Here is a 72,089-nt window from a genome sequence, read left to right as displayed (position 1 = left end):
TTTTAAATTCAACTTAGTAGCCTAAACTATTCAACTGTGCCATACTGAACAAGTTATATTTCAAACCATCAACCCAATATGAATTGTCACATTTGATATTATCATTCAATATTATTGATCATTTACCTTTCATATAACATGGTGCATAATTTCCAAACTTAATACTATTCCCATTATAATGTTCTAGCTTTTCAAACCTACTTGTATCACTAGTCATATAATATGAACAACCACTATCAGTTATCCATTTGTCATTCTTATTCACATGTGAAATCAAAGCAATTTTATCATCTTCATCACATTCATCTTTCATTCTGACATAAACAACTTCTTCATCATTTTCATTAGAATCACTATTAGAACCATCTTCTTCAGTAATGTAACATGATTTCTTACCTTTTCCTTTGTAGTCTTTGTTACCTCAATTGTCTCTATTGTCTCTCCTTCCTATGTACTTCTTGTCTTTCCTTTCTTCCTTCTTATCTCTATCAAGGCATTTTGTAACAATATGACCAACTCTACTACATGTGAAATAGATAAAAGGAGGTTTTCCTTTGTATTTTCCCTTTCCTCTTGGTAGCCTTCTTGCCAATAATGCTTCAAGATCATCAAGATCATCACTTGATTCACTGTCATTGTCCACATGCTTACAATTTTTTCATTATTTTAGGCCACCAAAGGTTAGTTGAGACTTGAAAGCATATTGAACAATAGAAGGTGTATAGTTATCAAAATTTGACAATTCAAATGTAGTGAGTCTACCAACTAGACTATCTAGGATCATATCATTACCAGGTGTACATCTCAATTCTTGAATTATAGATACTCTAATTGCATAGATAGGAAGTGAAGTCCTCAATACCTTTCTTATCATAGTCTCATTAGATATGTCTAATCCAACTCCTCTAATTGCATTCTCAACCTCCTTGATTTATTCACAATACTGTGAAATAGTCTTTCCTTCTTTCATTCTCATATCATAAAACTTGCCTCTCAAGCTTTATTTTTTATCCCTTAACACAATTTTGTCCCCTCCATGAATTTGTGCCAACTTATCCCACATTTTCTTTGTAGTAGTGTAATCCTTCACATCATTACATTTAACATAACTCAGGGAAGATGCCAGATCTATCATCATTTGATTGTGCCCTTTCTTCTCCTTTATTTGTTTGATAGGCATGGGTCTAGGCACTTCAATATATTTATTTTCTAGGTAGTACAATACAAAATCTCCAACTCTAGATAGGTGCAATCACATTAATCATTGTCATGTTGGGAAGTTCTATTTGTTTAGCTTAGGTACCTCTCTCTTGTACATCTTGATTTTTACCTTTGAGTCCATTCAAATTTTCCTTCCAAGCACCAAAGCTCTGATACCAATTGTTAGAATATTCAGAATAACTAAGAGTGGGGGGGGGGGGGGGGGGGGTGTAAATCAGTTATCCTCAAGTCCAAGTGTACCAATTCAAATTTTAACAACACCACACAAATTATTCAAATTCATAAAATCACTTTACCAATATAGCAACTCATCAGCAACTTAGCTTATTCATTCATCACTAGCTCTATGTTCAATATATGCAGACTAACATAGATAAACTATAGTAAATAACATGCATCATAAAATAACATTCACACATATATGACACCATAATTTAATGTGGAAACTCAATTTGGGAAAAACCACCATATAACATGATGCCACTTTTCACTCTTCTAAAGTGAGCTTGGGGTTGATCCTTTTAAAGGTTGCAAAACACATTGTTAGGCATGACCTAGTTAGAGAGTTTAATCACCTCATTAGGAGTGGTATGATTAGAGAAATCTAGATTGTTCCATTAGAATGTCACCTTGATTAAAGGATTTACAAATCACTCTTAGGTCAACCTTGATTAAAGGATTTTATTGCCACAATGGTTAGAAAGTAATAACTAGGTTTGATCTGTTAAGATAAACTCACTTTGAAAATTCATGTTTCCATTTGACTCCTTTGTTAGTTATTTGAGTTGAATTCATTATACTATCCATCTCTAACCTACATGGAAACCCTTCAAGCAATCACACTGCACCAATCTTCTCACTTGTCCTCTGCTACTCTATTCTTCACAATTTTTCCATAAAATCACCAATCAACAATGAAACAACCATAATAAACATCTCTTATGCCTCCTTAAATAGGTAGTTTTGATCTTTTACTCCTTAAACATCACTATAGATCTTAGGGCTTGATCAAATTCATTGATTCTATCCATCATTTTATCCTTCTTCTCCTTTCTTGATAGCTCTAAAAACTTCACTTTGAATCCGTGCCTTTGATTTCTTAACAAACTCAATTCTCTTATTAAATATGCTAGCTCTTCAATCCTTATCATCCATGTGCTTTGACCAATCCAAAAATTCAAATATGTTGGCCTCAAAACTCGAGTCTTCACAAATTGTTAAAATGTTGACACTCGGTCATCACAATGTTCTTTTTCCATGTCATCACTGAGTAGCTCGGTCTCTACTATTGTGTCTTGCTCGACTTACACTGGGTCACTCGATCTTCACTACACTCATTTGCTACTATATTTTTCTTCTTCATCTTACTTGACCATAACTGACACTCAACTAATAATATTTGCTTGATGATCTCTTAAGTTCTGTAATCTTTCACTTTATTGACCTAGTAAAACTGTCACTCGGTCAAGCTTAGTGTTAAATTACTCAACTTCTTGTCTTCTCTTCTATACATAAACTCAATTGTCTTCTTCACTTCATATAATAATTAAACAACACATTATCTTGTCAAAGACTAATTGATCAAGTGTCCATTGTAATTCCAACATACTTACTCCTCTTTACTCAACAACTTCACTATTTCATCTAGTTATATCTCTTTTCAAATCCTTTTCATCAATCAACTGGTATGGCACTCTACACTATAGAAAATGTCTCACCAGTAATATCTGACATTAATGAAAGCATAAAAATTATTATAGTTATAGTTTCCAACAAAAAATGTAATTTTTCAAAGTTGTCAAAGATTGCAAGCCTAACTATCTAAGGCTTGAGTATGGGTGCTGGGTCTTTTGGGAATGATTGTGCATCCTCCTCTTGGTTTCTTTTCCTCTCATGACCGGGTGTTGGATGAAAGTTTTAAAGGGATCAACCAGGTCCTTGGTTATTATTTTTGGTTTAAATTTACAACTATTATGGGGGCTTGTCCCATAATGATCTTTGATAATGTTGACTATGGTTGGTGTTTGAGTCATATAAGCACCTTTATTTTTGACAAAGGTAGACCTAAGAAGTTGTTCACTTGTGTTGATAGTCACTAGGTGTAGTTAATGTGTTGTTAATTGTATCTAGTGTTTGCAAACACCCTCTTGTTGCTTATTTTATCAAAAACATGAATTTTCTAAGTATAATTATAATAAAAATAAAATCAATCAATCAACTTGTTACCCAATAGATTCTTTTAATAAGTATATTTATAAATTCTTAAACTCAAATGCCCCAATAATAGTTTATACTTACCTATAAAATTGTAGAAAACTATAAATAAAATTGTTAAAAAAATAAAAAAACATTAATGTTTTTGTTAAGAACTATCTAGTAAAAACCAACCATTTGCTTCTTTTATTTTGAAACTAGCAATTATGAAGAAATATCTAAAAACTTGTACAATATCCTAACCCTCCTTATTCTACTAGAAACCAAATTAAACAAGGGAGAAACAAGATGCAAATATAACACAAAAATTATAGTAAATTAAATTATATATATATATTAATAAAACACTAATAACATTTCAAAAATGTTACACTTAGAAAAATTATCATAAATAAGAAATTTGTGATAGAGAGACCTAAAAGAGGCTTGATAAGCTTGTGAACATAAGCTAGGCTTAATATGTAGATCTAAATCATCGCATAATCAAATGTGGTGTCATTGTGTGCTCTAAGTCAAAATAATAATGAAACTAGAGTGAGTGATTAGTTATAATATGGGCAATAGAAAAAAGAGGAAATCGATGAATTATATTGCATTACTTGATAATGTAAAAGCTCACCACATTTTTGCAAACCTAATAGAGCACAAGTTAGTAGAGGGGAAGAAATTGGGGTGAATATTTTAAACAATAAATATAGATTTTTTTTTGATGAATATATCTTTACCATTAATTTATAATTTAAAGATACATATTCACAAAAAAATGGGCCAGGGGATACAAGATCACCCCTTGAGTTCAAACAACATAAGGCTGGACTAACAAATATTCTTCAAAAAAAAATATTTAAAGAAAAGCATAAAGCCTTAGGTGGTGAGAGAAATGCCAACCAAAGGAGGGTCTTTATCATTAGAACCCCAGAAGTCTTTGGGGTTAGTGGTTGACTCAGTGGGAGCCCAACTATTAGTAGAAGCAACATCAACATAATCATATGTATCTCCCTCAATTTTGAATAGGGATATAGCTAAGTCTAGCTGAGGGAAAGTCCACTTGGGAACATGATGCATAGACAATCAACTCAGAATAGGGGTAGCAGGGGGAGCCATAGGGGACCAACTCAAGCCCAACCTTTGCGTAGGAAAGGCTGAGTGGTGATGACCATCAAAACCACCACTAGAAGAGAGGAAATGTGGCTATGACTAGGGAGTGTGCAAGTAAAATGCAGATCTTCTCTAGCCTTTTCAATGATCATGAGGAGGCACATGAGCAACCAACATGGCACATTTCCCCAATGAGCAAGTAGCTCCTATAGGTGAACCACCTCTAGCATGAATTTTTTAGTCTATACTTGAATCTACATCATGACATTATTATAGATATGTGCTTTAGAGTACATAGCAACATGAATATCAAGAAAGCTATGAGAGAATAAAATTGCATTTCGATACTTTCAAATAGTAAACAAAATTTACATTTTGAAAGCATGCCAAATTTCAGCATATCTAAAAGGAAGTCTGGGTGGATCTTCAAGCACCACCATATGCCAAGTGAACTCCTTTTGATGGAAAGGTTTGAAAAAGTCATGAATCTAGAGCTAGTATCTTTGGGATCACCTATAGAACCAAAAAATGTGCAAGAAGCTTTTGAGCTGGCTACAAAAGGGGCATATAGGATTCAAAAATCCCAAATGCGAGAGCCAAGGGCCCAAAGGAAAGCCTTGGAAGAGGAGACACCAAGAAAAGTGAGCAATCTTTGGCTTCATAATCGCATTCCAGATAGTAGTAAATCTAAGACTCCAAGTCTTATGAGAAGAATGCAAATGCCAACACCGATTGAGGGTATCAACCATCGAAGATGGGGTACTAGCCACCAATACCCTAGTTTGGGCTTGTAATTAGCCACAGGAGTGATAGGATACCACTTCCAATCCTCCCACCAAGGGCAAGATGAGTTAATACCAATCTTGTGTAATAGATTGGGAGGCACCACAAAAATTAGAAGATCAATTGTCTACCAATCTGTATAGATGAGCTTGAACTGAACTTGCAGATCCTCCAAGAGAAAAGTCTCATAGTAAGTCTTGAAAATAAGTCCTTGGGAGTTTTAATACCCCTATGGAATAAATATAGAGCATAGAATCCTTGAATTTTAGCTAAAGGAACACCTTGAGTGGCAAACAAAGGAGACCACCAAAGGTTTTTCTGGTTCATTGAGAGCCCATCTCTGAACCCATTACTAGCCCAACAAAGCCATGTTTTGAGGGCTTCCCAGGCTTTCCAAATACTCTTTACAAAAAAAGTACCCTAAATTTGAATAGGTCTAGGAGTCACAAGAAGGGTTTGAAAATTAATCCCCTTCCAGGTAGGTCAGTTAACTGGGAATCCTAAAGAAATTCAATGCCTTAATAGAATTTTCTAGGCCTCATCTCTAGTGAGATCTCGAATGACCCACTTGGCATAGAGGGCAATACCTTATTTTCAAGTGGAGAGCAACCCAAGCCCCCTTGAGGATTTGGGTAAGTAGTAATAATCCTAGGCAACTCTGTGAAAGCCATGATGCATAGCATCAACGACCCAGAGGAATTTCTAGAGGAGATGCTCCAACTTGAGATATGAAGCTTTGGAAGGAGCTCAATAGGAAGAATAATACACATGAGTGGCAACAAGCACTTTAGAGAAAATTTGAAACTTTCTTGCAAGGGAAAGTGGTTTAGTGATCCAATATTCTAGCTTCTTCTCAATCCTAGCAAGGAAAACATTCCACAAATCCATAGGGGAGGCTTGAAAAGTGAAAGGAATGCCTAAGAATTTAAAGATTTCACCATGCTAGACCCATTTCCACCCATATTGCTGAAGCCACTAAGGGCCTAGAAAGAAGGACTATTGGTAACAAAAGGTTTTGTGCCATTGAATATCAAACCCAAAAGTAAGGCAAATGGTATCCAAGCATTGCAAGCTATTGGCTGTATTGTCTTCCTCTTCAACAAAGTAAGGAAGGAGTCATCAACAAAATGGCCATTCAAAAGCTGTGTAGAGGACTTTGGAAGAGAAATACCATGAACCATACCCCAAGAAATTTTGGTTGCAAGAAGATAGCCAAAGGCTTCAACCGCTAGCACATAGAGCGAAGGCACAAGAGGCAAAACCTTGATGGATAGATCTATAAAGCCCAAAAGCTTCAGATTGCCTCCCATTAATGGTGATGCAAGCAGAGGCATCCCCAAAAAGCATTTGCATAGACTACAAAAAAATTGGCCCAAACCCCAAAGCTTGCAATATAGCCAAAGTAAAGGGCCACTCTATCCTGTCATAGGCTTTGACAAAGTCAATTTTGAGAAATAAGGCCTACTGCTTAGATTGCCTAGTCCATTCCATGCCTTCCCAAAAAATAATGATGTTGTCCAAAATATAGCAGGATTTGATGAAACCAGTTTGTTTAGGCTGAATAATTTGAGGAAGCAAATGCCAAATTTTGAGAGAGAGGGCTTTGGCAATGATCTTGTAGGAGACATTCAATGAGTGATGGGTCTCCAACTACAAATTTCCTCAAGATCACCAACTTTATGTATGAATTTAATATTGCCCTTATTGATAATGATAACTAGAGAATTAGAATTGTAAGCTTCACGATAAACATAAAGAAAATAAGGACCAATATCATTCCATAGGATTTTTTAGAATTCATAAGGAAAGCCATCACAACTAGGGCCTTGTTAGTAGCCATGGAAATGACAACTTCCTTCAAGTCTGTAAGAGTTAATTTTTGCTCACAAAAGGCATATTGCTCAAGAGCAAGCCAATTGGGAATAAGTGCAAGGCATTCTTGAAGAGATTGGTGATGCACAATAGAAGGCCCTTAAGCCATGAAAACCTACTGATAATGGCACACAAAAGCTTGAAGAATATTTGATAGATCAATAAAGACCTGATGGTCTTTGTGGATGTGCTTGATGCCAATTGTAGAATGGCAAGCACACACAACATTAAAAAATTCCTTAGAGAAGCCTGATCACCAACCTCCAAGCAATGGAGATAGGCCTTGATCTAAGCTCCTCTAGTAGCATAGCTATTTGTAACTTGCTTCTGGTATCAAAATATTGACAAGCCTAATCTAGAGATCTATATCAAATGGATTCATGGCAAGAGCTTCTAAAGCTGTACACAAATCTTTTGTAGTGGCTTCATAAGATCTTCTATGGTACTTGGTCAACTATCTACCATAAATACAAAGAAACCTTATAGTAAAGAGAATGACATCATTCCACCATTGAATCCACCCAACATGGGTGTCAGGTCAAGGCTCAAGATTCCATACTTGCAGAATGTGGGCAATAGTGGGAGGATGGGACAACAATGTGGTGTTAAGGTAAAACTAGGTTTTACAAGGACAAGGATGAGCTATTTTCCAACTGATAGAAAAATAATGGGGGAGTGATTAGATAGTGTCACATTTGGCAAAGGAGTGATAGGTAGGGCATACTTGTGGGAAAAAGAGAAAAAATGACTGCACATAAATCATAGCCCTGTCAAGTCTCTTTAAAACTTTGTCGGACCCAACTCAAAAATTGGACAATGTATGCTAAACCCCATCTGGGTGGCAATAGCTAGCATTGGGATAAAAAAGACCTAGCTTATTTCACATGTAAAAATAGGTCTCACATTCGCCAACTACCCATGTAAAAGGCAAAAGTCCCTCCTTGTCAATGGTTAGCTCTACCATGTTGAAATCCCCATAAAAGACCCAAGTTGTACGTGGAAAATTATCTGCCAAGCAATGCCATAGGTGTGATTTCTCCACAACATCATTAGGAGCATAAACATTAACAATACCAAAAGAATGATCCTAAAAAGATAGAAAAATCCAAGCCACCCTATGTAGTGGGTTAGAACCATGTGAAATAACATAAGAGAGTAAATAAGGAGAGAGAAGAGTAACAACTCCACCTCGACCAGCTTCATGTTGGGAAGCAAATATGACACTATCTAGCCATATAATAGTACAAGATGAGGTGAGTAAAAACTCATTAACTTTAACTTCTTGAAGACAAAGAACATCAATATTACTACCAAGCCTACGCTTGGTGTCATGAACAAAATATTTTCTAGGGAGGTTTTTTAGCCCCCATACATTCCATGAGAGACAATTCATTGTAAGCCAACTTGCATGCTATCCTTGTCTCCAAGAGAGGATAAGCTATTATGCAAATATGTTGGAGCATCAAATGAAGAGTTATTAATAGAAATGACTCTTCTAATCTTCTCCCCATTATCAAAATATTCATCATGGCCATCTGGGCTGTGAAACCTACGAAGAGTTTTCTATGAGATCATCAAAGTTTCTTGCAGTGCTGAAATCCATGAGGGCTGAGGCTCAAGAGTGTGACCTCCTGCTATCCCCTGCACCATAGGGTTTGAAATAGGAGGCAGAGAAAGCAAAAGAACTGAAGGCTCTAGTTGAACTAGGCTTGGGCTAGGTTGACCCGTATCCATAGGAAAAAGGCTCCCCTTAGCTATAGCTGAGCCCTTTCCTTTTTTTTCCACCATTGTCCATTCATCTTTTTTGGCAGTCACAACTAGCTTGGCTTTCAAGACTAGTGGGAGGTTGCAGTTCAACAAAGGGCACTCCCTAATATTATGCTTAATAGATTGGTACCAATAACAAGTATTCAAAAGGTTAACGTAAAACACCTTCTAATTCAAGGTGGTACCACCAATCTAGATATCCATGTAATCCTTGAGGTCCCAAGAGAGGTCAACTTCAACACAAACCCTTGAAAACTTGTTAGGTTCAAGGCATACAACCTTGCCGATGGTTTGCACAATGACTGACAAGAAGGACCAACATGGGATAGGAAATCTAGGGAAATCCACCCAAACATGCACCTTAAGCTTGCCATCATTAGAAATGACAAAATCACGTAACTAGCATTGAAAAACCAAGAGGGAGGACCTATTAGTCTAGGGACCTTGAAAAAACACATGTTCAGCTTGACTTGAAGTGCCAAAGAGAAAAGGAAAAAGCCTTTGGTAAGGTTTTGCATGCCTTCAAGGTAGACACCCTAAGGTTGCCAGACCTTAGAAACCCAATCCCACAACATGCTTTCAGAAGGAGTGCAGCCCACCAAATACCCAATAAGGGTTTTTTGCTCTAACCAGTTGCATGTACTATTAAAATCCTTGACATTCAAAACAATATCAGGAGAGGAATTACCTTGTGGAACACCTTGGGAATGAACTTGTGCAGATATTTGTTTGATGACGCAATTCTCTCCCACAACATCAACTCCAGCTCTAGCATCAACTTTTGAGCGAGAGAAGGCCGATGCCATTATAAATGAAAACTTATTCCTATAGTAAATGCAGTATGTCAGGTGGAAAACCAGCAAGGGCTCATACAAAAGCCATACAAACCCTAGCAGAACACATTTCTGATAAAGAAAATTTTAAACAATAGATATTGAAAATCAAAATGGGAAGAAAAATTTAGGAAAAAGACTTTAATTTTTTATTGCTAGGTTCGTGTTCAAATTTTGGTTTGCTAGATTTACTTACTCGAGACAATTTTAGGAAAAACCTATACATTTTTGGTTACTATATTTTCCTTTACATTTCTATTTGCTAGTTTTGCTTACTCAAAACAATTTTAGGGGAAAAAGCCTTACAACATTTTGTTTGTAGAGTTTTCTTACCAGGAAAGTCAAAGAAATCTTAATTAATTATTATTAGTGAATTGTCTTTCGTTTGGATTTTTTTAATTTTTAAAATAAAAATTATTTAAATTAAAGTTATTAAAATAAAAATAATAATTTTTATCTTTAATAACTGAAAATTCTATTTATTCCGTGATTAATAAAATTAAGATTATGATGTAAATTAGAATTACTATTAGTGAGAATGTGGAGATTTTCTTAAAAGATGCATGTAATCAAATATTATAAATATTTTGATGAAAATGTGGACATTTCCTTAAAAACCACCCTTATCGATCCAAAATTTTGAGCAAATTAAATTCTAATTAATTAATTATTTTAGTATATTTTGTTAAGAAACAAACATTTATACTTTAATTAAAATAAATATTCTTGAAATATAAAAGATATTGGACTTCTTATTGGTCATAATAGAAATGTTTAATTACTGGTTAAGTTTCTCTCATTCCCTATAGATCTAGCCTATGGAGGGAACTAACAAGACCAATTAGAACCTCCATCCTATGAAATAAGACACTTGCAAAGGTTGAAAGTATATTTAGTAAGGTGGACCAAGGGTAAGGATTAGGTAAAAAGCATTCACATGACACTAATATCATAAACTAACACTTTCCCCAAAAGGAGGTGCAATGATTATGTTGATAGTTAAATATATATTAAATTATATTTTAGGAAATAGAAAACAAACTTAGTAAAATTTAAAATAAAAAAAGTAATTTTCATTTATACTCAAGTAAAATTAATAAATATAATAAGAATTGTGTAAAATTATTATCTTCTGAGCTAAAATTTCAAAAATTTCATACATTTAAATCGAAAAGTAATTTTAAATGATATATATATATATATATATATATATATATATTCAAATATTTGTTATAAAATATACAAAAGTCAACAAAATTTATAAAAGCATGTCTTCAAAACCTATGAAACTAAAGTAGCAAGGTTATTAGGGACTGATATTAGGTGTATTTTTAAAAATAATTATGTGTTGGGGTGGAGATGTGGGCAAGATTTTTTTACTTTGATTTGTTGGGCGTTGTTTTTGTACGATGACAATGACATAAATTCGTGACAATCTCTCTCTTGAAAAGTTGAAAAAATACTAACTCCAAGGTTCTGGGAGGCTATTTTTCAACCGATCGGGTAGCTCAGTTGAAGATAAATGTTTATGTTTAACAAAGAGGCCTTTCTTAGTTTGTAGAAATCCAATTTGTAGCTTTTTGACATTGGGAAAATGATTAGCAAAAAACAATATTTTTGTTATTTTATGAATTTAAAGATGATGCATGCAATCCTAAATTAATGTGTTTTTCTAACTTAGCCATTATTCTATGAAATAAAATTATGAAGATAAGGTTAACAAGAAAGATAAAGAAATGACTAAACATGAGAAACCTATATGGACATAAGCCACAACAACAATGCATCTACAAATTAAGTCTTTGAAGGGGATGGTAGAAAACTAACAAAATTTAAAGTGGCGCCTCATAATCTCCCTAATGTAATCGTTAATGAAACTTCAAAATATTAAATGATTTTCACAATTCATCAAATCATGCAACCATGAAAAGTGTGTGCACATGAAACAAATTTCTATGAAATACATGTGAGAAAATCCCCTTCTCCAATTAGTCACAACAGAGATATTATGTGACTATATGTGACAAACTCCTAGAAATACCAAGATCACATGATCATTCATACAATAAGACTATTAGCTCCTTCATTATTTGTAAACTATTAATTCACAAAGAGAAAGCACATTCCAGCAAGAAACTTTACACACAGAATGAGAGCATCAATAACATACTTCATTGCAAAAACTTCAGTCTTGAATAAACATTACAATATGTATTTATAGTGTTCTCTCTCCTTCATATGATGCTAGGAGTGAGGGTTCTTCTCATGCAAAGAGTATGCTAAAGAATAATAAAATAAAGCTAATTATGCAAACTAAATCTTAAAATGGTGCTAAGTAGGCCTCCACCCTTCTTTATCTCTATTAATGGGTGCATGAGCATTTACATGACATAAAATAATAAAAGAAGAAGAAGAGAGGAGATAGATGTCTTTGAGTGTGAATTAGAGCTTTCAAACCTCCAAAAATAGCTTTTTAACTTTCCTCTAAGATTAATTACCAGTTAACCATCATAAATGAACAAAAATTATGTTTCTGGTGCATGAAAGCACTTAAAAATAACAATTGACAGTTAATTTTTAGTGTAACCACAAGTGTTATAAAATCAGTGCACCTTGGGACTTGTGCACCTTCACACATTTAGAGACAAAATTAATTCTACCAAAACTTCAAAACTGTACTTGCACAACTTTAGAGGTGACATGACCAAAATTAACAAGATTTCTCTAAGTCCAAAATCTTAAGTTTTCAGCATCTGGGTCTTGTCAACCTTCTACCAAAATGATGTCTGGATGTGCTTCCTTCAAATTTTGGATGATGATGGTTGTCTTCTAAGTATCCAAAAAATATAAGGCCTCATGTTTGGTTCTTACTTATCTCTAGAACTCACTAACTTCTTGCTTGACATCTGCAAAATCGTCTAGATTAGATTCCAACTCTCTTGTTGTCTCCTCAATTTTGGAAATGTCTTTGATGTTATCTTCGGAGGACACTACTTCAAATGATGCCCAAAAATATTGCTCAATTGTTTTGACTAAGTATAATTGTGATTTAGAGTCATCTCTAAAAATCTCTGAGATGACAGCGCTGTAATATCTATCTGCTTTCGAAAATTGGTCAAGAGTCATTTTCTTCATATATTGTGTATCCTCCTAGACACTTGTCATGGCCCTTTATTGACCACTATCTTCTCTATCCAATAATCTATCTTATCTAATTGGTCTATAACATATACACCTAACAACATCCTATATCTCTAACCTTTAATGGTCCTTAGTCTAAGTGGACACTTTGATCATTAACCCAAAATCTATTGAGAATAGATTGAAAATGGTACAAAGAGGGAGATTTTTGAGAACAAAAGTATGATAAATATGTTTCAATAATTTTTTTGTCATTGATGTCAAACTTGCTATTTACTGGTAAGACAACTACTTATATGATTTAAGTACTATCACTTATTTGATTGATGAAGAGGATTTGATCAAAAGATGTAACAATAGTACCTAGAGGAAAGATTGAGTTATGATTATGTAAAGAAGTACAAGAATCATTTAAGATAGTGATAACATGATTTATTGATAATTTTCTTAAGGTTACAAAGGCTGGTTACACTAAGAAAGTTTAGAAGAATAAGTTACACATAGTTTGTCTGCCAAACTTGACTAAGTGGATAGTAGGTGCCAAGAAAAGTTAGTGCAAGCCAAGCAAAAAATTAGTTGGAGCCGAGTAAAAGTATGTTCTAGTGTATGCCAAGTAGAAAAGTGGATGTCAAGTAAACTTTAGTTGATGTCAAGCACCAGTAAACTTTAGTTCATGCTGAGTGATTTCACAAAGGATGTCGAGCACCACAGTATGTGCCGAGCATCTGAAGAAAGATAATGCCGAGTGGTTGCATTATTTAAAAGATCATAAATTAAATGGATTTGAGCTAAAATTTTTATTTTCTTGGATTATGTGAACCAAGTGGAAGATAAGATTGATGAGTTGGAGGCACAAAATTCAAGGTAAACTATTTTTAGGTGAATTCAAAAAGGATTGAAGGAGAAGTATCTAGAAGAGATATGTAATATGGGGTAGATTCATTGTATCCTACTTAATCCATCCTAATCCTAAATTGGACAATGGAGAATGAGCAGAAAAAGATCTTAATTTCCTATTTATAGGAATGGCTGGTCAGAAGCAAAGTTTGTCATGTGTGAGAACCTAAGGAAGACAAGGAGTCAAGGGTTTTGCTTCATCAAGTGACCTAAGAGAGGAGTCTATAATGACATGTTAAGAAAGAACACTTAAGGATATGAATGCTTGAAGGGTGAACAAGCTATCAGAGCTACAATGAGTAAAGGCCAAACAGAATGGAGGACTGAAACAGAGATCTGTAATTTGCAAATGGAGTTGTAAGTTGTTACCACATCAAGCCTTACTATTACTCTCTAATAATTGTATCAATCTAGGTAAATCCTTTGGATTAAGGTTTACCTAACAATCATTTATAAATCCTTTAACCAGGTGATATTCCAAGTGAATGGTCTAAAGTCCTCTAACAAGGCTCACTCCTAACAAGGTGATTGAAATCCTTTAATAGGGTCACATTCAATAGTTTGTATTGTAACTTTTAACAAGGTTGGCTTTTCCTAGGGCATCACTTTAGAAGAGTGAAAAAGAGTAGCATGTTTATTGGTTGTTTTTCCCAAATTGGGTTTCCACGTAAATCATTGTGTCAAGTGTGTTGATGAATCTGTTATGTTTCATGTTTACATTTCTACAAGTCGATTTAACAGTAACCTACAATATTTAAGTGATTGCATAATCTTATGGATGCATGCATGAAGATAAATATTTTATGGGTTCACTAAGCTATGAAAAGTTTTATTTAGACATCTGGACCTTGGATATCTAATTCACCCCCCCAGTTATTCTAAAGCATTCCAACAAAATCTTGGTCAATCACTGTAACTAACTTGTCCACATTCTTCTATATACTATGCAGTAGGTTCATATTTTCCTTTATCATCTATACACACTTTTCCTAAAAATAGTTGTGCCATCTCTTACATGCTTCCAAAAAAGCATTGCTCTATATAGCAGTTGGAGCTCATTTCTCAAGGGTAGCTATTAAGGTGATCTAAGGACAGTTGAGGTCAAACAAACCTACAATCTCCTTTACATAATCTTGTAATAAATCATTCCATTTCCTCAATCTCAAAATCTCTCCCTTATCCTAGTCTAAGTACTAAAATACTTTCTTGAGGCCCATGGTGGTTAAAAATTTGGTTGTATCTTTGGTGGCCTACTATTTCCTACATTTGGTAGTATTTGGGGGTGATTTCTTCTACATTGGTAAGAGGACAAGGGATGGAAATGTATTCAATCAAATCTTTATTCTTCATCTTCATCATGAAATCCATCTTCATAGGATCTTCTTTATGGGGTTTCACTGATCTTACTGCTTCCATGAATGAAGCCAATCCTCCCTCTTTTTTGTATTCTACATACTTTCTTTGACAAGTTAGTACTTTTCATTTAAACTATGTTGGAGTAGTTAACATGGGAGATATGTATTAGCTAGATGATGAGGCCATCTCTAACGTTGGTCCTTTTGCCTTATTGCTCCTCTCCAAAGTCTTTTCTACTCGTATTTGTTCATCCATTTGGGTGCCTATTATAATTCTTAGAGGAGAGGGTCCTGAATCTACAATGGGTTTGTGTATGTTCTCTCAAGCTTTGCAATTGGAGGCAACAATGGTGTTGTATCTTCCTCTTATGGAGGTAGAGGCAAAAACTGTGGCTTTCTTGTAGGTGGAGGAGGTATTCCTAATGGCCCTTGTGGAAGTAGAGTTAATTGATTCCAATCATTTCCTAAAGGCTCCTAGCATGGTGTATTCATTATTTCTCCACCCTCCATATGCATTCTTGCTAGCATGAAGTCAAAATACAAAAGATCAAACACATTTGACCCATCCCCTTCTATGGGCTCAATCCATCCTTCTTGCTCTTGATCTATAGATTATTCAATCTGGATTGACTATTCTAAGGTAGTTGAGGGTGTTTTTATTGAACTCCTCCTATTTTCTTCAACAACCTTAGCTAATTGGGTCCTTTTGTTCAAAGGGAAATGATTAATTTCCTCCTCCTCTTCTTCCTCCTCCTTAGCCTCAGGTATGGTCTCCAAAATCTAAGGATAAGGTGTCCTTTTCCTCTTCAATTTCCTCTTCTTCACCCTGAATACCACCATCTTTGTTCTACTTCTCTTTGGTACTAATGGGAAGGTCTCTATTTGTACCAAGGGATCTTTAGGCTAAGCCTCTTATACCTTAGACATCTTTCATTCCTTCTTCCCCTTAACCTTGTCATCCCTATGAAATAATGTCACCTCTCATTCATGCCTATAAACGGTCTCAAGTCTAACTGGGGAATCCTCTTGATAGGTGGGGATAATGACATTGGTCCCTTTTCCCTTTTCTGGTCTCACATGTGCCTGTAGGGTTGGAACATTGGGTATTGATTCTAGGCAAAAAGGCCTCTTCACCCAATCCTTGGTTAGCTCAATAACATGCCTGGTCTGATGCTAGATTTCATCATTTTTTCTTTTCCTACCTCTACATTACTTATAAGACACTTAAATATTCTATCCCTATTGTAGAGGGGGTTTAGTACAATGGGGTTGTCTTCATTCGAAACCTTTAGGGGTATAGTCAAATCGAGTGCCCTTTTAGCAAGTCATAGACTCATCCTGCAATAGTTCCAAATTTGAACCTCATAGTCATCTATGCAATTCATCCAATGATCTTCAAAAGATGCATCAGATATGAACTCCTTTTCTAGGAGATGCTGAACCATTCCAATGTTGTCAAAGAAGTAGTGGGGCACCAGATAATAATCCAAAGAATAATGGTCTGACTCTATCTCATACATGTCAAAATCCTTCTTTTTCTTTACCTCGAAGGGTCCTAAGGTGATGAGCCACACCTATGTCTTCTTATGCATCATCCATACTCTGTCATAGGTCAAAGCCAATTGTCTAGCAATATCTCACAGTATAAGTCTATCCAATGGATCACATGTAATATTTTTAGGGAATAGGAAAGTTCCAACCACTTGGATGTATGTGAATGTGTTGAACTAGATGAAATATACACCCACTTGTATTACTCTAGCTATAGCTTCAATAGATATCCTCACCGCATAATCCCCTTCAAGGAACTAGATTATGTAAAAAGTGAAGGTTGTTCACAAATCTATATTTTGGGTTGTTATTTGGGAGCTTCTTTCATACGAATTGGGGGTACACTATGTAAGGCCATGCATTATAATCTTGCACACTCCCTCTCCTCAGCAAACTTGGATAATTTGTTAGCCTCGTTGTCAATAAGTAGACTATATATGAAGTCATGTAGAAGTGTAATGACCCCCTTTTACACCTTTGACCTAAAGTCCAAAATTTGAGCATAGGTTAGGGAATCATCCAATAATTAGCAACCTATAACCATCATTAATATTAAAGTTCTTGAGAAGATGAGTATTTAATTTAATTTATTGAGTTCATTTGGATAATTCCTTATTATAGTACACAGATGAATTCCCCTCTCTTGGTTATGATCATCTCAATGGTAGAATGACAGTGCAGAGGGCATGTGAAACAAGCTCAAAGTGGTTCCCTGGAGGATATCCGTCAAGGGCTCAAAATTACTCTGCCTTTCCCTCCACCAACTCCCTATCTAAAATTACATAATTTTGGATGAGAGATAGAGTCTCTGTACTATAACTGGAATGCATTTCTTACTTTTATCCAATCTTAAGAATATATCTTAATACAATATACCTGTATTCCTTTATTACAATATTTGTTTATATGTCATATATTTGTATCTCTTTCTGTTGTATATATCATCATATATTATATACATATTCAATAGCTTATAGCATATGTCGATATATATATATATATATATATATATATACATATATATATGTATAATACATGTATCCAGTTAATTTAATATTCATCTAATCTTCATGTTTCTTTATATTTTATAATATCCTTTAGGTATCTTCAATATTCAATAGATCAAAATGTCCATCTCTTACTTGTTCATATATATATTCTACTATATTTCATAATAACCTTGGGATATATTAATGTCCATGTCTTTATATCTTTTCATATATATTCCTTTATATTTCATGTCTAATTTAGAATGTCCTTTTATATCCTTCTATCATTCTTGTATATTATATATAATCTGTAGTCCTTATAATTATTTGCTATTTCTTGAATTTATCTTCTTGGCATGCAGATAATTTTATTTGCTCCATATATTATATATGTTTGGTGCTTGCTTCCTAAATTAATGATAAAAGATAATAGACACAAACTTATCTAAGGGATTCCATTATTTTATCGATGACCAAAATCACTCATTTCATGAGGTATTTTCTTCCTCTTGACTACCATTGTGTATACCGATTACAATTACTCGGTGATAGTTATTCAGATTGCTATTCTTCCTGCTCTTTTGTGACTTTTATCTTCGATTTATTTCCTAGGATCATATATTTTCCCTTTTATTCCTTTAATGTTTGGATATGTACTCATTGAATGTGCTAAGGTTGATTTCCAATAAACCGTTTGTTTATGCAAGCATGCCAATTTGATCCCAATATTGTTTGATCGAGTTGTGTGTAACAAAATTCTAAGATGTATATGTTTTGTTTTTATTTCCTACACTATTCTCCCTCCATCTAGATTATGCATATTATGTAAGTGATATTAATTTCTTTCAAAGCCACTGTAAAACCATCATTAATGTTTGAACTACCTCTGATTGAAATACTTGACATTTCTTCTTGTAAAGGTAATGTTACTCTTTGTCTATGCTCGCTGGTTGTTCCATTAAAGATACTTGATATCTTTGCTAACTAGATGACTCATCGAACACTGCATACCAATTCCTTATTACTCTCTTGTCTCTACTATGTTCTCCTTTCTTACCTAAGGTAAATTTTCCCATGTACTCGACCATATACTAGAAAGATTCATTAATTAAAGCCTGTCTTGTCACTTCTACCTGGTCTGCATTAATCCCCCTTCCATGTATGTATTCGATGATCTGTTCTACTTAATATGTTATTCTCTCACTCCAAAATCTATGTCACCAATGGTAAAGATGAATTCAATGTGATCATGAGGAACTATTTATTGCTAAGTTTTAGACTATTGAAAGAAAATTGTTCTGCTTCTCCATTCCTGTGATTGCCACATTTGTCCACCCAAAACCTATTCTTATACATGAGTCTTATTCGAAGATTAAAAGGCACATACCTTGTTAAAAGGTATTGACATAATAAAGGGGTTTAAGATAAAGTAATTACCATAAAGCAACCCGATATGCAATTAAACTAGCCAGATATGCAAAAGTCAAAAGGAGTAAGGATGCCGCCAAGATAAAGAGAATATTCTCTCTAAACATCCGATAACATAGAAAAGGTCTATATAAGCCCGATGACATATAATAACAAAGGTCTATGAAAGTAAGGGATATGAAGATAAGCTTTAGTTATATATAAAACTTAAAAATTAAAATAAATTATTATACATTGAATATATATATTGTATATTATTATTTGGATTTTGCTAACATTATTATTAATATTGATAATTAGCAAACATTACTATTATATATAACAATTAATAATGAGAACATATATATTTATTATTAAAATAATAGTCAAATTGAATATATTTATTCACATAATTAAGGCTCATGACAAGAAGTAAGGGTATTTTTTCACTGAGATGAATTGCTCATCTAGGGATTTTCTAATAATAGTGCCCTAGTCAATCTGTAGGCCTCTTCTTTTAACAGTCTCTATGAAATGGGTAATCCAAGTCTCCAAATGACTTACTGTAGGAAGCCCCGTGACTTTTCTCAAAAGGACTATGTAGTAGTCTATGTCATCTACCATGTATCCATGGGCCAATCTACTTTTCTAGACCTTCTATTAGGAGGAGTCTTGGTGAGAAGGCACTTATCTTGCACCAATTCTTTAGCTTCTCACTCATACTCCCTATATCATCTGTCTGCTATGTCATAGGTGATATTTGGTATTGATTTGTGATAGGAAGGTGAAAGACCTTTTAAATGTTATCTGGTCATATATTAAGTATAACTTCCCCAATAATACTCTTTACCACCTTCTCCCCAAGGATTTAATGTTCGACTAGTTCCATAATCAACTCAGAGGAGTGTACTAACACTAGGTGCGATGCTGCCCTCACTAGCCCAATTTGAATGAGTAATGAGATCATCTATAATCTATTGTGCAACTTGTTGCACCAGACCAAGAATTTGTTCCAATAAATGTGTCATGTTTCTATGTCATGGATCTCTGAATGTTTGTCTACGAATTGAGACTTCTTTGGTACACCTTTTAATTTAAAGTTTATTGGCTTCGAGCTAATCTTTGTTGCTATATATTATGATGATTCTATTTTGACTTGCATAAAAGACAAACATTAGTTTACTATTTCTTAGAGATCATAATGATACTCAATGACTAAGTTGGCTGGCAAAAAATTGATGAAAACAAGCAAAACTAACCAAAACTAATGGTTCAAAGGTTGCATATTGGTGCACGAGTGCACCTTGTTCAAATGTGCAATTTGTTCCCAGTGCATAAAATGGCTAGCATTGGGGTCTTGACACTATAAAGATAGCACAATTGTGCACCCTCATAGGTGTGTAAGGTGCACAACTGTGCTACATATTTGTGTGTTTTCTTGATAGTCTTAGTAGTTGGTGTTGGGGCGCATATGGCACATGTAGTGAACCTGCGAGGGTGCACTAGTGCATTGAGATTTTACCTTAGCATTTGATTATAGAGTTAGTGTAGATATGAAGGTGTGAATGTGCACCAAACTAGAGTCTATGGGTGCTAATTAGCACATAGAATGATGAAATCTCCTATTTATAGGCATGCATGTAGGAAAGGGTGCACCTTGTGAGGGTGCACCTCATGCATAGTTGCACTAAAGGGGAAATGGTTAAGGCAACACACCTATCACACTTTATGAGGATGCATAGGTGTGTAAGGTGTGTTAGTGTTCACTTGTTTGCTTATCAAAAAGATTGATTCTCTAGCCACCTGATTTCAAATGATGTCGATCGACTAAACTTCATAAAATTGAACCATAAATTTTTTGCTCCCCGAGGTACCTTGGAATATACCCTATTATGAGGCAAAAGTTTGTATGATTTTGAAAACACAAAAAAAGGGGGTCCCTTGTTGATCTCATATTAGTTTTGAAAAATTGAGTGTCAACACACTTAAGTCATTTATGAAGTTCATGCTGAAGTAGTAATGTATGCTGAGTATGATATGTAAATACAGACTATGCTGAGTTGCAATGAGTACTGAGTCATTCATGTGCCAAGTCACTCAAGTGTTGAGCAGACAATACATGCCAAGTGATTCAAGTGCTAAACAAATAGTAGATGCCAAGTAGTTCAAGTGCCGAGTTAGAGACAAAATTACATATATGCTGAGCATCAACAACCTCAAGTGTCGAGCAACATAGATTTGACATATTTGTTTGTGATTGCACAAAAAATTATGTAAACTATTTTTCAGCCAACCTAAGGATAGAATATGATCTTTTGAAGATAAGGATGAATCTATATATAGATTCCCCATGCAATTATATGTAGCCAATCAAAAAAAAGGGAAGGATTAAGTGGCAAAAAGGATGAATCTCAACCATAGATTCATACCTAACCCTAAGTCTTCTAGTCTTCTTAAGGATGACAAAACCCTAAACTTCAAAACAAGCGTGTAAGGAATTGAAGGAAAAGTATAAGTAAAGTTTTCATGTGAAAAGTAGAGCATTCATGGAGGCTTAAAAGTTGTAGAGAGTGAATTGAAAAATTAGTTCGAGAAGAATAAAGGATAGAGGATACAACATTGACATATCAAATTAGTGAGGATCAAGAAGGACATAGTAAAGATTTGATCTTTAGTCAGGCTACCAGAGCTAATCACAAAATCTATACTAAAACATCCTAACAAGTGATTTTAGTTAAATCTCCTAAGCGGAGTAGTCCTAACAGACTGTTGTAAATCCTTTAATAGGGAGACATTCCAAGTGGATATTTTGAAAGTCCTTAGCCAGACACACTTCTAATAGGGTGTTGAAATCCTCTAACAAGGTGGGACTTAATAGTCCTTGTAAGCCTTTTAGAGGGCATGCCTTTCACAAGGTAGATAATGTATAATGGTCAACACTTTATAATCGTAATTGGTGACACTTTATTGCTGCAATAGTGAAGAATTGTGGGTATCATTTCTACCCTAGTTTTAACTTTTTATTTGGAGGGTTTCTAGGTAATCATATGAGGTGTAAAGTGTGTGTGTGTGTGTGTGTGTGTGTGTGTGTGTGTGTGTGTGTGTTTACATGTTTGGATGCATTTACTTTACATGTTATTTACAGTTCCAATATTATATGCATCTAATGAAATAGTGAAAGTTTTAGTTGTTAAAGTTTGAACTTTTGATTCATGCCCCCTCTCAGAAGTGTATGTTCCTATTTGTAATTCCATCAATTGGTATCAGAGCTAAGTTCTCAGAAGAAGAAGCTTTGCAACTTAGAGGAAGGATCTTGAAATGGAAGTCTACAAGTTGGGAAAGACCATTGGGAACCAAGAGATTGAGATAGATCTCATACTACATCAACTAAATGAAGCTAGAGATGCTTTGAAGAGTTCCCTGAAGAGAAGGAAAAGATTGCCATGGCAAAAAATGACACACAATACAAAGAGATTAACACCACAAAGTTATTTGCAGATGGTAACTCTAGTGAATTTGATGCAACAATTATAGATCTAATGGAAAAGAATAGAGCATAAGCTAAAGAGATCATAAATCTCAAGTTGGAGCAAGAATCACAAGCTATATTTCTGTGTGAGGTGACTAAACAAAAGAAGAAAGCTATAGAAGACAAGGCCATGATTGAAGAAGAAAAAAGAATTTTGGCAAACTGATTGGAAGAAAAGTCAACATAGCTATCTAGAATCTCAAACATGCAATTGAATACCTTAAGCCAAATGATGAATTCTCATCATAAGTTGAATGTCAAGGACATTGAGATAACTACTTTAAAGTTGCAAAATAAATAACTGCAAAATGACCTGAAAAGAGAAAAGGAATTTGCTAAAAGTTTCAACAACCCAAATAAAGCCATCAAGTACTTTGAGAAACTACTAAAATCCCCTAGATCTAGTAGAGATACATCAAGATTGGGCTACACAAGCACTAAAGAATGAGAATCATCCAAAGCTACTGAGGAAAGGAACAATAAAGGTAATAACTCTAAACCTACTTGTCATCATTGTGGTAAGAAAGGACATACAACTAATGTGTGCAGGAAAAAGAATGCAAATCAAAATGCTAAGCCTAAGAACATGACTCATTGTCACAAGTGCAAAAAATAAGGTCATCAGGCACATGAATGTAGAACTAGAACCATGCATGCACCAAAATTTGAAGGACACTACTACAATTGTTAGAAGTATGGACATAGAGCCTTTGAATGCAAATCTAAGTCCACATGGTAATCAAGCAAGCCAACAAAGGTAAGAAGCTATGAAAAGTCCTATAACTGGGATTACAATACAAGATATAGCTATCACTATTGTCAAGAATATGGACATATACCTAAAAAATACATTAGGACTCACTTTAGTGGTAATTAAAAGAGATGGTTGAGTCAAGCCACATGTTTCAGCTATCACAAGACTGGTCATATCAGCAAGCATTGTCTAACTAGGTCCAAGGCACAAAGTTGTGAATTTGATAAAGGTAAAGGCAAGGCGAATGTTGAACACATTAGGAATGAGATTAAGAAGACATGGAAGAAGAAAGATGCTGTAAATACATCAAATGGAGAAGGGATCACTTCACCCAATGGGTCAAGTGGTTACACTGCATCAAACTAAGAAAATAAGAGGTATGTGGGATTGATACTTAAAGTGTGTTGCATTATACATCAGTTCCAAAAGAAATTAGCACTAAAATGATTACATTAGCATGAATTAAGATGCAAGAAGTTAGGGAACATTCAAGGTTAAATCTTCATGTTTTCATGTTGTTGCTGAGCATGAAAAGTCATTTGTGTATGCCAAGTAAAAAAAACTAGTTAATGTCGAGTTGCTAATCAAAGACAATTAGAGTTGAGTTTGTAGTAGCTTCCAAGTGGAGGAAGTCTCTATAGATGTCGAATGAAATAGTAATTGTGTTGATGCCGATTTTAATAGCTATACAAGTACCAAGCATTAAATGAAAAGTTTCAAAGGGTATAAGGTCAATTTTCACCTATTTTTTGTCATTACAAATTCAAACCAAGAATGAGGAGAGTGAAGAGGAAATTCATAAACCAATTCGAAGCATTTGCAAGGATTCTAGCGATGATCAAGCACCAGTTCATCAAATTTTAAAGGTATTCTTCATAAGTCGAGTTGCACAGTTTAAATTTGATAAACCCTAGTTTGAAAAAATGGCCTCTAGTTCAAAGAATGCAAAGGATAAAGAAGCTATTGAGGTTTAATTAGTTAGCAATGAGGTCAAACAACCCAATTTCAAGGCCATCCCAGACATTGCTTATAAACAAGATTTGTTAGGTGCATTATCCGTGATTCTGCCTAAAGCCATAATGGTACAAGATGTGAGAAAATGTTACAATTGCAAAGTAGGAGTCATAGGTGACATGGAGATAAGAAAAGCATATGATAAATTGTGCAAAAATAGAGTCTTGAAGGAAGAATTTAAGATTGTGGAGAGAAAGGGTTTGACCCATGCCCTAGATTTTCCAACGGTTTTCAAAATTGGATGGATAAAAATAGTTCTCAGTATAATTTATGATGGATGTCTGTGGTTAGAGGGTGGACCTACCAAGATTTCAAAAAGAATTGTTCATAGGGTGACTGCTTATCTAAAACTAGATTGACCAAAGACCCTATGTAGTGACTCTAAAGAGGTAATTGGGAAAAATATAGGTGCTAAATGGAACAAGCATTGAATGACCATAGATACCATTACATATCCTTTAATTGACTTTGTAATAAGGGTTATTTCCCACAAGTTCTATCAGTTAAGAAAGTTAAATAGTGTACCCTGCATAGCAGTCGATGTTGGTTACAAAATTGTCAAGAAAGATCATACCTATGATCTTGAAGAACTTTAATTACAACAGATAAATGAGAACCTAGGTGCCATTAGAAAGACAAAAAGTGCACAATGTAAATTTGGATCAATACTTGTCTTCATATTCTTCTATGTACAAAATAAATTCCCATCTTTTGGATGGAAGACAAATAGATCAGTGGCTGTCCAAATCAATGAGTATATTGAGCAAATGGGAGAGAACTTTGAGTCAGTTATGACAAGCTATTTTGAAGACTTCAAGAAGTCCATGAAGTAGAGATTGAGGATACCTATTTCACTAGTAGAACAACACTATAATGACATATGTTTCCTTGTAGATATTGATTACACTTATATACAAGCTACTATAACCTAGGGTTATATGGCTAAGACGCCTAGGATATGAGATTAATATTGATGAAGCCTCAGTTGCCATTATTGCACTCCTAGTAGAAGAGATTGATAAAAAAACAAAAATATTTGGAAACTATGATGTAATAAAATCTAAAGTTGAAATGGAGTTGAAGACAACCTCCACACTAAAGAAGAAAGATAAATTAGTGAAGAAATTTAAGGAAAAATTTGGAGAAAGTGTAGGAGATGATGAAGAAGAAGAAGATGATGAAGAGGATGAAGAGGTACAAGCACAAGAACCTCTAGCTTTAGCCCAAGGCATGGGTGAAGACATTGAAGAGGAAGGTGTCGAGGAAGAGGAAATCAAAGAGGCACTAGCCCAATTAGCACTTAAGAAGAGAAAATCCAAGGCACAACCTATAGTTAAACCAAAAGCAAAGGAGAATATCAAGCCCAACCCAAAAAAGGAAAAAACACCAACAACTAGGGCAAGTGCAAGGGCTACTACTCAAAAGGAAAAAGAGCAAGCCAAGGAGAAAACAAAGGCTACTGAACAAGAGGGCCTAGTCTAGAAGAAATAGAGGACACAATACATTGCACAACCCAAAATAGATGATCAAATAACAGAGTCTAAAGATACAAGTCAGTTTAGAGTGGTAAGTCATGCATCTAAACTGGATCTTGAGAATATTTGTGATAATGTTAAGAACAATGCAGACATGACATGAATAAAAAGTATTAACTTTGAAAAGCTTGGTAGAGAAGAGCAAGACAAAGTAGAAAAGTCAGTTTATGAAATGATGTCTAAGTTCAAGAACACTCCACTTGAATTAGACAATACAAGACCAAAGGAGTAGTATACAATTATAGAAAATAAGTGGCATTACTTCCTGAACTTGGAGAAACAAATAAGGGAATCAACACTAGAATAGGTGATGCTAGATTTGACAAGAGGACAAATTGTCAAGGAAAATAAGAAGTACGGTAGTAGACTTGCACCTAAATATAGGGCATTCAACATACTCTAGAACAATATTGAGGATGTGAAGAAATCCACTCAATTGTGGAAATTGATCTATGGATTAACATCTGTTAAAGAAGGAGAGGAAGATCCCTTTGAGGGAAGAAACAATGGAGATGAAGAGGAAGACAAGGAAGGTGAAACAATAAAAGGAAAAGATGATACTACTATGGAGGAGAGACAAAAGAAGATAGATGAGACAGCTATAGTTGAAGAGCAGTAGGAAGAATAGAGTGTGCAAGACACACAAATTTCAAGTATGAGCCCTCCACATGATACAAGTATGCCTGCAAAAACTATAACTATTAAGGATGTTCTTGATAGTTCAACTCAAAACATCAACCCCTTAACTACAAAAGATCTCAAAAAGATTCTTGACCAATCCACACTACAAGCCAGATTATCTGAGAATCTAATATTGGTCAGTATTGATGAACTTTAAAAGGCAGTAGTTGACATTACAAGGGATAAGTTGAACACAAAAGAACCAACTTCTGCTATCCCTTTAGCTACTAGTGCTCAACCTTTAGTACAAACATCAAAAGACACATCTGCAAAGGATGACACAACTACAAAAATTGATAATGTTGAACAAAAGTATGCAGAAGAAGAGAAGACTACAAAAGAACAAACAAGATAGATAGATACAACTGTACCTAATGCACAAACACAAAGTGCAACTCAAATAATCATAATTGACCAAGGAAAACCTAAAGAAAGAAAGGATACACCAAAAGAGAAGGAGCAAGAGGCTACTCAAGCATTGGTAATATTACGAACATCTGGCACTACTACAAAAGTCCTTTAGGAGCCAAGCACTAAAGCTATACCATTGCAGATCTCTGTACTAGGCTCAAGTTCATCCAAGGTTGCCAAATTAATTCACTACAAAGATGCAAATCTAGATGAAATTGAGCCTAAGTATGATTATGCAACCATGACATTAGAATAGATAGGCATAATGCAACAAGCCTTGGAAAAGAAGAAAAATCAAGAAATAGTTAGAAAGAAGTATAAACAGAGGCAAGCATTGCAAGAAATCAAAGATATCTTTCTAGATGCTTTTAGTTTTCCAATACTTGAAGAGTCAAAGCCACTACTATAACAGTTATCAGATATTGTGGAACAGGTGAACAATGAAGACTAGGATACCAATGCTAAACTTGTGGAATGGTCTAAAAGAAAATTTCAAGGAAAAGTAAATGAGAAGATATTTGGTGATACAACACTGACACATGTACAATTGGCTACAAAAATTGAGACAATGAATAAGGTACTTGAGAACATATTCTCATTGTACACAAAACTGTGTGATCCCACACTCTTCACACAATAAACAAGCCATAGAATTCTGAGTCTGGAGAGAAATTTAAAAGTATCACGTATGCAACTACCTCAAAACCCAGTTCATAGTGAGAAGCATTTTCACTCATTGCTTCAAACACATAGTCAACTAGTTGTTCTAACAATAGAAGAGGCTACTATAAGAGCCAAGTTGATTAACATACAAGCCTCCCTTACCCCTCATATGGAGACACTCCATAAAGAACTAGGATTTGCAAAGACATTATTGAAGAAATATCCTAATATTTCAACATCAGATAGATTAGTTCACGTTGTAGCAGAGCTAGCCATCCAAATAAGGTCATTAGATTGTGCATGACAATTGGGATGCCGCTCTAAAAATAATCATGGAGGTCCACAAATATTTCTTGGATAAATACACAATTAATGTATAGACTCTTTGACATAAGCATCAAAAAAGGGGGAGATAAATGTGCGAAGAGGGAGATAGAAAGAAGAGGGAGATAAATAAGCAAGGGGGAGATAAAGGTAAAACACATGGGGAGAAAACACAAAGGGAGCAAATAGAAGAGCAGAAATAGAGCATATCAGATAAAGAGTATCAATATATTTGAAGACAAAGAGTATTAGAAAGAGACATAATTTCTCAAAATGGAGAACATATTTTTGGATACAATATAGGCACATTAGCTCAAGGGGAGTTATAGATTTTGAGGTATAGAGTCTATTATAGAATTTTGAAAATTTTGAAGTTTTGTATATAAGCTGAGTTGTGAATATATTATACTCGAGAAGTTTAGATTGATTATGTAAAGATAAGTGTTTTTGACACTCATGTCAAGGGGGGAGATTGTTGATCTCAGATTGGTTTTGAAAAATTGAGTGTCAACACACTTAAGTCATTTACGAAGTTCATGCTGAACTAGTAATGTATGTTGAGTATGATATGTAAAAATAGATTATGTCGAGTTGTAATGAGTTTTGAGTCACTCAAGTGCTGAGCAGACAATGCATGTTGAGTGATTCAAGTGTCGAGAAAATAGTAGACGTCGAGTAGTTCAAGTGCTAAGTCAGAGACAAAATTACAGTATGTGCTGAGCATCAACAACCTCAACTACCGAGCGAGATAGATTTTACATTTTTTTTGTGATTGCATAGACAACTATGTAAACCATTTTTTAGCTGACCTAAGGATAGAATATGATCTTTTGAAGATAAGGATGAATCTGTATGCAGATTCTCCCTGCAATTACATACAAACAATCAAAAAAGGGAAGGATTAAGCGATAAAAAGGATGAATTTTAGCCGTAGCTTCATACCTAACCCTAAGTCTTTTAGTCTTCTTCAGGAGGAAAAAACCCTAAACTTCAAAGTAAGCATGTAAGGAAATGAAGGAAAAGAATAAGTAAAGTTTAGATGCGAAAATAAAAGCATTCATGGAGGCTTAGAAGTTGTAGAGAGCGAATTACATAATCAGTTTGAGAAGAATAAAGGATAGAGGATACAACATTGACATATTAGATCAGAGAGGATCAAGAAGGACACAGTACAAATTTGATCTTTAATTAGGCTACTAGAGCTAATCACAAGATCTATGCTGAAACATCCTAACAGGTGATTTTAGTTAAATCTCCTAGGTAGAGTAGTCCTAACAGATTGTTGTAAATCCTTTAACAGGGTGATATTCCAAATGGATGTTCTGAAAGTCCTTTAGCCAGACACACTTCTAATAGGGTGTTGAAATCCTCTAACAAGGCAGGACTTAATAGTCATTGTAAGCCTTTAATAGGGTAGATCATGTATCATGATCAACACTTTTTAATAGTAATTGGTGACACTTTATTGCTGTAGTAGTGAAGAATTGTGGGTGTCATTCCCACCCTAGTTTTACCTTCTCATTTGGAGGGTTTTTGGGTAATCATATTAGGTGTAAAGTGTGTGTGTGCGCGCGGGGGTGTGTGTATATGTTTGGATGTATTTACTTTACATGTAATTTATAGTTCAGATATTATATGCATCTAATAAAATAGTGAAAGTTTTAGTTGTTAAAGTTTGAACTTCTGATTCACCCCACCTCTCAGAAGTGTATGTTCCCATTTGTAATTCCATCATCCTCATTTTCAAAGTAAAAAATAAGGTGTGTGTTGTGAAACCACAAAAAATATCCCCAACAAAAGGAAGAAATGACAAAGACATTTATTTATCAACAAGAAATCTTCAAACCAGTTCAAGTTTACAAATTTATTCCAGATGTCACAAGTGGCCTTTGAGAACTTCAAACAAGAAAATCAAAATTTTCAACTTTCACTCTCAATATGTGTTGAATGTCTTAATTTAGTTAATGCTCCTAAGTGCCAACCACCATGAGAGTGAACCAACATAGAAATAACCTTTCACGAACTAGTGGGAGTTTTAGAAATCCCCATAAACTAATTTTCAATCACTAAATGACCAGATGTGAGAATCCACTCAGAGGGCTCTTAACAAGTCATCAATTTCTTATGTTTTGTGTTTTTGGTGATCCATTTGTCAACTTCATGGAGCTTGTGTGTGTCCACTTAATTCTTCCTTGAAGATTTAGTTCATTTGAAGTGAACCAACAATTATGTTGTGCTAGCTCCACTTGACCACCTTTTTCATTCATACCTAAGCTCTAGAGTCCTATTTCATGACACCATCTTTTTTTTTTTTCATTTTCCTTGATAGTGATTAGTGTTAGAAAGGCCAGGGCTACCATTGCACCAAAAGATTGACCTTTCAATGTCCAATATAAACAATAGTCTTATAGAACCACATGAGGTTGTTAAGCCATTTCGTAAATCCTATGAGGGATTCTAGTCCATTACCAATAATCCCCGTCCTAGCATCACTCACCATGGCCAGTAAGATTTGAACCTATGACCAAGCTTTGATACCAATTATTAGAAAGGCTAGGGCTGTTGTTGCACCAAAAGATCAACCTATCATTAATGATTGATACAACCAATAGTCTTATAGAACCACAGGAGGTAGTTAAGCCATGTCACAAATCTTGTGAGGGATATTGTCCCATTGCCAACAAATAGATTGTGCTCAAGGTGTTGATGTTTCATTCTTTTGGACCTTTTCCAGTCTAATGACTATTGTGTTCCTCCTTTAATGAACTTTGGGAAACTCACATGCCAACAAGTGATCTTGATAAGACTTAGGGGAAATCCTTTGTTTAAACCAAAAAGTTCTAAATTGTCCCTTAGTTACTATCCACCTATGTTGAAAGCAACTTGGATGATCAATTCTTTAAATTTATAAAGTGTTGAGAGTGATTGATCTAGAATTTGAGCTAGAGGATAAAAGTCTTCTTTTGCCTACTAGTGAAACCCATATTTAGTTTTCACAAGAAATAAAGTTTATTCAAATTCTTCGACAAATAAATACCTCTTCTAGAAATTGGGACTAGTTGGGATGGTTCAGTTATCGAAAGTAAACCTGACTACAAACTAACTCCTTGAATCAAAATAAAACAAATAAAACACACCACACAACTTAAAGATTTTTTTAGAGACATTTTCTCTTTCAACCTTTGAAATAAAGTTTTAGAAATTGGCCATTGTTGGGTAATGAAATCAATTCTCCTTCTAAAGTACACATCCTGAAAGTATTTTCACCTAAAATCTCTACAATCTGATAAAAACCAATCCACAAGTGTTGAAACTTAGTATGATGCCTAGTTTTTCTTTAGCCTTGTCCCACATAAGAATGAGGTCAGAGCTCCTGAATGCTTTAAATGTTTCTTTTTTTCAAACCAACACTTAATGAAAACTTGATGTTTTGATGTGTGCTCCAATGTCATAGTTTGCTTCTCATCCAATATCAGAAAGTTCATCAACTTGAATTGTACTCTGTCTTCATTCTCAAGATACTCTCTCACGAGTTTCAAGATGAGAATTTTTAGATTCATCAAGAAGAAATTTTCTTGAATATAGACCAATAGGTAGGGAGATGTTCCCAAATTTCTTGATTTTAACTCTACCAGTCGAGAATGCATACTTCAACTGAGTGTGCCAATCTTTTTTATTATCATCTAGCAAGTGTTTCACCACAGTGATCAAGTTTTAGTTTGTGGACTCAACAACTCCATTTCCTTGCATATAGTAGTTTGAGGAGAACTTGATGATTGCCTAATTTTCCAAGGTCCACTGCATGAGAATTAATGATGAAAAAGCTATCCAATTATCACATACCAAAAATAATGAATATTGTAAAAATATGTTCTTTGAGAAAACTAGTGACAATTTGTGTAGTAAAATTTTAAAATGTTTCAATTTTTGTCCATCAAGTGTAATAATTTGTGGTAGTGAGAATGTATATGTGCCTTGTAGATGAAGATAAACTCATTGATCCAATAAAGTCCATCCCCCACTTAGCAAAGGGGAACACCTCATGCACTAGTTGCAATGGCATTATCAAATTTCTTTCTCTATTCACACTAGTTTGACATACATAGAAATAAAAAATATGGTCTTGTGTATCTTTCAAAAGTGTAGGCCAATAAGATCCTAACCTTAAAACCTCATATGCCATAGCTTTTACCAAGTGCTGTCCTGTACCATATCAATCATGAAACTGCTCCAATACTTCTCTTGCCTCATTGAAATTTAGAGATTTTATGTATATGCCTTGATAATTTATTGGATATAGGTGCCCATATTTTAGCATGTAGGATCCACATTTAATCCTTAGAGATCAATGCTAATAATTATTCATCTCATAAGAGCATCTATTTTAACATTCTCATGGGTATAGGTGTATAAAACTAACCCTTTCTCTTGCCCTATTTTAGTAATAAATTTGGTTAACAATTAGCCTCAGACCAATTTCATGGGTTGAATCTCAAGGTCAACCTCTTGTAATATAGCCATCCATTTCCCTAGTCTTTCTCCCAATTCATTTTACATCAACAATGACTTGATTGTAGGATCTAGGACAATAGTGTATACTTTGCTTCATAGGGTATAATGCCTAATTTTATTCACAACCTTCACCAAGGTGAAGGATTTCTTATCCAAATCTAGATAGTTCAACTCAACATTTTTCAAAGGACAATTCATGAATGTTACAAGTATTTTATCTTCACCATCCTTCTTTTGAGTTAGAATGTCTGCACCTAAATGTTATGAAGCAAATGAATACACTTTAAATTATAGTTAGTAGTTTGAGCTTACAAGGTGTTGTAGATATTAAAAATTTGATATCTTCAAATTCCTTCTTGAGCTCAAGTGTCCAATCAATCTTGATATCCTTTTTAAGTATGTCATTAACAGGGTGCACTATCTTAGTAAAACTACTTATGAATTTCTAAATGAAATTGATCTTCCTGAAGAAAGACTTCAGTTCTTTTCTACTATTAGAAGGGAGGAATTTCAATATTACTTCCACTATGTATGGATCAATAGAGATACTAGTATTTGATATTATGTGTCCAAGAAAATTCCCTTTTATGACTCCGAATGGACATTTCTTGGGATTGAGAGAAACTCCATACTTGCAACATTTGTTCAATACTTGCTTTATATCAGCAATGTGATCTACTCAATTCTTCAAAAACATTGTAAGGTCATCCATTTAAATTATGATACACTTGTTTACTAAATGTTTTATTGCTTCATCCATGACTCTCTATAATGTAGCTCCAACATTAATCAGTTTAGAGGGCATGTGTTTTTATGCAAATGTTCCTCACTTTGTTGTAAAGGAAAATTTCAATCTATCTTCCTCCTAAACCATGACTTGATTGTAACTAGAGTAACCATCCAAAAAAGACATCATTTTGACCCATTCAAAATTTGAAGCACCTCATCAAGTGAGGATAGTAGGTAATTTTCCTTTTGTGATGACTAATTTAGGTTTATGAAATCCACACATAGCCTAATATCTCCATTTTTCTTGCACATAGGTACCAAATTAGAATTCCATGTAGAGTGAATAAATGGAAAAATAATCTTAGCATCTAACAAATTTTGTACTTCTTTCATGATCAAAGGATGTGTGATTGGATTAACAGGCCTTTATCTTTGTCAAAATGACTTTGCATTAGGTTGAAGAGATAAATCGTGCACAATTATGTTCAGATCATAAGTTTTGAGATCCTCATAACTTCATGTTATAACATCTTTGTCGTCAATTTAAAGGTGTAACATTTATTTTCTTTCATGTTTTGTGCAAAAATTTCCAACTTTTACCATTTGAGATTCCTCAATAGAACCTAAATTCAATGAATCACAACCATTGTTCCCCTCTTCATGAGGAGGTCTTATTTATTGTGCAGATTCATATTTTCCAAAAAATTTCTCAAGTTCCACCATTCCCCTAGAAATAGTGTTTGTTTTCAAATTTAGGACTCCATCTTCATCCTCAAGTTCCTCCTCTTCGACTCCTTCAGGTTCATCGTCAATTATTTGTCCTTCAATCATTATATTGCTCATGAACAATTATAAAATATATTGATAATCTTGAAAGAATTGAAAGTTGGTAATATTGTCCAGAATCAAAGGTGTTGCAACTAACTCCACAAAAATATCTAAATCTTGGTTCACTCCATGGGCAGTAGTGCACTTGTTGATGTAGCCAAAGAATCTACGATCACATTCTTTCTTCCAAGGATTGAGCTTATGTTGAAGGATAGAAAATCTTCCATAAAGTCTCAGACTCTTTTCGTATAAGTTTTCAACCTTCTATCATTACATGAGTAGGTTCCTCTTACTTTTTTGATTACTAGTTGAGAATCTTCTTCCACTACGAGCATCTTGACATCCTTCTCTATAGCTAGATAAAGACCTCACACTAGAGCCTCATATTCTACAACATTGTTAGTACAAAAAATTGCAAATGATAAGTGACATAGTATGACTTACCTCTAGGACTGATTAGTTCCATTCCAACTCTAGCTCCTTGCTTGCATTTGGAAGCTATTGTGGTCCCACAATACATGCCCCATTTTGTGACTCAAAATGGGGACCCCTAGTTTCAAAATTTCCTATGAGGCATCTAGTCCAAAGCTTCAATCATTTTGGACCTTCCCTTGGGTCTAGGTCAAACCCTAGTCTCTGATCGAGAAGGGTTAGGCAGTCAAGCATAAGCAAAAAATTAAGATGTAGGACCTTATTGTGCTCAAAGTATGCATATTCTCACTTGCACATGTGCACATATGTGCACAAGCACACTTCATCCTACTCTAGGGATGCATACATGCACACATCCACATGTGCGCACCCTCAAACATGTGCACAAAGCTTCCGTCTAGGGCCTATATAACACATGACCCCCCTCATCTTTCCCTCACTTCTCTTTCATCCTCCCTGTAAGCACACCTCCACACTCCTAAGACTTCTGCAACTATGATGCTCCACATCCCCCCACACACCTAAGGTAAAAGACACCACCAAGAGGTGCACATGTGTGCACCAAATCAAATCACAAAAAATAAAAAACTAAAATTAAGTCTATACTCCCCCCTAAAACCATGCACACCTTGCACACTTTGATTATGTAGGTGTGCTAGTACACACATAACCATTTTATAGGAAAACAAGGTGCACACTAGTGTACCCTGTGCACATGTGCTAGTGTGCAAAATTGGCTATTAGGGGGGGAATTTATAGTTTTTCCAGATTGGACCAATCTTTATTAAATTTTTTAGTAGTCTAAGTCTTGTGGAGTCCTCTTTTGGGTCTTTCAATATAAGATTACTAATGTTTGCTTCTTTTGTACAGTTAAAATGGTATCATCATCATATTCCATGGCAGAGAAAGTGACACCTAAACTAGTTGCATTCAACCCAAGAAATCTAGATTCTAGGATAGACATGTGGAGATTTGATAAAGAGCTTGGTCACATAAATTGGAATTCCTTTCTAAAAATATGTAAAAAACTAAAGGAGAGTTGAGTGATGATATCCACATTGATCCAAAGTGGGTTGGTGAATGCCGCTTCACACCTCACATTAGTTCAATCTTTTGAGCTAATTATGACATTGGCCAAACACTACGTAACATAGGAGAAGGTCATGAAGAGTATTATAGTAGAAATTTTCCTAGACATCCAACCATGCAATATAGAGAAAGTGTTCCACCTCCTAAGTCCATACCAATACCTTTAGATATCTTATGATGGAGCAGATTGATGGTACAAAGAAAATGAGAAAGAAGCTAAGAAATTGGTGCAAGCCTCATTCTTAATGGATAGGACACCTCTAGGCTGAAGAGTAGGCAAAGTAGACATGACCCAAAGGTACATGAAAGATAACATCTGATACTCAAGTGTTCTTCTTAGTAGATAAATGGGCCTCCGAAAAGTGAGTCACCTACAAATGTGGATGGTTCACTTCATTGAAACCATATGAACCACAAAGATGTCTATTGATTGAGCCACCATCCTAAGTGACAACTTGGATGAGAAGTTAGTAATGGCTAAGATAGACCCTCTCTTCTACATGATATCATACATGGTGTAACTATTAGTAGCCAAAAATACTGACTACCTAGGGCTATACAAGAAGGGAAGCATACAAGATACAAATGCTTGGCCCTATGTGGTATAGCCACAATTGGTAAAGAAGAAGTTCCCAATTCAAAGTGTGGAATATAGTGTAAGGAAACTGAAATGTCCCTTTTCTAATTTTACATGATATTTCAAGCCTCAAATCAGATATTTAAAATCAAACAACCAATATTACAAAGATCCACCAATTTCTCAATAAAACCCAAATCGGGTATGACCGAAATAGTGCCAAAAGCTTCACAACTTCACAAACTATTAATAAATCTAAAAATGGACATTTTTACAGAAATTTCAGCAGCATAACAGCCTAAAAAATGAAATTTCCAGATCTGCATAGCCTTTACACAACAGTTCACAAATGTAGGACAAAAACTATGCTCATTGGGCTCCCGAAATTAACACAAAAATGCCTGAAAACACCACAAAAATACTAATAATATATCTCAGAAGTTTAATCACATCCCAATACATATATTCAGCTCTATTTTAACATCTTAAAGCCTAAAATACAACAACAACCCAAAATGATATGAAATACTCAACTGAAAACACCAAACTCATACAAAAAACACATCCGAAAACCCACAAATTTGCATTGTTTAACACAAAGGCAAACTCTGTATGAGCATGCAAATGGAATGGCTTCAAAATCCCATCCTTAGCCTTCCTAGAAACCTACAAACTCCCATTTTTGGGTCTCCCTAGAAACCTACAAACTCCCGTTCTTGAGTCTCCTTCTCCACAGGTTTGGCAGCCTCTGAAGAATAACAAAGAATGAGCAAAAATCAAGTTCTGGAATCAGCCCAAAATGCCTCCAAACTTCTTAAAAGAGGGAATAACCCTAACTCACATCCAAGAGGGGTTAATAAAATATATTTTAATAATAATTTTCATTTATTAGTCCATTAGCTTCCAAAGATTATCTCCTTTTTCCAAAACTTCACCTTTTTGGGCCTGCCTGCCTTAGCAAAGATTATTATTTTTTAATTATTTGAAAAGGGGACAGGACAAGTCCTCCTGTCCCAAAAATTGCTTGTCCTCAAGTAATGGCTAAACAATAAACCAATCAATCCACCTGGATCCCAAATGTAGCCATGAACTATATTACTACCAATTAACACAGGCTCCTGCAATATCCTCTGCAATATGACCAAGAGGAATCCATAATCAAACTAAAAATTATAGCTCAACCAAACTCCAAAATCACTACTTCCACAGTTAGAAACCCATGAGACACAAACTCTTAGAACATCAAAACCCAAGTAAAGTGGACAAATCAAACTACCAACACAGTAAATACCATCAACGCATCCCACTGGCCTATACGAAATGTACAATCCAACTCTGCAACAATGGTGAATGCTCTCGAATGAAACTATACCAAGTATGGAGAATCCACACACTGTACAACTCCTATAGTCAACACAACTCTGCAAATCACCGTCCACTATCTCATAACCATAACTCCCATGCACTGCTGATGGTGAAAAGACATTACAAGATAAAGAGTAAGAAATGGAACCCAAACCAAATTTTCCATGAACAAGTGATATAGCCCACTATGACTGACTACCAGCTAAGCTAGGAGATGTCATAGCCAAAGGAGTAGAATCAGTAACAACAACTGTTGAAGCATCACTCCCAAACTCCTGCTCTAAGTCATGTATTATCAAGCTGTCAATTACAGAACCTATCACCATGTCATGCCCATCACAACTCTCATCCCGAGACGTCAAATTGTCCCATAACTGATGACAAGCACTAGGAACCAAAGTACATCTTTGTATCATCATCTCATCAACATGGTCATCAAAGGTAAATTGATGAGTGTACCTAACAGTGTAATGCCGATAGAATGCGCCAATCTGAGTCAGTGGCTTAGACTATAATCCAGATGAAACTAACTGCAATTGATCATTAACCATGTTGGAACTGACTACTACCTCCAAAGATATCACCAAGGGAGTAGTATTACTAACAGGAACCATGCCAACTGCTGACTCACCAACATCACACATGATCTTTGATACATCTCGAGTCTCCATGCCATCAATACTAGAGGCCACCACCATGTCAAGCATACAACAATCTGCTACAACACCCAACTCAACTGAACCTGACTCTAGTGGGAATGAAACTGATATGCCAATGTTAGTATCAAGGATGGATGCATCCCCATCTCCACTATCTATGACAATCTCGGCCATGGACATCCTTGGATCACCAAACACCACAGCTTGTGTCTGTATAGAATCAAGTAAAGACTGTAGCTGCTCTAACTCCATGGTCACCTTAGCTAAATGAAACTATGACTCCTTGAAAGCCAAATGTGTACTCTCAAGAATCTCAGAAGTCACCTCAAGCTGTTGAGTAAGCTCACTCACCTCATCTTCCTTGGCCAACAATGCATCGTATGCTGTACTACCCGACTCCATAAGATAATCTCTATCGGCTACCAAATGCATATAATCCTGTCTTAGAATTTGGATAGCCTCCCATAAAGAGTGGAACTCTGTCAAAGAAAAATAACTGCCTCCTTGCTCATCACTAGTAGGAGAACCCCATCCATAAATGGCTAACAACTGACGAGCAGCATCAAAATGCTGGCAAGCGATAGCAATGTCTTGCTCACTAACTCTCAACTGATTAGACACATGATGGCACTGGCTAGATTGTCTCCTACAAATCTCCTTTGATGCACTGTCTAAAGGAGTATCCTCAAAGTTACTAGTCTCTAGAGTATTACCATCGATATCCTGTGAATCAACTCCAAAGCTCATATCAACAAACAGAGTATCAAAAATTGTAGCACTGCTATCCAACTCCTCTGTACCAAAAGAAACTGCCAAGGAAACTAAGTCTTCAAAACTGCCCACTACATCCTCTTGGATGTCATCAATGCCAATATGATCCTGGGACTCATCTGTACACACTGCCAAATATGAAAGATCATCAACACACTGCAGCAAGTATGGTCGACTGGATATATGAACAAAGCCCAACATCAGTGTATAAAAACTAATACCAACATCGGACAAGCTGCTAGCACAAGAAAAGACAACACCATGCAATCTATTAATCAAATCCATGATAGCACCCAAACAAACACTGCTACCAAAAAGTGTTAAAGATCTCCAGTCAACTGAATCCCAAATGCCAATATAACAATCTTGAGTCCATATCTATAAACTAGAATCAGCTAGCAAATCAACCAAAATCCTCACTTGAGTAATATGACCAATACCAACTAACTCCACATACCCGTCATGATGAGATAATGAAGTCACAATACTATCTTTGTTCACTTTTAGCTGGCTGGAAAAATTGTGTGAAGTACTACCAGCCTCAACCTCATGTGACGAAGCATCTAACTATGCTTGGTACTCTTTCTTAGCAAAGTCATGAATGCTCAATGTCTGCTCATCTCTACCAGGTATCTCACCATCATGCACAACAACATCCTTATAATCATCATCTGAACCCACTACGCTATAGTCACTACGTGTTGTAACTATACCATCCTGAATACCTGTGATATCACCCTTTAACGACCTATATATAATTGTCTCATTTTGAGTATCAAGTTGACCATTACTATCAATCTGCATAATATCATTTTTCACTACCTCTTGTGGCAGAGTAGAATCTGAGACCTCTACCTGGCTATAAGCCAGTTTCTCAAACTCCTCATGCAAGTTCTTGGTAATTGTGTTATCTGCCCTGTGAGAAAATTTGTCAAATAGAAATCTAGTCAAATTATCCACCTTAGCTGGGTTGGACAACATGTCATTCATTATACGGTGGTGCTCAACCAACTATTCAGACATGTCATGGCTTATTTTCTTAAGTTTATCTTGAATGTCTAAATAACCATCCTTTCTACTGTTCTGACTCTGGATATCAATTGTCCATGATCGTGTCCTCTGAGACTCTGTACTATACCTATCCATTCTGGATAAAGTAGAGTGTAACCTCAACAGGTTATAACTTCTTCAAACACCAAGAACTAACATGCAATTGATTAGAAGTAGCATGCAACCATAGATTTTGACATGCAGCTGATTAGAAGCAACATGCAACCACCAAATTCACCAAGAACTAATATGAAAATGATTAGAAGTAGCATGCAACCATAGATTTTGATATGCAACTAATTAGAAGCAACATGCAACCATAAATTATGACATGCAAGATCTGGGTAGTTGTCAAAACTGACATGCAAGATCTGGGTAGTTGTCAAAACTGACATGCAAACTTCTACAAACCCTCAGGCTGGCAAGATCATGGCTCTGATACCACTGAAATGTCCCTTTTTTGATTTTACATGATATTTCAAGCCTCAAATCAGATCTTTAAAATCAAACAACCAATATTACAAAGATCCACCAATTTCTCAATAAAATCCAAATTGGGTATGACCGAAATAGTGCCAAAAGCTTCACAACTTCACAAATTATTAATAAATATGAAAATGGAAATTTTTATAAAAATTTAAGCAGCATAAAAGCCTACAAAATGAAATTTCTAGATCTATATAGCCTTTACACAACAGTTCACAAATGTAGGACAAAAACTATGCTCATCGGGCTCCCGAAATTAACACAAAAATGCTCGGAAACACCACAAAAACACTAATAATCTATATTAGAAGTTTAATCATGTCCCAATAAATATATTCAGCTCTATTTTAACATCTTAAAGTCTGAAATACAGCAGAAACCCAAACTGATATGAAATACTCAACTGAAAACACCAAACTCATACAAAAAACACACCCGAAAACCCACAAATCTGCACTGTTCAGCACAAAGGCAAACTCTATATGAGCATGCACATGGAATGGATTCAAACTCCCATCCTTAGCCTTCCTAGAAACCTACAAACTCCCATTCTTGGGTCTCACTGGAAACCTGCAAACTCTCGTTCTTGGGTCTCCTTCTCCACAGGTTTGGCAGCCTCTGAAGAATAACAAAGAATGAGCAAAAATCAAGTTCTGGAATCAGCCCAAAATGCCTCCAAACTCCTTAAAAGAGGGAATAACCCTAACTCATTTCCAAGAGGGGTTAATAAAATATATTTTAATAATAATTTTCATTTATTAGTCCATTAGCTTCCAAAAATTATCCCCTTTTTCCAAAACTTTACCTTTTTGGGCCTGCCTGCCTTAGCAAAGATTATTATTTTTTAATTATTTGAAAAGGGGACATGACAGAAACTTGCAACAAAGAAAATAACCATTTCCACATAACCCATAATAGATCTGGAATAAATATGCAATTGAAATCCACATGCAAGAGAATAGACAACATACCCACAAAATGTGACACAAGATATACCTTGGGAAACCCTCATTGAGGAAAATACCCAGCCTCCAAAAGCATCCATCACTATATATTATTCAAAAAAAATACCATTGCATTACAACCATGGAAGCCTTTAAAGCCATAGCCACAACTGAGCAATCCATGTGAACAAGCATGAATCCACACATCCCGTGCCATGCTTCCAACCTTCACAAATACTCCCTTGGATAACTTGTCAAGCCTTGTCTTGCTTGATTCTTTCCTATTTTCCTTTTGTCTTCTCCTCTCTCAGCAACAAGTGCACTTGTGGCTTCTTATATAGTAGCAAGTCCCACAAAACCACCAAGTGGTATTACATAAACCATGTGGTACCTAACCCCTTGAACCCACATTTAATATTGGACATTAAATTCTTTTCCCCAATATTAAATAATTACATGAAATATTATCACAATGTTACAATACAACTCACCAAGAGTATCCCATAGGAATCTTTACATGTTGTATGTCCCTCTAGGTGCTCCTAGATACAACATTACATTATAAAATAAAATAATACAATATACCAATATTATGCAATGTGTGCAACACCCACTATCTGAAAAATCTCCCACTTGTTGTATACATTGCATAGGGACAATCTGTAGCCACATAAATGAATAAGAGAACAATCCCTCCCAGCACATCCACTATCATGGATCAAAGTACATGAAGTGCTCCATCCTAGTACCTACAAAAAAATCAAAGTATCCAACATCTCAAACATGAATGATCTCACCTCCTATTATACCACTGCAACTAAACATACATAGAAGCCATCCAAAGAGAAAGCCACCTAACCTGTCACATTAGAAGATCATAAAATCATGTACCAACTAAAATGCCAAGCACAAAAACTTGATCCAAAGGTAATCACATGTATCCATAGTTGTGAAAATATCCATAGATGAAATAACACCCACAAAAAGTTCCAAACCCATCCAACTATCCATAACTCCAAAGGTATACCAAATGAATCTCAAATCATCAACATATCCAATCTATAACCTACAATCACAAGCCTCAAGAGTAATACTTGCTGCATCTAGACCAAGAAGCTCCCACTACAAAAGATAATGTCAAATCTATAACCAATACACTCACAACATCTCAAAGAAGTGAATCCATGTAGCATCAAGGACATCCACAATTCATTAACCAATAACCTACAAGAACAACTCTCATAACAAGTCTTCAATGCTCTCCCATGTTCTCCACAAACAATAGAGGAAAGAGATAAATGAATAACCATGTCATATCTCACATGACATACATGAAAAAAAACTAGTGATCACAATCTCTAATCAATCTTAAATCCAATGTAAGTGAAACTAAACATCCAAGAAGATAACCAAGACCAAAGAGAAACCATACAAATCATAACCTGTATCGTATCCTTCTATACACACCTCTAGATGTAAACTGTACAAGTATGATCTCCTCCATAAAACCCCAACAAGAAGCCTCAACAACACCCAAACCATACCATATAACTAATCATGGATGTAAGCCTCTCACAATAAGATTGAACTCAAAAAATGATTCCTAAACCAAGGAATATGCCCAATATAAAACCATCTCCCAAACTCAATCAGCATAACAACATATGCAAATGGAGATAACCAATGCTAAAACATCTCTCCAATTAACCCTCTAGAAATAACTCATGTACCATAGCTCAAGATCCATATCTATGAATGACAAGCATAAATACAATGCACCTAAGAGAAACAATGGGCTATACCTCTCAAGTAGTAAACCATCAAGTAGAACAAGAGTGGGGAATGAGAATGCTCATAAAGATATCCAAGTCTCCAATGAAGACTCATCTAAGATCAATCTCCTCTCAAGTCCATATCAGGTGAATGCCCCTCAGACTTCTTGCTGAAACTATCAACTGTCCCAACAAATACTTCTCTAATCCAAGAGAAATCAACATCACCACCATCTCTAGGTATCCATGAGCATCTTTAACTAATCAATCTATTCCAAATCCAAATACAACATAGAAATATCATGAAGTATCCAGCTTATGATCAATTTACTCAATACCAAGAAACTAAACCAAGATCAATGTCAAAGTTCCAACCATGGCCTTAGGAACATAAACATGACAACATGATCTAAACCATCTTAACTAAAGAGATAACATGCTTCATATGAACATACTATAACATGTCAAAAACACTAAGTGTATATCAAGAGTATATCATGACATAAAAATGAAACCATCTTCACACCAAGGATAACATGCCAAATGAAAGTATAAACCACAGCTTTACCAAGAACCCTGTGAGTCCTCAAGATGCAACCATCTCCACACACCATGAAGAAAACCATCTCCACACACTATGAAGAACCATCCCCACACACCATGAAGATATCCATGAAATTCATGAGTCATCAAGATCTAAAAATCTTCATACACCATGAAGATAACAAGTGCACCATGCAAATGTCAAAGATGCTTCTGCAACAACAGGATATAAGACAAACCTCCAACATCTACAAACACTCAGTAAATATATCAATGCCAAGAACTCTCACTCAACCATGATATTGAGTCACATATGGCATCATAAAATCCATCTCCTACATGAAGATCCTCTAGGTCTACACTCACACAACCAAAGTGTCAGCACTAAGTGAAATCAAGATCTCCAAACCAAGTAGATACAAACCAAACTAGGAACTAATCCTGCACTGTCACCCCATCACTGCTACAAGCTCCCACTAAACTATGTATCCAAGCTATCCATGACATCATGATGAAAAAACCATCCTCTAACCATGAGAATCAACCAAGGCATCAAACCATCAAAAAAATCAAAGTGCACATCATGAGCTCCTCAAAAGAAACCAAATAACCATGATCCTCAACCAAGAAGATATACCACCATAACCAAATCAGTAATCAAAACCAATGAACATCAAGGATGTACATGTCTATCCAATAACGTCATGCTAAAATCTATGGCACCATGATCACATCCATGAATTGAACATTTGACTCTCAATATGTCCAACCTGTCAGCATAAAAGAGTCAACCACAATTCTCCACCATGACTTTACTAGGTAACAACATCTCATCCCTTATGTATGAAGAAAAATCATAAAATCATGTGACTTAGGGCATAGAAAACCCAAATCAAAGCCACCAATTTGAATATGCATCAATAATGAAAGATCAATGGGAAAAGACAACCCATATACAAGCCATAAATGCAACTTGTAAGTATAGACCGCTTACAACACTGCACAACTTGTAGACCCAACAAGTCATCATACATATTCAAATGAAATAATGATAACCATATCATCATGAGACCAATATAAAATATGAACTGAGTATACAATGACATCTAATCCAAATCTACAAAATATACAATGTCATAAACTCACAATGTTACCATAGTCAATATATACCATATACTGTATAGATTAATATATCACCAAATAAACCATGCCAAACTTGCACCAAATTTGAACTAATGTGTAGAGCTCCCAAAGAGCTTTCCATTGACTACTTAAAGTCCAAAATCTGACTTCGTATGCCCAAGTTATGCCCTAATTTATGGTCAAAATAAATAACATCTAACTTTTGGACTCTTAAAACCTGACAAAATGTCAAAATCACAGAACCAAACCTACATTAGTTGTAGTGCTCTGAATTATCTTTCCAATGCCTATAAGATGTCTAAAATCTGATATCGTGAGGGAAAGTTATGCTATTTTACTAAGACCATCTTTTTACCACTTTCCCTGCGATTTTTTTTTGTGACTAAAATTTTGACGAGATTAAATTTGATGGCCATCACAGGATGAAACTAAAAAACTCTTTCATTTCTTCTAAACATGGCCAAACTAGGGCATATTATATATCAAAATTTATGGAAATATCAACCCAAATCCAATGGTGAGGTCTGTTTTTACCTAGGAGGTCATTTATGCAAGCTACCCCCTAAAACCCCCATTTAAATGAAACATCCAAAAAAAATTTTTGTCCAATAATTTTACATGCCCAAACTCTACCAACATCCCATCATAAAAAAAAATCCACAAACCATTAGATTTTCAATAAACAACTCATATATCTTGCCCTTTCTTTTATCCTCTCATGCATTCCCACAGATTCAATCTAGGGTTACAATAATAAAACCATAGCTTTGATACCACTTGTAAGGAAACTTGCAACAAAGAATATAACCATTTCCATATAACCCATAATAGATCTAAAAGAAATATGTAATTGAAATCCACATGCAAGAGAATAGTCAACATATAAACACAAAATATGACACAAGATATACCCTAGGAAACCCTCATTAAGGGAAAAACCTAGCCTCCAAAAGCATCCATCACCATGTATTATTCAACAAAAATATCATTGCAATATAATCATGGAAGCCTTCAAAGCCATAGCCACAATTGAGAAATCCATGTGAACAAGCATGAATCCACACATCCCATGCCATGCTTCCAAACTTCACAAATGCTCCCTTGGCTAACCTATTTAGCCCCGTCCCACTTGACTCTTGCCTTTTTTACTTTCTGTCTTCTCATCTCTCACCAACAACTACCCTTTTGGCTGCTTATATAGTAGCAAGTCCCACAAAACCACCAAGTGGTATTACATAAACAATGTGCTAAAACCATGTGCTACGTAACCCCTTGACCCCACATTTAATATTGGACATTTAATTCTTTTTCCCAATATTAAATAATTACATGAAATATTTTCACAATGATACAATACAACTCATCAAGAGTATCCCATGGGAATCTTTACATGTTGTATGTCCATCTAGGTGCTCCTAGATACAACATTACATAATAAAATAAAATAATACAATATAACAATATTATGCAATGTGTGCAACACCCATTATCTGAACATATAAGGGAGTCAATTATGGATTCATTTTTTCTATCATAAGGTTTATTGAAGGAGATTATGCTAAAAGAATGTCAGTAGAGGCAGGAGTGAGAAAAACTGAAGTAAGAGCCTACTACATCCAATTCAAGACATTTTCATATCTTCAAGTAGTTTGTATTCTTCTAATATAAAAAAAGCTCACAACCGTTTAGATAGGCTGATACTTTTGGAGATAGCCTGCCAACTCACTTCTACATATGACAGAGTGAGAAAATAACACAAGAAGAGTTGGGTTTGGCCATTACCATTAGGGCATTTGAGGTAAAGAGAAAACATGATATTTATACCTTTGATTCATAATTGGGTCAGTGTCCCTCTAGAAGACTATTAGGCTCTTTGCCTGTATTTTGACAATATTGGGATGGTTCAACATCTTGTGGGGAAATAGTTTGTCTATGAGAAAGCTCTCAAAGATCACTAGATGAATGTAGTAGATGACTATGATGTCCTCATTAGGGAATATTGTAGGATAAGTCTACATCTAGCAGAAAATGTTCTTAAAATGAAGATTCCCCTAAATGCTGCAGAGAAGGACATCTCGAAGGTAATGGATTCTTTGTATAACAGGGACAAAATCTATTACATGCCAATTATGAATGAATAAATAGGGCATGGGGAAAATGATGACATAGATCATCGGGCTAGACATGTGGTAGAATTGACAAGTGAATAGATCTGGAAGCCATTTTGGATGGATCCAGTTCCCTTGTCCATACCTCTACAAGAAATGACCATGCCTTAGAAAGGTAAAGGTGCTAAGGTCACCATACCAACCTACCTAGCTAAATCCCTAGTAAGGTTGGAAATGGTGCATCAACATGAGTAGGAGATTGACTATTTTGAGGTGGAAAAAGGAAAAGGAAAGAGGAAAAGGGAATCCCCTAGAGTGAGGAAATTGACAGTACAAGCCCAACAAGCTAAGCTAGAAGAGGAGCAAGGGAAAGCTGAGCCATAGCTAGTTGACTAGCCTCAACTAGAGAAAGCTCAGCTAGAGTAAGAGGAGGAGGAAGTTTCAAAGGAACACAGGGTCCCACTATCAAGAACTTCAAAGTAAGAAGCCTCCCCTTTAGTGCCAAAGAGAGAAAGAATGGAAACAACTATAGTTGATGTCAAAAAGAGGAGATTGAAGAAGAAAAGTACTCCCTCTCCACATGTTCCAAAGACCATCCCTGAAGTAGAGGATGAGGAAGAAGGGGAAAAATAGAAAATTTCCCCTCAAGTCAGAGAACCCACTCGACCCAAGTAGTAGAGGAAGAAAGAAGGAAAAGCTCTACTCAAACACCTCTATCCACTCCAAGGGAGGCTATCCAAGTAGAAAATTTAGAGGATGAACAATAAAAGTGGATAATTGAGATGGAGGGTGAAGGGATAGATGTTTTCAACCTCTCAGACTTTGATTTTATGCTAGTGGGTACTGAGATGGTCAGTGAGAAGATAAGAGATACTCCCACGTACAAGTCATTAGGAGAGGATTGAAATCAAGTGCCTCTTCTACCTCAAGGACCTCTTGGTATCCCATCACCACCACCATATGATATGGCCACCATATTGGACAAAGGTCAATATCTGCACCTCCTCCAACAATTCAACCTGAACTAGAAAGTCAAGAAATTGATGAGCAAGGATACCAATAGCTTCATGTTAATGAAGTATTTGAAGAGGGGAAAATAGAAGAAACTCCACAAACTCCCCTAGATATAGAGGCTAGATCCATAGAACAACAAAATATATAAACTCCTTTTGAAGATCTTCTTCGACATGAGGATATTTTGGGGAGGAGTAATAAGGTAAAGGAGCTTGAATTAGAACCACCTTCTTCAGCCAAGTACATGTTACCAATGGGGACCACACCATCATGGACTAAGAAGGAGTTAATAAAAACTATAAATAAGTCTGAGCCACCTAAGGGTGATGCTAGAACACTTGCCCTCATTATGAAGAATTAGGATTAAGACCTTCTTGCCCATATAGTCATTCCTCCTCCTCATGCCAACACCAAAGAAATAACTCCTAAGGATTAAAAAATGAAGGAGATCATATTGGGAAAGTGCATGGTGGACATGACTAAAGTACTAATCTACATGCCTCTAAGAAGTGTTCAAACACTTAGATCAGGATGAATCGGAGTTAATAACACTGTGAAAGCATAATGATCTACTCAGAGGATTCTTGAAAGAATTAGTGGGACCCAATGAATTGGAAAATCTAGAGATTAATCTTGGAAATGTATTGGGAAGAAAATAGACATGGTTACAAATGAACTCATTTTTGAAAGCATGTCAGCAATGGTGTGATAGTTTGAGAAAAGAGGAGTGCAAATAATACAGGGCAATTTGAACCTATTGCACAACATCTAGTCAAATGTTAACAAGTTGGTTCCATTGTAAACCAAGATTTGGGCTAAGTGATGAAGTACACACTTGGGAAAATGATCTACAAGCACCTAGATCAATAAAGGATCAAAGGTACCAGATGCTAATGGAAGTATACATTGCAGAGGAGCTGGATAAGCTTGATTATTGGATAGAGAAGATTTTTGTGGCTAATAAAGTAATGGAGGGATTACATGAGGGAATCCAATAGATAAAGGAAAAAGCTCAAGAGAAATTATTGGAAGTGGAAAGGTACTATAATGCTGCTAGCATTGAGATTTTTGAGGATGAGTCAAAGATCAAGCTCTTTGCAGTGCCATCAGTAGTTGAACAATTTAGAGAAACTTTCAAAGATGATTTGTTAGAAGAAGATATAAGAAAAGCATTCATAAATGAAGAGGCATTGTTGGAACTGGACACCAAGCTTGAGGATTTTGTAGAGATGAGGATGAAAATTAGCAACTATCGATAGATAGTAAAGAACAAATATGATGCATTAGATTCACCAAATCCAATGAAGTAGTAGAGATAATAGATAAATTCAAGAATAAACATCCATAAATCATTGTGGTATAAAGGGGAAGAAAATATAGATGCTAGAAATTTAGTTTTGACGATTGGAAGATTTTTAATTTTTTGGAACCTATCACTAAGGTGTGCAGGTGTGCTTTTCATATAGGTGCACCGACAGTTTTGAAGAGGAAGCAGTGCACTGAAAATTAACTGCCATTTGCCATTTTAGAGTATTCCATGCACTATAAATGCATTTTGATGACAGTTCAACTCTAAGAAATGCCTAAAGAAGGTTGAGCTTCCATTTTTAGAGCTTCTAGAGACTATTTCACTATCTCACATCTTCCTTCTTCTTATCTTCTTATTGTTTCATTTTTTTGTGTCATGTAAAGTCTCATGCACCCATTAATAGATATAAACAAGGGTGGAGACCTACTTAGCACCATTTAGAGAGTCTGTTTGTATATAATTAGATTTGTATTATTAGTTTCTAGCATAATCTTGCATTTAAGGAGTTCTCACTCTTTACACAAATGGAGGAGATGATTTCTTATAAATAGATGGATGTAATATGTAATTTAGGCTATTATTTTCATGCAATAACATATACTATTGGTGCTCTTATTCTAAATGTAGTTGTTCTTGATGGATTGTGTTATTTTTGTGAATGCATGTTTATGAATAATAATAGAGCCAATAGTTTTATTGTGTTGTTATGATTGTGCAATCTTTTAGTTTTGGTGTTTGCCTTTTGTTAAAAAATTCCACTATTGTGATGAATTGGAGAAAGGATCATCTTTTTTCTTTCATTGCATTTTGTCTCATATGAGCACACTTTCCATGGCCTCACAATTTGATGAAATGTGAAACATCTTTTGATTATTAGTGAAGTTCCCATCGATGATTGCATCAGTAGAGTTGAGGAAACATTGCTCCTAATTTCATTTTTATCCTATCATATCCTTTTGATAATTTAATTTGCATACATGTTACTTTGGCTTATGTCCATTAGGAATTTCCCTTCCAATTATTTTCTTTAATATCCTGTTACTCTATCTTTGTATTTACTTTCAAAACACTTGGTTAGATTAGGAATTCATATAGTTGCATCGATAAAATGCATTCATCATAATACATAAAATACAAAAAATATTTATCTTTTGTGGTTACATTTCAACAATAGGTTGTGTAGATTAGTTTGAACTAGCAAAGGCCTCTTCTAAATATACACATTTATCTTCAATTGAGTCACCTAGCAGGTTGAAAAACCTAGCCAAAACCTTGGAGTTGGTCCTTGATTAGCTTTTCAAGAGAGGGATTTGAAAATCCCTACCACTCAACATCCTGCAAAATGACAGCTCAAAAAAAGTGGTGCTAGAAGGAGGGCCGCAAAACCTTTCAGACATAAACCCAAGTTTTTGTTTGAAAATTTTGCAGTTTTTGGATGTTCAAACAAATTTCCAAGTTTGTCACTATTAGAAGGTGCACTTGTGCACTTTTTGAGGAGGTGTGCTTTTTTGAAATCAACACAAACTAGAAAATCTTGACCCACCATCTCCATTTCAATGAGCTTTAAGGTCTTCACCCGGTGGACATTAGTTCCTATAACTTATTCATTTTTGCAAGCCTTATAGTGATAAAGGGATACCAATAATTATTTCACTTCCATTCCAAATCTCGTCATCTTTAGTTCCACCTCCAAGCTTATCTCCACCTATCGTTCCACCTAATCCTCCACTAATGACCTTCTTTGCAAATACAATAGATTCACCAATTAATTTACAAGGTGCACTTAATGAACTTCCCAAGAATCCTGAGGAACTCTGCCAAAGGTTCATCTATAGAGAAACAAAAAAAATTGAGGATCATGTCAAAGTCTTCAAAGAAATATGAAAGCATAAACAAATTCAACAATGGAATGTGGTCCTACATTTATTCCCATACACATTGGGAGAGGTTTCTTTTAACTAGTACATGGATTTGCCACCATGATGTATCTAGAACTGGGTGACCTTAGAAAAATTATTTTTAGATCAATTCAAAACATTCATCAACTTGATTGTGATGCACCATCAGTTTATATCAATAAAGAGGGATCTAATGGAGACCATTTGACATTTCAATCATCACTTTCATATGGCATACTGCAAGTTGGAAACACCCTACACCATACCAGTTGAAGCTGCAATCCAGATCTATCTTAATGCTATGTGCCACCTCACCACTATCTTCCCAAGAATATTTCTTGCTATAGACAATGATAGATTGGATAAAGTCTTTGAAGAAGAAATTACCTTTATTAAGCAGGCCAATCCTAATGGAGGAGGATTGATGGTTCCAACTCAAGCTAGTACAATAGTACCAACATATCCTACTAGAGAACAAGTAATTCCTAGTCAATTCATTCCACTAAATCTAATTCCACTACAATAGGTACCAACTATACCAACTCTAGCTATAACCTATCTAGATATGTACCTCCAAAAAGCTACTTTCTTTGAGCATAAGGCAACAACATATGCTGGGATTGAAAATAACGTCACAACTGAGTTAGGTCGAATGAAAAAACCATGTCTTAGATTACTAATGAGCTAACCTATCTGAGATTGTCGCAAGGGCATAATAAAAAAATTCAAATAATGAATACAACCCCTTACAACAACTATAGTCAAAATTACAACAAGAATTTTAGTGAAAATAACAATGTAGAATTTAACTTCAATCCCCCAGATCATAACAATGGTTTCCAAAGACACAATCAACAATGGAATACCCATCCAAACAATGGAAGTATCCCTAAAAACAACAATAATAATTCTTAATTTGTGGACATCAAACTTGACACCATTCAAATCATACCTAATGACTGTGACTCATATTTCAATGGAAATAAAAAAATGAACCAAAATTCACAATGCACTAACAATGAGCCCCCTATGCAGTTCAATACTATGTTACTAGAATCTTTTGATTCACCATAAAATTTAGGAATGGGAGAAATAGTTAACAAATAATTTACCTTTTCATTCAGTCAAGAATAAGATCCTAAACCACAAGAGATGTTTGCTTTATGAAATGAAAATCAAAATATTTACAACTTATGAAATTAGAGGGAACTTATGATTGATGGGATCCCTCCCGCAATGCAACCAACACCTCCAGATCCAAAACCAAATAATAGTCTAGTGCTTGCTAGAGCACCCTATGTTTGACCACAAAACCAAAACCAAGTAAATATACCTATGAAATTGAAGAATCCTACTTTGTTAACTGAAAAATATAGTGTAGTGGAAGATTATGAAAGAACAAAGGCCAATATATCCTTGTTTGATATGCTACAAAATTACCCTAATCAGAGGGAAGCACTATTGAAGATTCTTTATCATACCAAGGTAACGCGTACCATAGGCCATCATAAGACAATATCACAACAAGTTAACACTTTTGCGGTTATTCCTACCATGTGCCTCCTTTCTTGTTCATTCTTAGAATTGTTGGAAAAAAACCTTCATGATTGTCTCATAGATTCAGGAGCTTCTTGCAATGTCATGCCACTTTTGATATCTCAAAGGTTGGGAGTCACTCTGAAATCCACAAATTGAATAGTGATTCAACTTGATCAAATATAAGTAAAAGTTATTGGTGTATTAAAAGTTTTTCAAATATAGTTGACTACATACCCCAGGATCCAAGATATCATAGACATACATGTGGTAGAAATTCTAGAAATATATGGTTTTCTACTAAGTAAAGAATGGTCCCAATGTATAAGAGGATGGTTCTCAATTGATTTTACTCAACTATGGTTACCTTAGAAAGGGTTGAATAATTTGATCAAGATAGAAGTTGAGCCAAAGCTAAAGAAAATGATCAAAAAATATAATGCACCAAATGAAGTAGCATTTCTTCAAACAAATTTAGGTTCTTACAAGGTGATGGCTCTTGACATAGCTTTAGTTAAAAAACTAGACAACCCGAATGAAGAATCACTAAACCCTACCCCAAGAAAAGAGACCATGACTCAATTCATAGATAGCATGGTGAAAATTTACAATGCTTAGGAGAAGAAGAAGACCCAAACATTTTTCTCCTTCCAGGATCTTGTAGGTTGTACAAAGTAAGTCATTCAAAATTTGAGTTCTTAGATTGTCAAGAAAAAATTTCTTTAGTATTGACTCAAATGATGCACTTAAAAAATGATCAAGCTCCAAGAGAGGTACCAAAAGGAAATTTGAGTTCCCCGTGCATATATGAAGTTGTGGGTACTAATGAAGAGGAAAAGAAAGATTTAAATGTATCATTCAGTGACACCTCTCCATATGGTGGAGCTTTGTCTTACCCTCCACTAGGGATGATTAAAGTCCTAAGGAGAAGATTCTTTGTAAAAGGTCAAGGCCGAACCTTGGTAGTTGTTCAACCTAACCCAAAAATTGATAAAATCATAGTATTGACATGGACAAATCCAAGATGAACAACATAAAAAAATGATCCCCATATCAAGGGTAAACAATAATAACTCATTGAGTCCACCATGTGAAAGAGTGCAATGGATCTCAAAGAAAAATCCTTCAAAGTTCGAGTGAAAGAAAAGCTTCAAACAAATAAACACAAGTCAAGAAATCCAAAAGAGCAACCAATATGGAAACTCGAGTTTGATGGCACTAAATGAAAATTAGGTGCCAATGCAACTATTAAACTAATTAATCACAAAGGTAGGTCATTTTATGTTGCATATCATTTAAAATTTAGGTGTAATAACAATGTTGTAGAATATGAAGCCTTGATCCATGAACTTCTCTTTGCATTAGAGAAGAACATCAAAGATCTCGTAGTTGAAGGAGACACTCAATTAGCGATTAGATACGATAAATCAATCTACTCTTTCAATGATAGAAGATTGCTTGCTTACCAAAAAAGAGTTTGGGACTTGATGGAAGATTTTGAAACCCCAAACATAAGGTCCATTCCAAGGAGGAACATGGTAGCCAATGCCCTTGCAATTTCAACAAGTGCATTAAAACTCATTGAAAGAACAAAACTCAAAAGGTTCTCAGTTGAACTAGTGGCTGCCCTGACCATTCCAAACAACATTACTAACTTTCATGTCTTCCAAGATGAGCAATATATTCTTGAGTTAATCATGTGTAATGTTCTTTTCAAAGGACCAGAGATTAATGATACTCCTATAGAAAAACCTGAGGATGATAAATTGGAGGATGAAGATGGGATTATAAATTTTAAGACTAATATAATTCCTAAGGGGATGCTAGAGTTGGAATGTATCTTTGATTGAGACGAATCAACATGTAGTAAGAAAATAGTTGAATAAAAAAGAATTGAAGAATGTGATTCTTATAATCTAGGCACAAAAGATGATCCTAAGTTGGTAAGGATTGGAAAGGCATGTAATCCTCAAGAACAAGAAAGTATGCTTTAGTTAATTACATAATACAAAGATGTCATTTCATGGAGTTATGAAGAACTCAAGACGTACTTTCTTGACATTATAACTCATGATATCATGTTGAATCCTAATGCTAAGTATTTTTGTCAAAGATAAAGACTAGTAAGACCCATTATTGAACCATTAATAATGAAAAAGGTCTAGAAGCTGCTTAACACTAATATTATCATTCCAATCCAACATTCCACATGGGTTTCTACTTTAGTATTAGTAAGGAAAAATACTAGAGAGATTCACCCTTGCGTAGATTTTCACAAATTGAACCAAGAATCCAAAAAAGATAACTACCCTTTTCCTTCACTAGATGAAGTACTAAAAATTATGAATGGGTCTAAAATGATGTCTTTTCTAGATGGATATTTAGGATATAACCAAGTGATGGTAGATGAGGAAGATAGGTTAAAGACTACATAACCAAGTGATGGTAGATGAGGAATATAGGTTAAAGACTGCATTCACAACAAAATGGGGAACCTTTGCATACAAGACAATGCCCTTTGGATTAATCAACGTAGGACGTACATTTCAAATAATGATGGATGAAGAATTCAAGGGGATAATTAATTAATGTATAGTTATCTATATGGATGACCTAACCATCTTTTCAAAAGATCAGAGTACTCATATTGATGATTTGAGACAAGTTTTCAACTGATGTTGGATATATGACATATCCCTTAACCATAAGAAATGTTTATTTGGGGTTATTAAAGGAAATCTTTTTGGTCACATTATTTTTGAAGTTGGGATATCCATTGATCCTAAGAGGATAGTAGTGATTATGAAGTTGTCACCTAATCATAGTCATAAAGAGCTTAAATCTTTCTTTGGAAAGATTGATTTTGTGCATAAGTTCATCAATGGGTTCACTGAGATAATTTTCCCCCTCAATGACTTGTTAAAGAATGGAGCAAAAACTAAATGTGTTCCTAAAATCAATAAATCTTTTGAAGATATCAAAGTAGCTATCTCCATGGCTCCAATACTTGTAAGTCCAAATTATGAGTTGCCTTTCAAAATGCATTCTTTTGCTTCAAAACATTCACGTGTAGGGATTCTCACACGAAAGAAAGATAAAGAAGATGAGAGACCTATCGTGTTCATGAGTTGTCTACTAAAGAATGCCAAATTCAACTATTCCAATATTGACTAAAAATCATTCGCCCTAATAAAGGTAGTTAAGAAATCTTGCCATTACATACTCAAGAGCAAGGTATATGCTATTGTGCCATATCCTATAGTCAAATCATTACTAATGCAAAATAAATTAGGTGAAAGAAGAAAAAAATGGATGGCCATATTACAAGAGTTCAATTTGGAAATTCAACCAATGAAGCTAGTGAGAGGAAAAGGGTTGACTAAGATGATAGCTGATAATGAGATCAGGATTGACAATGAAGAACAAATTTATTAAGGAATAATCATAGTTATTTGGTATCAAGATATTGTGTACTACCTCTTGCAAAATTAATACCCTCATTGGATAAAATAGTTCTCAATGCAAAGGACTCAAGACAAAATGTGAATCCTAGAAGCTTCAAGATAGGAAAATTTATAAAAGAAATTATGAGGGAATTTATTTGAAATTTTTGGGATGTGAAGAAGCAAGAGAGGTTTTGGAATAGTATCGTGATAAGTATAGCACCGAACATGGATCAGTAGAGGTTACAACCCATATGATTTTAAGATCAGGTTACTTTTGGCCTACAATTTTCAAGGACACATTTGAACATGTATGCTCTTGCCACTCTTGTCAAACAAGTGCCAATAGGGAGAGAAACCCAACTATGCCACTATAACCAGTGTTTGAGGTACACCCTTTTCCCAAGTGAGGGTTGGATTTTATTAGACCAATAAACCCACCATCATTAATGAGACATATGTTTGTCCTTACAAATACAAATCATTGCACACACTAGACTAAAGCTGAAACTTTTCAAAAGGGTACAATGAAAGTGGTTACTAATTTCTTGGAAGAACACATTGTCACTAGGTTTTAAAAGCTATTCTTCCTAGTGAATGATAATGGGTGATCTTTTGTGTCAATTTTCCTTACTCAATGGGCATTGAACAATCAATTTATAATGAAATTTTCATTTAATTACTATCCCCAAGGTAATGGTGTGGACAAGTTCACTAATAAAAAAATGATTACAATCATAAACCACTTGCTTATGAAGAATCTAAAAGACTGGCACACTCAATTGAAGTATGCATTATGGATAGATAGAGTCAAGATTAAGAACACTTTGGGAACATCCCCATATCTAATCATCTACAAACATGGACCAATGTTTCTACTCAATCTTAATATTCTGGTATTGAAATTTATGAGAGGGTATGCTGAAGATGCTGACATAGTTTAGATCAGATTAATGAATCTCTTGGAATTGGATAAGAAAATGACAACAACTTTAAAGCACATGTCAAAACATCAAGCTGTCATAAATCATTGGTTTGACAAGCAAGCCATGATAAAATATTTTAGAATTTTAGACCTTGTTCTTTTGTAGGACAAGGCTAAAGAAAACTAGGCAATCATACCAAGTTTCAATTCTTGCAAATTAGTCCTTAGCAGATTGTCGAGATTTTGGGAGAAAATACTAAGTTCTTACAAGGGGAATTGGTTCCATTTCCAGTTAATGGCTAGTTTCTAAAACATTAATTTGAAGCCTAAAATAGAAAATATTAAAAAATAAATAAATATATTTTCTACAAGTGTGTTTATTATGTGTTTGCTTTTAAAGTTTTGTCTATCTTTTCTTGTTAGTCCAGGGTTTAGGTGCAATCAAGATTATTTATTGATACATACAATACATCACCCCATTTGGTTTCTACTTTAGGGAAGAGGTATTTCTTTGTCAAAGCATTCAAATGATTTTTTTCTTGTACCAACTGAAAAATAGGTATTGGTTGTAGTTGTAGAGGACTCTTAAAATCAAAATCACAGATTGATAGATCTCAACACTTTACAAATTTAAGAAATTGATTATCAAGGTTCCTCTTGAATCTAGGTTGATAGTAGCAAGGGATAATTTAGAACTTATCAGTTCAAAAAAAGGGTGCCTTCAAAGAACTATCAAGATCACTATTTGGCGTGAGAGTTTCCTAAGAGTTCATTAAAAGAGAAAACAAAGAGTTATCAATTGAAGTACATGTCTGGAAAAGAACATTAATGCCTTGGCCATACAGTCTAAGTGTGGGTAGGGTAGAAAAGAAAGAATAAGAATCACAAAAGGTGTTACATCTAAAATATTTTAGATGATTGTAAGAGGTAATTAGATAAAGGGATACACACTCAAAAATTGCTATCCTATTCTATACAACAACAAAAGTGCTTCAAGGAAGAATCAAGTGGAAACGCATGAGATCCAAGAAGAATTTTAGAGAAGATTACCAAAGACTCAAAATCAAAGAATTGATAATTTACCAACAACCTTTAAAACATATTCTCTCATCTAGTCAAATGGTAATGGAAAAAATAAATTTAAGAGGATTCCTAATGAATGGACTGATAAAGCCAAAAAATTTCTCCAAGTTTCTAGATACTCATGATAGATTACACTTTGAGACATCAAAGGAAATTGATACACTAAGAATACATTGAGCTTGGAGATTTGAGGTTTTGAAGTTTCAACTTCTAAAGGACTTGAAAAATTCTCAAAATATTGGAAATCTAGTTGTCATTTGACACATGTTAGAAGAATGCTTGTTGATGAAGAAATACCTTTATCATTTCTTCCCTTTTGTTGGGGCTATTTTTTGTGGTCCCACAATGCATGCCCCATTTTGTGACTCAAAATAGAGATCCCCTAGTTTCAAAATTTGCTATGAGGCATCTAGTCCAAGGCCTCAATCATTTTGGACCTTCCACTAGGTCTAGGTCAAACCTTGGTCTTTGATCAAGAAGGTTTAGGTAGTTGAGCATAAGAAAATTGATCTTCACCCTACTTTTGGGATGTGCATAAGGCTTTCTCCTAGGGTCTTTCTAACACCCAACCACCCTCATCTTTCCCTCACTTCTCTTTTATCCTCCTTGCAAGTGTACCTCCACACTCCTAAGACCTCCACAATTGTGATACTTCACATCCCCCACACACACATAAGGTAAAAGACACCACCAAGAGGTGCACAAATGCGCACCCCTAAGATGTACACATGTAAAAACCAAATCAAAGCACAAAGCATAAAAACTAAAACTAAGGCTAAACCCCCTAACACCATATGCACCTTGCACACCTTGACAAGGTTTGCAGGTGTGCTAGTGCACAACTATGCACATAGCCATTTTGAAGGCAAAAAAGGCATGTACTAGTGCACCCTACACACCTACATAGGTGCACTAGGTGTGTTAGTGCTCAAAACTAGCTATTGGCATGGGGGAGGGAATTCATAATTTTACTAGATTGGTTAAGTCTTGGCTCAATTTTTCATCAGTTTGAGTCCTATAAAGTTCTCTTTTGGGTATTTCAATATAAGATTAATATTTTTTTCCTCTTTTGTGTAGATAAAAGGACATCATCATCATCTTCTATGGTAGAGAAAATTGCACCCAAACTGGTTCCATTAAAATTCCAAGGAGTGCCCAAGAAATCTAGATTCTAGGATGGACATGTTGAGATTTGAGATACAGAGCTTGGTTACATTGATTAGAATGCCTTTTTGACAGTATGAAACAAACCAAAGGAGAAGTCAATGCTGATATCTGCTTTGATCCAGAGTGGGTTGGTCAATGCTACTTCACACTCCACATGAATTCAATCTTCTAAGCTAATTATGATATTGGTTGAACACTACGTAACAGAGGAGAAGGTCGTGAAGAGTGTTGTAGGAGAAATAGTCCTAGACCTTTGACCACACAACATAGAGAAAGTGTTCTACCTCTTGAGGATAGACTAGTACCTTTAGATATCTTATAATAGAGAAAATATATGGTATAAAGAAAACGAGAAAGAAGTAAAGGAATTGGTGCAAACCTCATTCTTAATTGACAGGACACCTCTGGGCCAAAGAGTAGGAAAATTAGATATGACCCAAGGGTACATGAAAGATGACATCAAATACTCCATTTTTCTCCTTAGTAGAGTAATGGGTCTCCCTATAGTGGGTCACCTACAAACATTGATGGTTCACTTAATTGAAACCATAAGAACCACAAAGATGCCTATTGATTAGGCCACCATCCTAAGCGACAACTTGGATGAATAGTTAGTCATGGTCAAGAAATACCATTGTTTCTATATGAAATTATACATGGTGTACTTGTTAGTAGCTAGAACTACTAACTACCCAAGACTATACAGGAAGGGGAGCACACAAGATGCAAATGCTTGGCCCTATGTGGTATACCCACAACTAGTAAAAAAGAAGATACTATTGCAAAGTGTCAAATACATGGTAGTCAATGATGGATTAATTTTTTTCATCATAAGGTTCATTAAAGTATATTATGCTAAAAGAATGTCAGTAGAGGCAACAACGAGAATAATTAAAGTAGGAACCTACTACATTCAATTCAAGACATTCACATATCTCTAGGTAGCTAGTACTCTTTTGTGCCCCAAAAATCTCCCAAAGTACCCTTTAGATAGGATGATACTTTTGAAGATAGCCGACTAGCTCACCTGCATATGATATAGTGAGGAAATAACACAACAAAACCTAGGTCTAGACCATCACCGTCAAAAATTTGAGGTAAAGCAAAAACATGAAATTTCTACCTTTGATTCAAAATGGAATTAGTATCCCCTAGAAGAATATCAGGCTCTTTGTTCATATTTTGACAATATTGGGATGGTTCAACATCTTGTGGGGAAATAGTTTGTCCATGAGGAAGCCTTGGAAGACCACTGGAAGAATGCAGTAGGTGAGTATGATGTTTGCATTAGGGACTATTTTAGGATGAGTCTACATTTGATAGAAAATGCACTTAAAATGAAGATTCTCCTAAATGTCATAGAGAAGGATGTCCCAGAGGTAATGGATTCTTTGTATAACAGGGGCAAAATCTATGACATGTCAATTATGAATGCAAAAATAGGGCATGAGGAAAATGATGACATAGATCATTTGGCCAAACATGTGGTAGAATTGATGAGGGAATTAATTTGGAAGCCATTTCAGATGGATTTAGTTCCCCAGGCCATACCTTTACAAGCTATGACTAGACCTCATAAATGTAAAGGTGCTAAGGTCACCATACCAACCTACCCCACTAAATCCCTAGTGAGGCTAGAAATAATGCATGAACATGAGAGGGAGGTTGAGTATTTAGAGGTAGACAAGGGAAAAGGAAAGAGGAAAAGGGAAAATCCAAGGGTGAGGAAACCAATAGTACAAGCCCAACAAGCCAAGCCAGAAGAGGAGAAAGGGAAAGTTGAGCCATAGGCAATTGACCAACCTCAAATAGAGAAAGCTCAGCTAGATAAACAAGAGGAGGAATTTCTAGAGGAATAAGGAATCTTGCCACCAAGAACTTCAGAGGAAGAATCCTCCCCTTCAGTACCAAAGAGAGAAAGAATGGAAATGACTATGGTCAATGTCAAAAGGAGGAGATTGAAGAAGAAAAGTAATCTCTCCCCACAGGTTCTAGAGACCATCCCTGAAGTGGAGGATGAGGAAGGAGAACAAATAGAAAATTTCCCCTTAAGTCAAAGAACCCACTCAGCTAAAGCAACAGAGGAAGAGAGAAAGAGAAGCTCTACTAAAAAACCTCCATCTAATCCAAGTGAGCCTATCTAGGTAGAAATTTTAGAGGATGAAAACAAAAGTCGATAGTTGAGTTGGAGGATGAAGGGATAGATATTTTTGATCTCTTAGACTTTGATTTTATGCTAGTGGGCACTGAGATGGTGGATGAGAAGATAAGAGATACTCCCATGAATGATCCATTAGGAGAGGATTGGAATCAATTTCCTCCTCTACCTCAAAGACCTCTTGGCATCCCATCACCACCACCATAGGATATGGTCACCATATTGGACAAAGGGTTAGTAGCTCCATCTCCTTTAGAAATACAAGATGAACCAAAAAGTTAGGAAACTGAGGAGTGAGAATACCAATAGTTTCATGTTGATGAAGTATTTGAAGAGGAGAATATAGAAGAAACTCAATGAACTCCCCTAGATACAGAGGCTAGATCCGTAGCTTGACAAAGAACATAAACTCCTTCTAAAGATTTTTCTTGACATGATAAGACTTTGGAGAGGAGTCAAAAGGGAAAGGAGCTTGCATCAGAACCACCTTCTTCAGCCAAGTACATGTCACCAATGGGGACCATACCATCATGGCTGAAGGAGGTTATATTTTTGTAGAGGATGCAACTGGAGCTACTAGAAGAGGAGGGAATGAATGAATTAATAAAAGCTATAAAGAAGCCTGAGCCACCTAAGGGTGATGCTAGGACACTTACCTTCATTATGAAGAATTAGGATCATGACCTTCTTGTCCATATAGCCATTCCTCCTCCTCATGATGACACTAAAGAACTAACTCCTAAGGATTACCAAATTAAGGAGATCATATTGGAAAAATGCATGATGGAAATGACTAAAGTACTAATCACCACAAGACTCAAAGAAGTGTTTGAACACTTAGATAAGGATGAATAAGAGTTAATAACACTAGGAAAGTAGAATGAGCTACTCAAAGGCTACTTGACTAAAGTGGTGGGACCCATTGACGAGGAAATTCTACAAATCACTCTTAGAAATGCATTGGGAAGGATAGATTGTTGTATTTTTGTAGCTAATGCCTAAAGTAGAATAAATAATGTCTCATAAAAGATTGGAAAATACAATGGGAGATTGGTTGTTGGTATGTATGTTTATGTCTGCATCAAAAGAAGAATAAATTGTTGGAGGTAAAATTACTTGTCCTGTTGGATCATATCAAATAAGTATGTGTCTAAATTTTCTTTAAAAATAATCATATTCATAAGAAGATGAGGAAATCTAAAATTTTCACTATCATAGAAGAGGATATAGTTGTGATTGTGTATGCGAAATGAGGTAAATATGTAATACAATAACTATTGGAAAGTCCAGAAAAATGTTGAATTTTGATTAATTACAACAGGGAAGCAAGGTAAAAGAGTGTTAAAGGATAATGCATGTTTACTTTTTTATATAAATGATTTAGAAGAAGAAGTTAAAAAGGTGAAGAAAGATAATATAAGTTTCATTTGTGAAGATAATTCTTTGAAAAAAGAAGTGACACAGTTAAGCAATGATATGAGAGTAGAAAGGTGCACATTTTTAAATGAGATTAGTGTTTATCTAGATGCAAATGAAAAGATAGAAAAAAAATTAAAGTTGCTTGATGATGTTAGGAAAATAAATGATGAATTAGAGGAGAAAATAAAGAGACTAGAAGGGGAGAATGAATTTTTAAAAGATGAATCAAATCAATCACTTCAGGTTCATTTGGTTGCTAGCATAGGAATAGGAAATTAGGAATATGTTTTCTATTTTCTGTTTGGTGTTTCAATTAGAATAGGAAATAGGAATACATTTTCCCATTTTACCCCTAAAATGAGCTTATGTCCATTCCAAAAACTAGTTATTATTGGAATATTCATTGCTATTCCCAATATGCATTGTTATTCTCAATTCCTATGCACCAAAAACATGCATGCATAAAGACAAAATCAATATAAAATGTTTCATGTAGTACAAATGATTTGGATTTACTAGTCGACAAGTGTGACTATGGAAAAGTTATTTGTTACAAAGAATGTAAGAAAGAATATGAAAATGTGACATCAAATACTATCATTTGTGATAATATAAATGTTGGTTCGAATATCATGGAGAAAATAGGTTATTAAGGTAAAGGATTGGGAAAACATGAACAAGGAATTAGAGAACCCATTGAATCAATGATAAGACCAAAGTATGAAGGACCAAGATATACAAAAGATAATGGAAATAAAAAAATAGATAACCAAGAAAAATTAAAAATATTAAACAATGAAGTTATAAAAAAGGGAATGCACACTGAGAAATATCTAAAAGAAAAATAATTAATTACAAAATAGGAGGAAATACTAGCAAAAGAAGAGATCTTCTAGAGACAAAAATCAAGAGAAATATGGTTAGCATAAGGGGATTGCAATATAAAAAATTTCCATAACAACACTATTTTTAATAGAACTAGAAACAAAATCATGAAGATCAAGGATAGAGAAGGAAATAGATCATCGAAAACCCAACAAATATCACAAAAGTATTTGTGGACTATTTCAAAAATGTACTAAACAAATTTGACTTCTCTAATAGGAATGCACAAGAAAACATGTTAGAAACCATCCTAAAGTTGGTTTCTATAGAAGATAATAAATTACTTAACAAACCTCTATCCTTAGAAGAGGTCAAGTCTGCACTCTTCAGCCTAAATCCTGATAAATCACCAGGGCTAGATAGCTTTCATGCCTTATTTTATAAAAAAATGTTGATTTATGGAAAGATATAGAAGCACGTAGAAATGGTCGATCAGTATTAACAAAGATCAATCATACTTTCTTAACTCTCTTACTCAAAAAAGCCAATTCAGAAGTTCTTGGGGATTTTAGACCAATAGTTATTTGTAACACTATATATAAAATCCTCTCAAAATCTTTAGCTCAACACCTAAAATTGATACTTACCAAACTCATATCAGAGGAGCAAACATGCTTTGTACCTAAAAGATCTGTTTTAGATGGTATAATCATTATTCAAGAAATGATACATTTTGTGACCAAGAACAAAGAGACAAGTATGTTTATGAAATTGGACATATATAAAATATGTGATATGGTGGAATGGAGATTCTTATGTAAAACATTAGAAGCTTTTAAGTTTTCTTGCCAATGGATCAACATCATTTTCAAATGTGTATCAACTCCTAAAATTTCACTCCTCATGAATAGAACCCCAGAAGGATATTTTGATATCTCAAGAGGTATTAGACAAGGAGATCCTTTTTCACCATTCCTATTCATCATTGTGGAAGAATCTTTTGGAAGGTCAATAAAAAGTGCTCAGGAAGAAGGTAAAATTAAAGACATTATTGTTATAGAAAATACTCCAAATATCACTCACCAAAAATTCACTGATATTATAATTTTGCTAGGAGAAAGCTCCATGGAAGAAGCCCAAAACTCCAAAAACATCATACCTCAATATATGGAAGCATCTGGACAAAAAGTAAATGCAGACAAGTCTGAAATTTTCTTTATTAATACTAAGCTTGATTTAGAAAACTAGATATGCAACCTTATTGGATATAAAAAAGGATCATTTCCATGCAAATATCTTGGTATGGAATTAGAAAAAGGTAGATGACACAATAAAGGGTGGAATAATATTCTAGAAAGAATTGACAATAAAATAGGAATTTGGAAAGGAAAGTGGCTAACAAAAGTAGACAAAGTTACAAAAATTAAATTTGTACTATCAACACTTCCCACATATCATATGTTATGCCTCTCGCTTTCCAAAAAAGTGAATAAAAGGATAGAAGGAAAGCTTAGAATCTTTTTCTAGAATGATATGGAAAGGCATGAGAAAATGGCCATAATAAAATCAGATAACATTTGAAAACCCAAGGAGTAAAAATGGTATGGAGAATATATCAAGAACATGAACAAAAGTGGGCAAAAATCCTGTACAAAAAGTACTTAAATGAATTAGATCCAACTTCCCTTTCTAGAATGCACAATTTACCTAAAGGATTGTAAATTTAGAATTTTATAGTAAAATTTTGATCTCTTATTAGTAAATATATAACTTGGGATATAGGTAAAGGAGAGGAAGCACTCTTCTAAGAAGATTCATGGGATGGTCTTCCCTCCCTAGATAGCTTAAGCATCCTAGCCAATGTAAAAAACTTATTAATAAAAATATGGGGGACTAAGGTAAGCAAATATAAACAAATCTAGAAGGTAAATGAGAAAGATATATGGAAATGGAAATATTTGGAAAATATTGACCTAGATCTTGAAGAAAAGAAGACTTTTGAGAAAACGCTTCAACAATGAAAGGTTAATCATAAGGAAAGAAGAGGCAGACTCATTTGAGGAGCCTCCAAAGATCGAGGGTACAATGCTAAAAAAGGATACAACCTAATAATATAGTCACAAAGATGGGAAGCTATTAATATGCCCCTCAACCTTTGCTAGGACTCCAATTGCCTACCAAAAGCAGGAATTTTCCTCTGGGCAACACTTCAAAAGAGGATTTTAACATTAAATAGACTGAGGAAAATAGGATTTGAGGGACCCTCTAGATGCTATTTATGCAAAAAAGAAAGAGAGATAATAGAAAACCCTTTATTCCAATGTTCATATGTAAAAAAATGTTGGGAATGACTTGAAAAAATCTTTGCTAGACATCATGTAATGCCGTGCTAGGGAATCCAGAAGAAATTTACCTAAAGTTTCCCTAAGTTTGTCAAACATTTAAAAAAAATAAAAATTAAACAAAAACAGATATAATATAGCAGAGGCAACAATAACAAGAGATAAAATAGTAGACATAATAACTCACATATATACAACCATCATAAACATATTACATCTCTTAAGGTTTCATGACATTAAGTTACATTTAAGTTTAATTAAATACTAAAATCTAAAACATAACAAATCCACATCATAGAATTATTACAAGTACAAATCCATTTAAATAATATACAATTGCATAAGATTCTATTTGGCAATAATAAAAAATGCTTAATCATCCACTGTACAAGTCATAGGGTATGATAAGCCCAAACAATATACATCATCAATAATATACACTAGCTCATAAGATCTTTGATAATAAGTACAATATAACATAGAATAATCATCCAATAGAAATACAAGATCATATAGAAATGAAGAAGGAAATCCAATAGTCAGATCTCAATGGTATAAGAAAATGCACTACCACCCAACCTTGTGGAACTTAAATGGCCCACTCCCACAATGCTAAGGAGATAAACTTAAGTCCCAAACCGATATTAAAACACAACTCAAAACCAACATATGGGTTCAAGGAATCACCTAAAAGCAAACTATCTCAAAGGGTACCAAGACACAAGTATCAACTAATCCCAGAGGCAACAAAGACATGTAGGAAATCTACTATGCACATGGGCAAGTGTCATCGCATGAGCCAACTCTAAGCTTACCCTGACAACCACTATGGACTCTAAACCCCCTAGTGTCTTTATGCAATGTCAATAACCTTTTGTATAGACAAGGCATACTAACAAGTCAACTCTAAGGTTACCCTAGCAGTCCCTTAGGACTTCAAACCCCCTAGTGACTTTATGTGGCACTTTATCTTATTAATTTATTTTGACCCATTTAATGAAATGTTATGACTTATTAAAATAACCTACAATGGGTTACCCACCAGCCTCTTTAGGGCCTCGGCCTCCATTGCAAGCCACTTCCCAACATGACATACATATAACCTACTCTAAGATTAGAAAAAACAAAAGATCTCAAATGACCATAAACCATACATCAGTTATCAAACAAGCAATTGAAAAGTACTGAAATATTACTAATCATAATCATAGATTCCACCAATATGATTGTCTTAACAAGACTGATCCAAAATCAAGTAGACATAAACCAAATCCATGCCATAAAATGACATTATCACAAACAAATCATTTAATCACCTTAGTCCTCTACCAACAACTGGGAAGCAATCAAGGATAACTGCTTGAAGACTCAAAGGTTATATCAGAAAAGTCACACCATTCACTTCAGTTCTACATAAGACCTAGAAAGCACACTAAAATATCTGATCAAACTCATCATAGCACACACATGATACATCACCATGGTTGGGTATAAAAGATCATAATCAAAACATCTTCATGACATCACAAAACAAGACTCCCAAGCCTCTAGTAAACATTCTAACTAGCCAAAGCTAAGTAAAACCTGAAACCCATAACAATAAACCGCATGTCATAAAGAGTACATACAAAAGTCATTTTCATAATTCATTATGTTTTAAAAACACAACAGTTCAATTTTCACTAAACGTTTCAAGTTTTCATTTTCATTTTTCAGGTATTACAGATTCACCAAAGTTTTTGAGTTCACTAGAATCCCAGATGATTCAACAATTCATATAAAGTTGTTTAAACATTTTTTCATAGTTTAATTTTTTTTCAAAACACAAGATTTAAGAACAACCAGAATTTCAATTTTCTTTTCCAAGTATTACTTGTTTATAGAGTTTTCGATTTCAAAATTCACATTTTCGTCATAAGTTTTCAAGTTAGCAAAGTTTACAAATTTTTCCTTACAACTAAACCCCTTTTTCCTCTTTAAATCAGAAAACACAATGCACCACTAACTCCCAAAACCTTTATTAAATATTATACAATAATTTAAGTAATAATTATTAAATTATTTAAAATAATAATCATCAAATTATTAATAAAATCATAAAATTTAATTTTTTAAAATAATATTTAATATTAATTAAGTTAATTATAAATAATTAAAAACTATATTACTTGAATTAATTAATAATAGACTAAGGAAAATAGACTTTGAGGGACCCTTGAGATGCTATTTATGTAAAAAAGAAAGCAAGACAATAGAACACCTTTTATTCCAATGTTCATTTGCAAAAGATTGTTGGGAATGACTCCTACAAAAGCTTTGCTGGACATCACCTCTATCCAAGGACCTTGAGAGTCACTTGATTGGTTGGCCTAATGGATGCTCTTTTAAAATTTACATAAAACTTTGGAGTATTAGCCCATCCATACTTATATGGGAGATTTGGAAAGAAAGGAACAAGCATATTTTTTGTGACTCAAAACTTAATATAGCATCATTACTCAACAAAATAGAAGCATGCATAATAGAATTCATGAATAATCATTTAAGGAAAATAATAAAAGAGGAAGGATCCTTCACATAATGGGATGGTGAAATGAAGTGAAATTGGAACAAACTTGTCAATCGACCACTAGTATATAATAAGAACAATTAGGAAGAAAGGATAAAATGCAAATAGGAACCTCCACTGATAGGATGGTCAAAATTGAATTTTGATGGAACATCTAGGGGTAATCCTAGAAAAGTATGAATATGATGTATCATTAATATGGACTTTGGAAAATGGGTCATTAAAAGAGCTAAATCTATGGGCATCATCACAAACAATTTAACAAAACTAGAAGCCCTTCAAGAGGGACTTTGTGAGGTCCCTTCTCCAACATACTTATTAAATATGAATTTCTCTGTCAAATCTGTTGTAGGAAATTTGAACAGATATGAAGTAATATTTTATGTTGTGAATGTCCTAATAAAATTTAGAGTAGTTGATTGTACATCCATGTTTTAATGCTCAGTGATTCGAGAACTACTACATTATCTTGACTAATTAAACATTAAAATTTCACTAACAATGATACAAGGTATTTTTACCTGATGATAAGGATGTTGATTTTGATACCTCAATGATTAAGTTTTATGCTTTAGATAATTCAATATTCTTTAATTGGTGATGTTATGATGTTTAGGTATATGCATACCTAACAATGATTATACTAGTACTTAATTTGAATTAATAAATATGTTATGTTATTTTGATTATGTGATTATTGATGATTAAATGTGAGTAGAAATGAATTAAATAGTTAATAAATTGAAGCATTATGTTCTGAGTTATGTGATTTCCCTGATAAGTTATATATATATATATATATATATATATATATATATATATATATATATATATATATATATATATATATATATATATATATATATATATATATATATGCATGTGATTTTATGGGACTACTGATGTGTGCAATGAGTGTGCAGGATATTTAGTCAAGAAACTCGAAGGAGGAATGAAATTGATTCCTATGTGCCATTTGTGGAAACCTTGTTGTTCATAACTTAATGGTATTGTGAGATGTATATATGTATCTTTTCGTGATCAGTAAATGTTAATGTTTCGTAATTGTGTTCTTATAGTGCCACTTGACACTCGTGAATTGCATATATATTCTAGCATGCTAGCTAGGGTTAGCTATGTAACCTTTGGACCTAAGTTGGATTAAGTTAGTGTCTTTTGTTAATTTTTTCTTAATCAAGTTTAGTCACCCCTAATCCAGATTAGTGTTTAATCTACATTTTTTTAGAGTTGTTAGTTGGTCCTAATTATTTCCTAGCTTTTGTTTGGTTCCAAACCTATTCCTAAGGCTTTAGAACATGTTATTATTATACCTAAGGGGTATGGGTATGGGTTGGGGGTCTTTTCCAACCCCTAAGCCCCTTTTGTTGACTTTTGGGATCACTCAAAAAGTCTCATTTTACCTTTGTGCGAAAATTGCAAGTGGTTACCATGAGTTGCCTTACCTCACCTCCACTTAGTGTTTAATGATAGTGTGGGTTGAGTTAGGAGCTTCTAGATTTGTAGGTGGGTGGGAGAAGTTATTGTTTTTGTTGGTGGTTGAGTTTGAGGCTTATTTAGAGGGCCTTCTTGGACTAGTTGAGGTTATTACCCAATCTCTACATTTAGAGAGGAGTCTTGGAAGATTGGAGCAAGGAAGGGGAAAGCTCTACTCAAACTTGTGCATTTGCCATTACCTCTTTGTGAAGGTAGGAATTCTCATCTCCCTTGTTTAGATTTCATGTTAGTTTCATGCTTATGCTACCTTGTTGTTGTTTGTATGTTTGTATGTTTGTGGGCATGTTGGGAAGATTTGAAAACCATGTTATTTTGGATGATTTTTTTTCATGTTTATGTTTGAAATTTTTGAGATTTTCTTGCATGGGTGTTTTGGTATTACTCACCCTTGGATAGGGCAAAAGTGACCAATTTAGGGAAAGGTCTATTTAGTTGGACTCCAACCAGTGTAGAGTCTCTTCTCAGGATGAGAAGAGGGAGAAAGGGTAGGGTGTTATGGGCCCCTACCTATCAGCACAAACCTTGTATGATTATGGTATGTTGAAATGGAAGAACGGAAGTTCCTGCTTGACTTCTCCTGGTTGGAAGAATCCACCTTTCCCTAGTCTTGATTCATTGTGAATCATATTGTGTAAACCATGTAAGAATATGCATGTTTTATTGTCTCTTGGTTATGCTTGGTTGTCACCCGATCAGATATTGTTCTCTCCACGGTTCTTAGAAATGTGTTGCAAAAATTGATATGGAACCCTTGTTAAGGGCCATGATGGAAATATTTATTGATTGTTGAAATTCAATTAAATTTGGGATTGTAATCATGTGCAGAAATGTATTTTAAACTTTTGTTGAAGTGGCAAGGAAGCCAGGTTTTCTTACTGGTTCTTCCCCGACGGAGCCTTTGAACCAGGTAGTTTAATAGAAAAATGAGATTGAGTAAATATGCTTGCATTGAGTCTTATAGATTTTTTTTCAGTTTTGCATATGTAATTTAAAAATTAGATGTGGTGGTGATACCTTACTGTATTTTTTTAATGATTGGTAATCACATTCGTTTAAATTAGATTAATCAGATAATATGTTGATATATATTCTTAGCTATGCAATTTTAAGTTTAAAATATGTTAAAGAAATTTGCTTTCGAGTTGTGTTTAAATTTTATAATTATACATGAGCGTAAGGAAGTTAAGTGAATTTACTTGAATACTTGTTTATTACATTTAATCCTATTATCACTTTTAAATATTAAAATATAACTTGTTGGCATTTTTGGGCATGACAGACTTCAATTAAGTTTAAATTTAGGAATTAAGAAACTAATAATAGAAGGAGATTCCCAAATTGTTCTTAATGCCTTTAGGAAAAGAAATACCCCAAATTGGGTGCTAAATTTGAAACTAGAAGATGTTTTAAAATAATTTGACCTTCTAGAAGAAGCAAAAATTTAGCATATATTCTAAGAAGGTAACTAAAAGGCAAAATATTTGGCAAATAAATGAGCAGATATTGAGGATATATTCATATATCAAGACCAATAAATTAATGACCTAGTATTAATTAACATTTATCTTTAGTATAACTATCTCACCCTCTATATATTTTGAACACATCAACCCTTAGGATCTTAACTATTAATAATTATCGATATCGGATAAGGAAATTTGGCAATCATAGTGCAAAAGTTTGTAACCGATCATGTAGTTTAATTGTCAAATTTTCAAGGACTAGTAGATCTTTTGACTTAGGCTCCTTTTTATGAATACAACATCATTTTCTAAAGTTCACAATCTGTCACTTTTATCCTTGTTTATTGGTATCTCTCTTAATGTAAGTATAGAGATG

This window comes from Cupressus sempervirens, chromosome 3 (genome assembly GCF_028749045.1).
Source record: "Cupressus sempervirens isolate cs-2001-9-10 chromosome 3, ASM2874904v1, whole genome shotgun sequence".
Lineage (NCBI taxonomy): Eukaryota > Viridiplantae > Streptophyta > Pinopsida > Cupressales > Cupressaceae > Cupressus > Cupressus sempervirens.
Note: the sequence above shows the minus strand (reverse complement) of the source record.